The sequence below is a fragment of the Salmo trutta genome, chromosome 38, assembly GCF_901001165.1.
Source record: "Salmo trutta chromosome 38, fSalTru1.1, whole genome shotgun sequence".
In the NCBI taxonomy this organism is placed as follows: domain Eukaryota; kingdom Metazoa; phylum Chordata; class Actinopteri; order Salmoniformes; family Salmonidae; genus Salmo; species Salmo trutta.
The window spans coordinates 19,555,675-19,627,763 of NC_042994.1; the positions used below are offsets into that span (position 1 = coordinate 19,555,675).

Consider the following 72,089-nt stretch of genomic DNA (forward strand, 5'->3'; position numbering starts at 1 on the left):
CATCGTTGTCAGTGATCAGGCCTACCACCGTTGTGTCGTCGGTAAACTTAATGATGGTGTTGGAGTCGTGCTTGGGTTTTAGTAACACTTAAAATAAGTGCTGTGTTTCGTGTAGGCTTACCCTGGCATGACGTTTTGATAACCATGGAAATCTCTCTCAGACAAGGTGACTTTTATGGATATTATGACTCACACTGTGCTACTTTATAGGGTCATATCTCGCCTCCCGCTTAATGTCATGCGGCTTTCACGTGCTAGTCGAAACAAGGAAACTCTGACATTTTTGACTTGCTAACTGGATGAACACAGCACTTATGTACAAATTTAGCAAGTTGAACATTTCTGAGTTTCCTAGTTTCCGACTAGCACGTGAACGCGGCATCATTCACCTACACTAAACCATTTCTGTATGGACCTCGCTTTGTGCACAGGGACATTGTCATGCGGAAACAGGAAAGGTCCTTCGCCAAACTGTTGCCACAAAGTTGGAAGCACAGAATTGTCAAGAACGTAATTGTATGCTGTAGTGTTAAGATTTCCCTGCACTGGGGCCTAGCCCAAACCATGAAAAACAGCCCCAGACCATTATTCCTCCTCCACTAATCCTTACAGTTGGCACTATGCATTGGGGCAGGTAGTGTTCTCCTGGCATCTGCTAAAGCCAGATTAGTCTGTCAGACTGCCAGATGGTGAAGCGTGATTCATCATTCCAGAGAACACGTTTCCACTTCTCCAGAGTCCAATGGCGGCGAGCTTTACACCACTCCAATAAACGCTTGGCATTGCACATGGTTATCTTAGGCTTGTGTGCGGATGCTCGACCATGGAAACCCATTTTATGAAGCTCCCAATGAACAGTTATTGTGCTGATGTTGCTTCCAGAGGCAGTTTGGAACGTGGTAGTGAGTGTTGCAACTGAGGACAGACGATTTTTCCGCGCTACGCTCTTCAACGGTCCCGTTCTGTGAGCTTGTGTGGCCTACTACCACTTCATGACTGAGCCGTTGTTGCTCCTAGACGTATCCACTTCACAATAACATCACTTACAGTTGACCGGGGCAGTTAGAGCAGGGCAGAAATTGGATGAACTGACTTGTTGGAAAGGTGGCCTCCTATGACGATGCCACATTAAAAGTCACTGACTTCTTCAGTAAGGCCATTCTACTTCCAATCTTTGTCTATGGAGATTGAGTGCTGAATTTTATACACCTGTCAACCATGGGTGTGGATGAAATAGCCAAATCCACTAATTTGAAGGGGTGTCCACATACTTTTGTATATATAGTGAACTTACCTTATAACCTATGAGCACGGCACAATAACGCACATTCCTCACGCTTGCTGTTTAACCTATGGACTCACCCAAGCAATTCTAACCTTTCTCTCTCTCAAACAATGGGCGTAAACCTTGCGGTGTAGCCTATTTATGTCAAACTTACTCTTGTTCTCTTACTTGCTGTATTACAGCAAAAGTTACTGACAACTCATCCACATCATCTCGTTCATTTACACTGAACAAAAATATAAACGCAACATGCAACAACTGGAAAATATTTTACTGTTCATATAAGTAAATCAGCCAATTGAAATAAATGCATTAGGCCCTAATCTATGGATTTCACATGACTGGGAATACAGATAGATATGCATCTGATGGTCACAGATAATGTACCTTAAAAAAAATAAGGGTGTGGATCAGAAAACCAGTCAGTATCAGGTGTGACCACCATTTGCCTCACATCTCCTTCGCATAGTTGATCAGGCTGTTGATTGTGGCCTGCGGAATGTTATCCCACTCCTCTTCCATGGCTGTGCGAAGTTGCTGGAAATTGGCAGGAACTGGAACACGCTGTCGTACACGTCGATCCACAGCATCCCGAAAATGCTTAATAGGTGGCATGTCTGGTGAGTGTGCCGGCCATGGAAGAACTGGGACATTTTCAGCTTCCAGGAATTGTGTACAGATCCTTGCGACATGAGGCCGTGCATGATCATGCTAAAACACGAGGTAATGGCAGCGGATGAATGGCACGACAATGGGCCTCAGGATCTCCTCACAGTATCTCTGTGTATTCCAACTGCCATCAATAAAATGCAATTGTATCTGTTGTCCGTAGCTTATGCCTGCCCATACCATAACCCTACCGCCACCATGGGACACTCTGTTCACAACATTGGCATCAGCAAAACGCTCACCCACACAACGCCAAACTATCTGCCATCTGCCCGGTACAGTTGAAACTGAGATTCATCCCTGAAGAGCACACTTCTCCAGTGTGCCAGTGTCCATCGAAGATGAGCATTTACCCTCTGAAGTCAGTTATGACACTGAACTGCAGTCAGGTCAAGACTCTGGTGAGGACGATGAGCACACAGATGAGCTTGCCTGAGACAGTTTCTGACAGTTTGTGCAGAAATTCTTCTGTTGTGCAAACCCACAGTTTCATCAGCTGTCCGGGTGGCTGTTCTCAGACGATCCCGCAGGGGAATATTATGTTATTTACATTTATTTATCCTTTATTTAACGAGGCAAGTCAGTTAAGAACAAATTCTTATTTACAATGACGGCCTAGGAACAGTGGGTTAACTGCCTTGTTCAGGGGCAGAACGGCAGATTTTTACCTTTCAGTTACTGGCCCAACACTCTAACCACTAGGCTACCTGTGTGGTGGCTAATTTCTGCATTACCAACTGAGAAGAGTTACAAACACACCAGTCCAAGTTAAACTACATCTTTAATACTTAAGATACTTTTGCAAAAGTTCTTGACCTTCAATAATGCACTCTCGAATGAACCATTGAACAAGGTGATTACACAATGGCTACTGAGATATTTTATAGCAACGATACACCCCCTTCAACGTACATTGACAAACCACAGATACTTAGTAACAGTTCACAAAGGTTAAGTTTTGTATGACAGATATCCATAAAACACAGCAGACAGTAACTGCTATGTCAACAGGATTAATGGTATAGCCCAGTATCTGGTCTCCTTAGAACCGTCCCTCCCTGGTACGGTATTGAACAGAACTATTTCATCCAATGGCATATATCAATTGTCAACTCTAGATACTCCCATCTCAAGCAAACCCCCTCTTGACCCCACTCCTGGACAGGCTCACTGGGGGGAGTGAGCCTCTAGGCCATATATTATCACAGGATAAGTGTGAGATCTAAGAGAGGACATACAAGGGTCCATTTACTGCCATAATCCTCTCCACAATAAAGAAAAGGAGGGAGTGACTTGCTCACAGACATTGTGGAGACAAGTCATTGGTTCCCCATTAATCACGCATCCCTTCACATGGTTTAAGAAATAGGTGAAGACACATTCCCATGATGACAAGTCTGACCTCTCCCCTCTCTGGGCCCCAAGTGTCTGAGCCCCAGCTAAGGTAGACGTGCAACTGAAAAGACACCAGAGTCCAATGGACACTTTCTAATGACAAGTACCTCAAATAAGCATATTATACTAATAAAACATCTTAATTATCTATGTTACCCAACTAATTCTGATTTGTCCACGACACCTGCCGCCCCCAAAAAAGAAGAAGAAGAAGCCAGATGTGGAGGTCCTGGGCTGGCATGGTTACATGTGGTCTGTGGTTGTGAGGCCAGTTGGACTTACTGCCAAATTCTCTAAAACAATGTTGGAGGTGGCTTATGCTAGATAAATTAACATTAAATTCTCTAGCAACAGCTCCGGTAAACATTTGTCGTGGAAGTTCTAAAGAATTAGGAGATTCTTGTTAACAAGGGAGCAGGTCAATACAACACACACATATATGGTGAATCGATTGAGTGCTCAAATAATACAGAAACGCAAGGGGTTTATATAGAAACCCCAACATTTCTTGGTCATGGTTGGTTCCACCCCTCCCCGGCAGATCAGGGCATCATAAACTACCTTGTTTTCTTCTTGTGGCCAGGTGTATCGGGTGTGTGAGGTCATAGCGGACAAACAAGTGATAACGGCAGTTCCGTTTACTCCTTTCTCTACCAAGCTAGACTTCTATCTCTTCTATCTCCCGGCAGCTGTGCCCTTGGAAGATAGTAAATGAACAGGATGGACTGAAGAACTGTGGTCACTCTCAGAGGCTCTATGTCTTATGCCGTGTGACCAGGTTACTCAGAAGCAAAGATGATTGAAAACAGTACAGGTCTATCTGTTCCTCAAGTTTATTTCTATCCCATGTACTTGACTACACGCCTAGACCAGCTGCGGGGAGTGAATGTGGAAGAGATTAACCATCCTTTCTCAGAAGCACAGCATTGGCACTAAAGAAATGTCTTTACTGTTGTTAAGCATATTAATAGTTAAATATTAATATTAAACAAAAAAGGTAAATACGTAATTTTTCTCTCACACATTCCTGCAGTCAGCATACCAATTGCATGCTCCCTCAAATCTTGAGACATCTGTGGCAATGAGTTGTGTCACAAAACTGCACAGCTTAGAGCGGCCTTTTATTGTCCCCAGCACAAGGTGCACCTGTGTAATGATTATGCTGTTTAATCAGCTTCTTCATATTCCACACCTGTCAGGTGGATGGATTTTCTTGGCAAATGAGAAATGCTCACCAACAGGGATGTAAACAAATTTGTGCACAAAATTGAAGAGATAAGCTTTTTGTGCGTTTGGCAAATTCCAGAATTTTCTTTTCAGATCATGAAACATGGGACCAACACTTTACATGATGTGTTTATTTCTTTTTTCAGTATACATTATAATGCCTTTGCCTATCGTGGAAATTGTGTAGATTACCTCACAATGCCATTCACGCTGCCAGAGAAAAGTTTTTTTTAATTTCGATCAGCCTCATTTCACTCATTTCACTCCAGCTGATAACTGTAGGCTATTTGCGCAAAATGAATGCAAGTGGTGGACCTCGGACACTGGGACAGATCCTCGTTGTCCGCCATATTGCAATTTGCCAGGAATAGCTCACAATTCCCAGGTCCATCAAGCACAAGGCTACAGGCTACTTGCCCAGCTGACATTTGACATTTAAGTATTACTTTAGCACAGTGGGATAGGCAGAAATCTGTTGATTTTAGGGCAAGCAAAAATGTAGGTCAGCCATCATTTGGGCACTTACAGTGCTTTCGGAAAGTATTTAGAACCTTTCACTTTTTCCTGATTTTTTTAACGTTGCAGCCTTATTCTAAAATGTATTAAATATATTTTTTTCCCTCAATCAACACACAATACCCCATAATGGCTCCTGAGTGACACAGCGGGCTAGGGCACTGCATCTCAGTGCTAGAGGCGTCACTACAGACCTTCGTTCGATCCTGGGCTGTATGACAACCGGCTGTGATCGGGAGTCCCATAGGGCGGCGCACAATTGGCCCAGCATCGTCCGGGTTAGGGGAGGGTTTGGCCGGGATAGGCCGTCATTGTAAAATAAGAATTTGTTCTAAACTGACTTGCCTCGTTAAATAAAAGGTAAAAAAATGTTTTGCAAATGTATTAAAAATAAGAAACTGTATATACCTTATTTACAGAGGTATTCAGATCCTTTGCTATGAGACTCGAAATGAGCTCAAGTGCATCCTGTTTCCATTGATCATCATTGGAATGTTTCTACAACTTGATTGGAGTAAATCTGTGGTAAATTCAATTGATTGGACATGATTTGGAAAGGCACACACCTGTCTATATAAGATCCCACAGTTGACAGTGCATGTCAGAGCAAAAACCAAGCCATGTGGTCGAAGGAATTGTCCGTAGAGCTCCAAGACAGGATTATGTCGAGGTATAGATCTGGGTAAGGGTTCCAAAAAAATTCTGCATCATTCTTAAATGGAAAAACTTTGGAACCACCAAGACTCTTCCTAGAGCTGGCTGCCCAGCCAAACTGAGCAATCGGGGAGAAGGACCTTGGTCAGAGAGGTTACCAAGAACCTGATGGTCACTTTGAGATGTGGAGATAGGAGAACCTTTCAGAAGGACAACCATCTCTGCAGCACTCCACCAATCAGGCCTTTATGGTAGAGTGGCCAGACGGAAGCCACTCTTCAGTAAAAGGCACATGACAGCCAAAAGTCAGATGCAGGACTCTCAGACCATGAGAAACAAGATTCTCTGGTCTGATGAAACCGAGATTGAACTATTTGGCCTGAGTGCCAAGCATCACGTCTGGAGGAAACCTGGCACCATCCCTACGGTGAAGCATGTTGGTGGCAGCATTATGCTGTGGGGATGTTTTCCAGTGGCAGGGACTGGGAGACTAGTCAGAATCAAGGGAAAGATGACCGGAACAAAGTACAGTGAGATACTTAATGAACACCTGCTCCAGAGCGCTCAGACTAGGGCGACGGTTCAACTTCCAACATGACAACGAGCCTAAGCACACAGCCAAGACAACGCAGGAATGGCTTCAGGACAAGTCTCTGAATCAATGGCCCAGCCAGAGCACAGACTTGAACCCGATCGAACATCTCTGGAGAGACCTGAAAATATCTGTGCAGCGATGCACCCATCCAACCTGACAGAGCTTGAGAGGATCTGCAAAGAAGAATGGGAGAAACTCCCCAAATACAGGTGTGCCAAGCTTGTAGCATCATACCCAAGAAGACTCGAGGCTGTAATCTATGCCAAAGGTGTTTCAACAAAGTACTGAGTAAAGGATCTGAATACTTACTATGTAAATATGATATCAGTTTTTTATTTGTAATAAATGTGCAACATTTCTAAACCTGTTTTTGCTTTGTCATTATGGGGTATTGTGTGTAGATTGAGGGGGGAAAACTATTTAATAAATGTTAGAATAAGGCTAATGTAATACAATTTGGAAAAAGTCAAGGGGTCTGTATACTTTCCAAATGCACTGTAAATTATAAAAGCCTACCCTACTGTAATCGATTGCACACAACCAACCATCTAACATGTGATTTCACATTACAGATCAAATAGTCTTTTAGGTGAACGTAAATCCATGACTCTTGCATTTAAAGATGCACTATGCAGAAATCGCTCCCTCATTTCCTGGTTGCTGAAAGTATAATAGGTCGCCTAATTTCAGTTTGTCACAAAACAAGCAGTCATTGTGTAGAGAATCTTGTACCATCTCAACCGCTTTGAAATATATTTTCCATAACCAAATATAGTATTTTCAGCTGTTTGAAGCTGGTGTGCAATACCGAAAGTAAAAGACGCAGAAACGAAACTTAAGAACGGGAAGCATAGAAATTACACACAGAACAGATCTACTGCTCCTTTGACTTGCTTTCAATGATAATAAAAGATCTATAACTAACATTTCTATGTGAATTTGGTCGGGTCGCCCAAAAAGTTACATTTTCTAGCTTTAACATACGGCTCACATAAACCTACATATAATAAACCATAGGCCTATAATTAATAGACTGGGACTAGAAGGGGGGGGTGGGTCCAGTGCAAGATGTAGGGTTTCAGGTGATTTCGGAAGATGGCTTCAGGGGGAAGGTGTTCCACCATTGGACAGGGGTGTAAAGTACTTGAAAGTACTACTTAAGTAATTATTTGGGGTATCTAAACTTTACTTAACTATTTAAACTTTTGACTAATTTTCCTTCACTACATTCCTAAAGAAAATTATATTATTTTTACTCCATTTTCCCTGACACCCAAAAGTACTCGTTACATTTTGAATGCTTAGCAGGACAGGAAAATGGTCCAATTCACACACTTATTAAGAGAACATCCCTGGTCATCCCTACTGCCTCTGATCTGACAGACTCACTAAACATATGCTTCATTTGCAAAAGCGTTGGAGCATGCCCCTGGCTATCCATATTTTTTTTAAATGGTGCTGTCTGATTTGCTTAATATAAGGAATTTGAAATGATTTATACTTTTACTTTTGATACTTAAGTATATTTTTGGCAGATACACTTACTTGTGATACTTAAGTATATTTAATACCAAATAATTTTAGAAGTAGTATTTTACTGGGTGACTTTCACTTTTACTTTAGTCATTTTCTTTTAAGGTATCTTAACTTTTACTCAAGTATGACAATTGGGTACTTTTTCCACCATTGCCATTGGGGTGCCAGGACAGAGAAGAGCTTGGACTGGGCTGAGCGGGAGCTGCCCTCCTGTAGAAGTGGGAGGGCGAAGAGACCAGATGTGGTAGAACAGAGTGCTCGGGTTGGGGTGTAATGCTTGCTATGAAATCTGATGGTGTATGCATATTTAGGCCAGTGCTTGACTTGGACTGAAATAGGTGCCAGTACTCATTTTGGGTGCCGGTACCAGTTATATTTAGGTGCAGGAACTCCTAATTACTTTGGAGCTAATATTCTACAGGAGGAGCAAGAACTCAGTTATGGTGAGCTCCTGCCCAAGTCAAGTATTGTGCTTAGGTAAAAAGACAAATAATGTCCTGGTGGGAACAACAAGTAGAGTTCAATTTGATTGGGTGGGCCTGTACCCGCCCGTGCCTACGCCCCTGCTGTAGCAGACTTTTGTTTCTCATTACTGCTTAGCATGTCCCTGCCATTTTGATTCACTCAATCATGCTGCCACTTCTTGTAAATGCACGTTTACGTAGTCTCCGAGGCATTTCTCGGGGCACACTTAATAGGCTAATGGGTTTCTTTACATTAGGGATTCTTAATCACTATCATAAATATTTAGACTCACTTGGCCTGTTTGCACAACAACAAGCAATGGGAAGATATCAGAACAGGGCCGTTGGGGAATAATAGCATATTGTACGGGATACATTTGTACTGTAGTGAAGCCGTCTCTATAGTAATACAAGGTCTCTTAATCATCAATTGCTATGGAAATGCTGGGATGTGTTGTTCTATGAAAATGATGTTTAATGTAAAGATGCAACTATGATGGTGATATGATATGGATTACAAGGCTATACTCATTTCATGTTACACACAGACACTCAACCATGCAAATTGGCTGGGTTATTATTTATTTAGACATCACACATTATAGTCTTACTCTTATCCAGACATCATATACATTCTCACTAAATCACATCCAATATCACACATCAACCTACTCAGATCTACTACACACATAATATCTTGACTTCATTTTCTAACATCTGTGGCATTGGCTCAAAGGCAAACAGGCAAGGGAATAAAACAAATATACAGCTAGAACCGGTTTCGTCAATTCTAAACATCAGACATTTGAAATCTCATAATATCTCAAATAGCAGTAACTTTACAAGCACTAATTATGGAAAATGTTGACTGAGAATAGTATCTAGTTACGGTGAGGGGTGAAATAAGTTTAGCCAGTTTTAAATTGTAACTGCTTAGCAGATTATAAAGAAAGAAGATCAGTCTTTACGTGGCTAAAATAAAAATAATATAACATATATTGTTTATAGGAAACTCACTTTACATCCTTAGATAAAGTTGCATGGAAAAAGGAATGGGGTGGTGAAATAATCTGTCAAGGACAAAGGAACTCAAAATGTGTGATGATATTAATTAACAAAAATGTCGATCTGAATTTGTAAATAGTCAGGAATTACTTGCAAGGAAGGTGGATCCTTTTGAATATGAAAGTGGATGAAAAACAGATTTGGCTCATTAATCTATATGGTCCAAATCAGGATGATCCATACTTCGTTGAAAATATTTATACCAATTTATTGAACTTACAGACAACAAACGATCAAATCATTATGATGGGAGACTTTATAGTACTTATTTAAATACTGATTTCCCTCATTAAAATGCAAATCATTTTATAAAATTTTTGACATGCGTTTTTCAGGATTTTTTTGTTGTTATTCTGTCTCTCACTGTTCAAATAAACCTACTATAAAAATTATAGACTGATCATTTCTTGGTCAGTGGGCAAACGTACAAAATCAGCAGGGGATCAAATACTTTTTTCCCTCACTGTGTGTGTGTATATGTATGTATGTATGTATGTATGTATGTATGTATGTATGTATGTATGTATGTATGTATGTATATATATATATATATATATATATATATATATATATATATATATATACACTGCTCAAAAAAATAAAGGGAACACTTAAACAACACAATGTAACTCCAAGTCAATCACACTTCTGTGAAATCAAACTGTCCACTTAGGAAGCAACACTGATTGACAATAAATTTCACATGCTGTTGTGCAAATGGAATAGACAACAGGTGGAAATTATAGGCAATTAGCAAGACACCCCCAATAAAGGAGTGGTTCTGCAGGTGGGGACCACAGACCACTTCTCAGTTCCTATGCTTCCTGGCTGATGTTTTGATCACTTTTGAATGCTGGCGGTGCTTTCACTCTAGTGGTAGCATGAGACGGAGTCTACAACCCACACAAGTGGCTCAGGTAGTGCAGTTCATCCAGGATGGCACATCAATGCGAGCTGTGGCAAGAAGGTTTGCTGTGTCTGTCAGCGTAGTGTCCAGAGCATGGAGGCGCTACCAGGAGACAGGCCAGTACATCAGGAGACGTGGAGGAGGCTGTATGAGGGCAACAACCCAGCAGCAGGACCGCTACCTCCGCCTTTGTGCAAGGAGGAGCAGGAGAAGCACTGCCAGAGCCCTGCAAAATGACCTCCAGCAGGCCACAAATGTGCATGTGTCTGCTCAAACGGTCAGAAACAGACTCCATGAGGGTGGTATGAGGGCCCGACATCCACAGGTGGGGGTTGTGCTTACAGCCCAACACCGTGCAGGACGTTTGGCATTTGCCAGAGAACACCAAGATTGGCAAATTCGCCACTGGCGCCCTGTGCTCTTCACAGATGAAAGCAGGTTCACACTGAGCACATGTGACAGACGTGACAGAGTCTGGAGACGCCGTGGAGAACATTCTGCTGCCTGCAACATCCTCCAGCATGACCGGTTTGGCGGTGGGTGGGTCATGGTGTGGGGTGGCATTTCTTTGGGGGGCCGCACAGCCCTCCATGTGCTCGCCAGAGGTAGCCTGACTGCCATTAGGTACCGAGATGAGATCCTCAGACCCCTTGTGAGACCATATGCTGGTGCGGTTGGCCCTGGGTTCCTCCTAATGCAAGACAATGCTAGACCTCATGTGGCTGGTGTGTCAGCAGTTCCTGCAAGAGGAAGGCATTGATGCTATGGACTGGCCCGCCGTTCCCCAGACCTGAATCCAATTGAGCACATCTAGGACATCATGTCTCGCTCCATCCACCAACGCCACGTTGCACCACAGACTGTCCAGGAGTCGGCGGATGCTTTAGTCCAGGTCTGGGAGGAGATCCCTCAGGAGACCATCCGCCACCTCATCAGGAGCATGCCCAGGCGTTGTAGGGAGGTCATACAGGCACGTGGAGGCCACACACACTACTGAGCCTCATTTTGACTTGTTTTATATATATATATATATATTTTTTTTTACATATATATATATATATATACACACACACATACATACATACATACACACACAAAGCTCCATTATTAGCTTGTTTGAACTATTCCTATAGAAATGGTAGTCTGTCAGGTACTCTGCAAGAAGGTTTGATTTCACTATTATTAAAACAAGACCCAGATGGCAAATACAAAGATCCAGTCCATCTAAACAACTGGAGGCCTCTCACACTTTAATGTTGTGATGCAAAAATACTAGCGAAATGCATAGCACTCAGAATTAAAAAGGTTTTACCAGGTATTGTTCATCCTGATCAGACAGGTTTTTTTTACCTGGATGATACATTGGAGATAATATACGACAACTACTAGAAATAATAGAGCATCATGAAACATATAAGAAGCCAGGAATGGTATTTATATTGGATTTTGAAAAGGCCTTTGATAAAGTAAGACTGGATTTTATTTATAAATGCCTGGATTTTTTCAATTTAGGCGAGTCTCTTATAAAATGGGTAAAAGTAGTGTATAGCAACCCTAGGTGTAAAATATTTAGAGGATTAGCAATCCAAGGCTTAAAAACAAAGGTGTTCATGTATGCAGATGACTCAAGTTTTATATTAAGTCCGCAAGCTAGATCCAGGCAATGTCTCATTGAAGATCTAGATAACTTTTCTGGGCTAAAACCTAATTATGATAAGTGTACAATACTACGTATCGGATCTTAAAAAAATACAACTTTTACATTACCCTGCAGTTTACCTACAGTTGAAGTCAGAAGTGTACATACACCTTAGCCCAAATACATTTAAACTCAGTTATTCACAATTCCTGACATTTAATCCTAGTAAGAATTCCCTGTTTTAGGTCAGTTAGGATCACTACTTTTTTTACCCAAATTATGTCAATTAGCCTATCAGAAGCTTCTAAAGCCATGACATCATTTTCTTGAATTTTCCAAGCTGTTTAAAGGCATAGTCAACTTAGTGTATGTAAACTTCTGACCCACTGGAATTGTGATACAGTGAATTATAAGTGAAATAATTTGTCTGTAAGCAATTGTTGGAAAAATTACTTGTGTCATGCACAAAGTAGATGTCCTAACCGACTTGCCAAAACTATAGTTTGTTAACAAGAAAATTTGTGGAGTGGTTGAAAAACTAGTTTTATGACTCCAACCTAACTGTATAAAATGGGCAGACGGTGAAGTAGATTTACTTGGTATTCATATCACAAAAGATATAAATGAGCTCTCCACAATGAATTTCAATAGAAAACTTAGTAAAAATAGACAAGGTCCTGCAACCATGGACAAGTAAATACCTGTCTATTTATGGGAAAAAATTACACCGATTAACTCATTAGTCATATCTCAGTTTACTCACTTGTGGCACTGTAAACTCCTGATGATTCGTTTTCAAATCATGAGCAAAAAATATTTCACTTTATCTGAGATGCTAAACCAGACAAAATAAAGCGTGCCTATCTATGTAATGAATATGAACTGGGTGGGTTGAGATTATTAAATATATTGCTCCAAAAAATAAAGGGAACACTTAAACAACACATCCTAGATCTGAATGAAAGAAATAATCTTATTAAATACTTTTTTCTTTACATACAGTGGGGCAAAAAAGTATTTAGTCAGCCACCAATTGTGCAAGTTCTCCCACTTAAAAAGATGAGAGAGGCCTATAATTTTCATCATAGCTCCACGTCAACTATGACAGACAAAATTAGAATTTTTTTTCTCCAGAAAATCACATTGTAGGATTTTTAATGAATTTATTTGCAAATTATGGTGGAAAATAAGTATTTGGTCACCTACAAACAAGCAAGATTTCTGGCTCTCACAGACCTGTAACTTCTTCTTTAAGAGGCTCCTCTGTCCTCCACTCGTTACCTGTATTAATGGCACCTGTTTGAACTTGTTATCAGTATAAAAGACATCTGTCCACAACCTCAAACAGTCACACTCCAAACTCCACTATGGCCAAGACCAAAGAGCTGTCAAAGGACACCAGAAAAAAATTGTAGACCTGCACCAGGCTGGGAAGACTGAATCTGCAATAGGTAAGCAGCTTGGTTTGAAGAAATCAACTGTGGGAGCAATTATTAGGAAATGGAAGACATACAAGACCAATGATAATCTCCCTCGATCTGGGGCTCCACGCAAGATCTCACCCCGTGGGGTCAAAATGATCACAAGAACGGTGAGCAAAAATCCCAGAACCACACGGGGGGACCTAGTGAATGACCTGCAGAGAGCTGGGACCAAAGTAACAAAGCCTACCATCAGTAACACACTACGCCGCCAGGGACTCAAATCCTGCAGTGCCAGACGTGTCCCCCTGCTTAAGCCAGTACATGTCCAGGCCCGTCTGAAGTTTGCTAGAGAGCATTTGGATGATCCAGAAGAGGATTGGGAGAATGTCATATGGTCAGATGAAACCAAAATATAACTTTTTGGTAAAAACTCAACTCGTCGTGTTTGGAGGACAAAGAATGCTGAGTTGCATCCAAAGAACACCATACCTACTGTGAAGCATGGGGGTGGAAACATCATGCTTTGGGGCTGTTTTTCTGCAAAGGGACCAGGACGACTGATCCGTGTAAAGGAAAGAATGAATGGGGCCATGTATCGTGAGATTTTGAGTGAAAACCTCCTTCCATCAGCAAGGGCATTGAAGATGAAACGTGGCTGGGTCTTTCAGCATGACAATGATCCCAAACACACCGCCCGGGCAACAAAGGAGTGGCTTCGTAAGAAGAATTTCAAGGTCCTGGAGTGGCCTAGCCAGTCTCCAGATCTCAACCCCATTGAAAATCTTTGGAGGGAGTTGAAAGTCCGTGTTGCCCAGCGACAGCCCCAAAACATCACTGCTCTAGAGGAGATCTGCATGGAGGAATGGGCCAAAATACCAGCAACAGTGTGTGAAAACCTTGTGAAGACTTACAGAAAACATTTGACCTGTGTCATTGCTAACAAAGGGTATATAACAAAGTATTGAGATAAACTTTTGTTATTGACCAAATACTTATTTTCCACCATAATTTGCAAATAAATTCATTAAAAATCCTACAATGTAATTTTCTGGATTTTTTTCTCATTTTGTCTGTCATAGTTGAAGTGTACCTATGATGAAAATTACAGGCCTCTCTCATCTTTTTAAGTGGGAGAACTTGCACAATTGGTGGCTGACTAAATACTTTTTTGCCCCACTGTAGTTGAATGTGCTGACAAAAAAATCACACAAAAATTATCAATGGAAATCCAATTTATCAACCCATGGAGGTCTGGATTTGGAGTCACACTCAAAATTAAAGTGAAAACCACACTACAGGCTGATCCAACTTTGATGTAATGTCCTTAAAACAAGTCAAAATGAGGCTCAGTAGTGTGTGTGGCCTCCACGTGCCTGTATGACCTCCCTACAACGCCTGGGCATGCTCCTGATGAGGTGGCGGATGGTCTCCTGAGGGATCTCCTCCCAGACCTGGACTAAAGCATCCGCCGACTCCTGGACAGTCTGTGGTGCAACGTGGCGTTGGTGGATGGAGCGAGACATGATGTCCTAGATGTGCTCAATTGGATTCAGGTCTGGGGAACGGCGGGCCAGTCCATAGCATCAATGCCTTCCTCTTGCAGGAACTGCTGACACACCAGCCACATGAGGTCTAGCATTGTCTTGCATTAGGAGGAACCCAGGGCCAACCGCACCAGCATATGGTCTCACAAGGGGTCTGAGGATCTCATCTCGGTACCTAATGGCAGTCAGGCTACCTCTGGCGAGCACATGGAGGGCTGTGCGGCCCCCCAAAGAAATGCCACCCCACACCATGACCCACCCACCGCCAAACCGGTCATGCTGGAGGATGTTGCAGGCAGCAGAATGTTCTCCACGGCGTCTCCAGACTCTGTCACGTCTGTCACATGTGCTCAGTGTGAACCTGCTTTCATCTGTGAAGAGCACAGGGCGCCAGTGGCGAATTTGCCAATCTTGGTGTTCTCTGGCAAATGCCAAACGTCCTGCACGGTGTTGGGCTGTAAGCACAACCCCCACCTGTGGATGTCGGGCCCTCATACCACCCTCATGGAGTCTGTTTCTGACCGTTTGAGCAGACACATGCACATTTGTGGCCTGCTGGAGGTCATTTTGCAGGGCTCTGGCAGTGCTTCTCCTGCTCCTCCTTGCACAAAGGCGGAGGTAGCGGTCCTGCTGCTGGGTTGTTGCCCTCATACAGCCTCCTCCACGTCTCCTGATGTACTGGCCTGTCTCCTGGTAGCGCCTCCATGCTCTGGACACTACGCTGACAGACACAGCAAACCTTCTTGCCACAGCTCGCATTGATGTGCCATCCTGGATGAGCTGCACTACCTGAGCCACTTGTGTGGGTTGTAGACTCCGTCTCATTCTACCACTAGAGTGAAAGCACCGCCAGCATTCAAAAGTGACCAAAACATCAGCCAGGAAGCATAGGAACTGAGAAGTGGTCTGTGGTCACCACCTGCTGAACCACTCCTTTATTGGGGGTGTCTTGCTTATTGCCTATAATTTCCACCTGTTGTCTATTCCATTTGCACAACAGCATGTGAAATGTATTGTCAATCAGTGTTGCTTCCTAAGTGGACAGTTTGATTTCACAGAAGTGTGATTGACTTGGAGTTACATTGTGTTGTTTAAGTGTTCCCTTTATTTTTTTGAGCAATGTAGGAAAGCACTAAACCGCTCTCGAAAAGCTTCACTTACACAAAAGTTTTACTTACCGGTAGATTACTATGAAAAGGTCATCCATTGTTTAAAAAAGGCCATTTTGCAGATTGCCATGTGTCATTTTCGATGAATTGATAATTAAACCTTTTTCAAAGTATCTATATTTTTCAAACAAGCACTGCAGCTGGTTACAATTTCATCCCCCTGAAAAGACAGAACAAATATCACAACAAATATTATGGTTGAACTCAATTGTGCTGGTTGATAAAATACCTATATTTATGGAAAATATGTCTGAAAGTCGTATTTTGTTTTTAAATTATATTGTAAATTGGAATGGTCGAGTAATGTCTTTCATGGAGTTATCATAATTGTATGAGAAGGTCTGCTCAATCCAAGATTACAACCAATTGATTACACCCCAAAAATTGAGGAGGCAGTGAACTGATCTGTCTGCCCAATATAAATCATCAAAACTGGCAGAGGAATAAAAATAGCATAAATAGGAAAGTATACCAGTTTCATTTGAGGACCAGTATACAGCTGTGCCACACAGATAGCAAAATAGCTGGGAAAAGATTTTTGATGTACCGATTCCATGGTACAGGGTATATGAGCTGATACATAAAACGACGCAATATTCAAGACTTCGTGCTTTTCAGCTACAATGTTGGTACAGAATTCTTGCCACCAACAAAATGTTGAATATTTGGGGCATACAATCATCACAGCTCTGCAGATTTCGTTGTGAAGATACAGAATCAATAGACCACTTGTTTTGGTATTGCCCTCAAGTAGCCAGTTTCTGGTCTCAGGTTCAGGAATGGCTGAAAAAGCATAACATTAATCTAAAATTGACTATAGAAATAGATGTTGTTGGGAGATCTGGAGGCCTGGTCAGTCAATTACTAATACTCTTAGTAAAAGTATTTATCTTCAACGCGCAATCTGTGGATTCTATTCAATTAGATAGATTCGAATGGTATGTTAAACATCACAGCATATTTGAAAGATATATGGCACGTAGAAATCAGAAGAGGGTAGCCAGCAGAGATGGGTGGGATAGGCTGAGGGTTGTAATGTGGAATTGGAGACAAGTGGGAGTAGAGTTGCTGGGCGGGGGACAGAATGATCGTCAAAGATAAACGTTTTTTTTTTAAGTTTAGAAAAAAATAAAGTTTGAATAACACTGGAGGGGCAACGTTGTTACATCTAATGCCCGTTAGCCTGAGGCTGATGCCGCGCAGGTTTTGTACGTGTGTACACATGCATATACACACACTTGCATTCAAACCCACACATGTGCACATACACACACATTTAAATATGGGGGGGGGCGGGGTCTTGGATGGTTGAGGGGCAGCTCTCAGGGAACTGTGGATCTTGGAGGGCTGGTGGCCTGGCAGTTGGGAGCTTGGGCCGGTGGCTGATAGGTCGCTGGTTCGGGTCCCCGTTTTTGACCTTGTGGTAGAGCTGCTCTTGAGCAGGGTGTTGAAGCTGGTTGCTTCTGTGGGTTGCTATGGATGGGAGTCTGTTACATGACTGAATGTAATGTAAATGTTGAGCTGCTTCACTGCAAGTAGATATGTTTTAATATTCAAATGTTTATTTTTGTAAATGATATAATAAAAAATGTTGTCTTGTGTCATAAACTTTCTTTTGCCAGAAGTGAACAGAGACATATCCAAATCTTTAGGTAATTCATTAATTAATTAATGCTTATACCGATTTGACGATATCGGTATAAGACATTCATAGTAACTCATCACATTCTTTAACATTCTGCATGCAATGCATAGGCTTAGTGATTATATTATAGCTCATTGTAATATAACACTGTCGGTGTGTTACATGAATAATCATGCGTAGTCTCTTGATAAGCCTTGTATTCTTCAATACAACAATTATATTTCCATGTTGAGTGCAAAAGCTAAAAGCTGGAGATGGATAACTACAACACTTGAATTTGGAATTTCAGTTTTTACATTTCCTGACACTCCCTTGCCGGCAAGCATGGATCAGTATTGTATAGTTATCAGTAAAACAAGTATCCTAAAGTCTATAAGCATAGCCATTCAGATTTTACATTATGTTGGCCTACACGCATAATCGTAGTCTACTTTGCAATGTACTGCCATTTTATTAAATGATTCTTCAGTGATGAAAGTTTTCATCCATGCTTTATGAGCTCAGTATACCTATGACTGCCTAACTCATCACTCTAGGTATTTCATTCATTCTCATAAACAAATGATTTTCTACAAACAATTTTGACATGTTAGGTCAATCCTTGCAGTCACAGTTCCATCTTGTATAATGGTTATATTCTCCTCCCAGTAGTAAGTGGCAGGGTGGTCATCGACTGCAATATATACGTTCTGATTTGTGGTTTTCAGCTTCAAGTTATGGTTAACCGCAGCCCATGAATAACAATTTCACAGTTTGTGTGGTCATTCCAATAATTTTGTAAATGGTTAGAGGTGGTTTCGAATGTCTAATTATTCATTTTGTTAGACAGTTTATTCTCTGAGTCTGGGTTTTACTACAGATTCTTCTCACCAGTGTACTTTTGGGCGATTATCAGGTTTAGTCATTTGCAGGCCTTTGCCCTACCTTACTGAGAAACGGTCGATCTTTAGTGGGGAAAGTTATTTCAATTTATGCTCCGATGTGCTTCGTAAGTAAAAGGCCACAACAGTGGTTACCAACAGGTCTATCGTGATCTCCAAGCATTTCTGTAAAAAAACAACGATAAGCCCAAAGACATGTTTATAAACTGATAAAGCCTAGCTTTCCTATTTGTTTCGCGCTGTTAAGCGTAGGTGCACTTGATTCAGCAGCCCTAGTGCCGTGAAGGAAAGGTAGGCTACAATTATGCATGTAGACCAAAATTATAATGTAAACAAGTGCACTACTTGTTATTACTCATATTCTACATCAAATGCCCACAGATGAGGTTGTTTCACTCCATATGTTCTCTCGATGCGTTCTTATTCCTGGTTCCCTATGGTTTACAACTTCTCTTGGGCCTTTTGTTCCTTCCCGCGACGTATGTTTGGCTCATCTGGTTTTCCATGCTTCTTGTTACTGCCTTAACTCTCAAGCACTCTTACAGCTTGCACAATTGTTTTGTTAGTTCCATTTCTTTCTGAGAAAGAGATATATAGTTCAAAATCTTGAATTTAAGGGGGTACAGGTAATTTTAGATAGTTGGTACATAACCTTTAAACAATTGATCTTGTAAATTAGGGAAATATCATTTCTATGTGAAGGGTACAATTAATTTGTTAAACAGCTGTAAGTATGACCATTTGCCACAAGAGATGGTATACAAAGTGGTGTGGACATGTTTTTTTTACCAGTATAAAAACAGATCTAGGAAGTATAACCTCAAATTGCTTCCAGTCACAAACAAAATGATATTTTAGAAATCCTCATACAAAAATGAATTCCGCTTGTTCTCTATCAGAAGCAACCTCTTATGCATCCATTCTTCGTAGTGCTGAGATTCTTTTCCTAAACTTTACATTTTCTAAATGGATGATTATGGTTAAACAGTTTCCAGTAGAGTACAACTTGTTGGTGAAAATGCTGGAATATAGAGCAAAAAAATTTTAATCTTAGCTTCAGTGTCCAAATACATATGGTGAGGACTGTATGCATCTTGTCAAGCTCTCTATTTGTGTATAAGACCAAGACAATGTTGCTGGTAGGAAGTAAAACAGAAGCGTGTCACTGCCTTGACTCACATTGTGCCTGTTTGACATCTCTTTCTGTTGTCCATTGATGGTTTTCAATAACTTTTCAAGGAACTATCAGTCTGCTGACAGACATGATCTCGCGCAAAGATCGAAAGCAGTTGTTTGTGTACTTTTCCAATGTACCAGCCTCCTAGAGAGAGAAAAAGAGAATGAGTGAGAAAAGCGAGCCAAGAAGCAACAACAGGTTGAGTTATGAGTACAACTTAGCTATTTAGCGAATATTAAAATGTTACGAAATTTGCTAGAAAAAAAAAGCAAACCTGGCACAGTCGGGGCAGCATTGATGAAAGGTAGTTGAACCCCATTGGCTCCTGGCTATACCATATGCTGTCACTGGTGATGACCATCTTCTTAGGATGGAGGTAGAAGGCAGTGGCATCTGAAGGGATCTTGCTCAGATACTTCTCCAAGGAGGCGACTGGACAGAGGTGACTACCAGGGTTCTGGAACATGATTCCCACAGCGATTCTGCCAGTTCTGCTCTTCTGCATCTTTGTGGTTCGGTCTTTCTTCTTTGGAAGCCAGCGTTGCATATTTTGCTCCATTTTCATCGTACCTTATTACAAACGACTGTGGCGTTAGCTGTCTATTGCCCTCTTTTCCTCTGGGGCCAAAGTGTAACTGGATATCAAACCACACTTTGTTCACTAGTCCTCTGGGTATGTAGGGGCTTAGCACAGTAGAGTTTTGAAGAATCTCAAGGTCTTGTGCTTTAATCACCTTAGGATGGGTAGTTTTGTCCCTGCCCTCTCATCTGAGTTTCTTTAGTACCCCAATAAATACATTATTAGAGGAGGTAAACTGTCCTTCATCAAGCACCAGGTTCTGCTAAGGGGAGGGAGGTTAATGAATCTGTTCACACCAGCCCGGATTCCAATATAGCTTGGTATGCAATACTCCCCACCTTTACCTCTTCGAACAGAACAGTAAAAATCTCGCAAGAGGACATTCATTTCAGATTTCTCAATGGTTGAAAAATCCACTATCATCTGTTTCTCTGCCAGCCAGTCCTTTAAGCAGTTTATAGCTCACAAAGTTTGCTTGTTGGTTGCTTGTACAATGCTGCTCTTTTCTAATTGATCTAATACTTCAGTGTCTACCTCTGCATGTCTTGACACCATGGGCCTATCCGTATCCATGTTCAGACACTCTTCTATGAACAGATCAAATTAATCAAATGTTATGTTTGCAAATTCATCCTTGGGATAACTGTGACAATGTTTTGTTAAGGCGTCAGCATGCTTCAGTTCGGCTGGCGGCTAGGCGAACCCGAACGAGTGTGCTCGCCTACTCCCTTCAAAAGACCTTTGCTTGAAAAACGAGAACACGGCAATAGTACTGTTGGTCCATTTTGATACACTGTAGCCAGTATACGCTTCCTCAAAACAGTCAGAATGGATCTAAAATAACTCAAGAAATCTGTTATTCATTTCAACGTTTTTGTAGAGATCTTAGTTAGATGTAAAATTGGGAGACTAAGATGTTTGGTGCAGTATTTCTTCATGAAAAGATTTGCATCAAAACGAGTCATCTCTCGTTGAATGACAAAAAAATACTTTATTGAAGAATCCCTATTGTTGACCAATCACCGAAGGGGCGTAGACTTCAGTTCCGAACTTCAGCTTGCCTTAAGGAAAAAAATAAAATAAATGGTGTACCTGAACAGCTGAAAAAACCCTCACCGAAGTCCAAAACGGACAAAAACGTCACTAAATGTCACCATGCACGAACTCTTCCGAACTGTGTTGGCTGGGAAACATGCGGACGCCTTTACAAAGTTGCATAACGTAAATAATTCACAATGATACCTTTTTATAGTGAAACTGATGAGGTAGCCATGAGGCTATTCCATATTAAATCAATTACCTTTGTGTTTGTCTAGTTGATCTAATATTTCGGTGTCTACCTCTGCATGTCTTGACACCGTGGGCCGATCCGTATCCATGTTCAGCCACTCTTCTATGAACAGATCAAACAGTCTGTGCGGGCAAGAACTCAATTCACCCTTGGACTCCTAAACAACATTTTTTGAAACTTTGGCAAAGCGTCAAGTCTACAACATTTGATGCTGGGGAGAGTGGGGTAAGTTGAGCCAAATGGATTATATGAGCCACCCTTGCTTCTAGGAAACCATACCAAAATGTTTTATATTTTACCAAATATTTAGGAAGAGGTCATCATTTCATGGAGTCTGTCATACAGCACCCCCTGATAAATCTGAATAAAAAATACAAAAAATAAAAGGTTTAAAAAAAATAAGTGTGCACTGGCCCTTTACTAGTCATGTATTAGCAGGTCGATATAGCAGTCTGTAGTGTGAGCAAAAAATGTTCTGCGCTCAAAATACTGCATGTTCTTCTCACTATATTTGCTGGTGAGTGGAAGTTCTAAACGGATGCTTCAGATTTCCATCACCAATGATGTATCTGGTATATTTTGTCTGTGGTGATGAGAGTGAAAGTGATCAAGTACCCGTGAGGTTATTCCATATTAAATGAATCACCTTTTTTTATTGAAATCAAACGTTCTATACATGCCGATGGTAGAAATGATGAGGACGTGAATCTTGGACCTGAATGACCAACCATTCAGGGGATAGAGGTGCTCAGTTGGCTCATTTTGGACCCCCCACTCTATCATGAAATACCCATAGCCCTGTCACTAATAAAGATAATAAGTTTGTTTTTAATATCATTTGAAAGCTTAAAACACAGGATTGTAAAACTATTTAATATTTTTGTCTCAATGCTATATGATAGCAAATTATTGATACAATCCTCATTTTACGTTTCAGCTCCATTTGTAGTATTAATGGAATAATCCACTCAAAAATGTTTGTTTTTTTCTCTTCATTAGTGCACTGCTGATCCAGCTCCAAAATGTTTTACATGCCAGCAATCAAGATATTGCACTTCAAGATGCAAAGTGTATTGAGCCACATCATCATGTGTTTTGCAACATATGAAGCATTTTGCATTATCGTGACAATGTGGCACAATACAAAAATGTAGATTGATTGTACAGAACCTTAAGCCTAAATAAGTGGATTGAAATATATCAGTTATACCTGTTGTTTTGATCCTCTTTTGTGCTTGAATGGTTGCACCGTCTTCAGCATTGATTAGATCTCCATCTGTGTGATAAATGGTAAACACGTGAGAACTGCAAATATACAATATGTTGTGACATAGGTTATTTTATTTTTCAACATTAGATTTTTTTTTTTAAAGGCCCGGACTACTCTGTGTCAGGGAAACCGGCTCCTAATGCTTACCTGTCCACATTTTTGTTTTTGGCCTTTGCATTTCTTGGTCCTGGTGCTCAGAGGAGTCAGATGTTTCATCAATTGGTATAGGGGTTCCCACTGGATTATTTTGTGTGGAGGGTTTGCCTGGCTGTATTGGTGTGGGGAATTTTGGCTGTATAGGTCTGGGGATTTTGGCCTGTATTGGTCTGGGGATTTTGGGCTGTATTGGTGTGGGGGTTCCGTTCATGCAGATGGATGTGGGATTCCATTCAGGCAGATGTATGTGGGGATTCTGTCTAGCTTGGTTGATGTTGATGGTTTTCCTGGGTCTGTTGGTGTGGGGAGTCCATCTAGCTCGGCTGGTGCAGGGGTCCCCACTGAATTAATTGGTGAAGGGGTTCCCACAGGACTGGTTGATGTGGAGTGTTTGCCTGGCTCTGTTGGTGTGGGGATTAGGTTCAGTTGTAAAGATATGGGGATTCTGTCTAGCATAGTTGGTGCAGGGGTTCCTGATGGATCAATTGCTGTAGGAGTTCCCACTAGATTGGTTGGTGTAGGGATTCCTGCTGGATTGGTTGGTGTGGAGGGTTTGCCTGGCTCTGTTGGTGTGGGGATTAGGTTCAGTTGTAAAGGTATGGGGATTCCGTCTCGCTTGGTTGGTGCCGGGGTTTCCACTGGATTGATAGTTGTAGGGGTTTCCATTAGTGATTAGTGTGTTGGGTTTGCACGTCTCTGTTGGTGTGGGTATTATGTTCAGTCGGATGGATATGGGTATTCTGTATAGCTCTGCTGGTGCAGGGGTTCCCACTGGATCGATTGTTGTAGGGGTTCCCTCTACCTCAGCTGGTGCGGGGGTCCCGTCCGGCTCTGAAGACATTGGGGAGCACTGGCATTGGGACTCGGTGCCGAGTGTGACTGCATTATAAAGAATGATAGTTATTCAAATATCACTACAATGAGCATCAGAAGCTTTAATGTGGATGTCAAATAAAGAAACATGAGGTACACTACCTAGAAACACAAAGCTCATCTTCAAGCTTAACTACAGTGAGCTGGTTACAAATCTTAAACAAAACATAGAGAGCTGGAGAATACTGACTCTAACCATGATGGGGTGCATTAATGACATAAAAATGGTTTCTCTTCCCAGGTTCCTTAATCTTTTCTTACCTCTTCATATATATATATAATTTTTTTAAAACATTGGATTCAACAATCATGCCATTTGTTTGGGGTAACAAAGCCCATCGTATCTGTAAAGCTCACTTGCAAAAGCTCAAGGAAAGTGGCGGCCTAGGCCTACCAATCTGTAAACATTAATAATGGGCTGCAAATGCCAGGGCATTAGGTTTCCCTGATAAATTGGACACTGATGCCCCCCTGTGGCTAAATATTGAAGTCAAGACCGCAACAAATTCCTCTCTTCCAGCCGTGCATTTTTTAATTATTATTTTTTTTTTACTGAACTAGGCAAGTCAGTTAAGAACATATTCTTATTTACAATGACGGCCTACACCGGCCAAACCCTCCTCTAACCCAGTCGATGCTGGGCCAATTGTGCGCCGCCCTATGGGACTCCTGATCACGGCCAGTTGTGATACAGCCCGGGATCGAACCAAGAATCGAACCAGGGTCTGTAGTGACGCCTCTAGCACTGAGATGCAGTGCCTTAGACCGCTGAGCCACTCGGGAGCAAAGCAGAGTGCCTAAACAAACTGCCTGATACCTCTATACACCTCAATGTTTTTATTATTATTTTGTTCCATCCAGGTCTGATCAGGTATTTGTTGAGTGGGGGGGAAAAGGGACTGGCCACAATAGAACAACTAGATAAGCAATTTGCATCATTCAACCAGTTAAAAGAACACATTTAAATGCTTTGATTCCCATTTTTGTTAGTCTGTCTCCTTTTTCTCCAACTATACGGAGGCCTCTACTAGTCACCCCAAGGAGACCTAGGGTAGCTAAAGAGTTAAATATTTAGATCTCAGATGAGAAACCCTGTCTAGAATTCACTCATGTTCCACCAACGACAGATATCAATTGATACAAAGAAATGCATAGGCTTCATTACTCCAAAACCAAACTACATAGAATTTACCCCCATGTCTCCCCACTGTGTGACAGATGTAAAGCCTTAGAGGTTTCATGACTTTTGTGTGAACATTGTTTAATGCTATTCAAAAGGTATATGAGAGGGCCATTGAATCTGACCCAGAACTGTGGCTCAGAGACTGTTTTAAAAATCATCCTGAGGAACAACAGGCTCTGATGTTTGGTATGGTGGCTGTCCCCAAAAAATGATTCACAGAATGGAAGTCACCCACCCACCCCCCTTTACTTCTGCAGATAGCTATCAAAAATGATTAACACCGTAAACATGGAAAATGTTAGTTTTTACAGGCTAATTCCTCCAACAGATGTCTCAATAAAAGTTAATTGTTAAGTCTTTTGTCTGTAATGTCTTTTTCGTTTTGTGTCAGGATCTCAGTAAGGCTAGCTGTCGCCATCGGCTAATGGAGATCCTAATAAATCAAATTAAGATTTAGGGCCCATTTCTGGATAAACTGATTGTGACCGCCGATTGTTTTTGTAGCTGTCATATTGTTGTCACTTAAAGGAAAGATTCACCGATTTCTAATGTTATATCGTCATATTGCATGATATAATGCAAAATGTGTCATACTGGCTGTATGCTTGAATGGCGAATAGCTCAGATACACATGAAATGACCCCGGGATTGATAAAATATCACTCAAAGAAGCACAAATACGATATAACTTTCAAAATGGGTGAATCTTTCCTTAATGCAATATTCCACTTTATGTCTAGCGGTACTAAATTGTACTAAATTGTAAAAGAAAATCCTTCTAAAATAAAATATATTAAAAAAAAACAAAAAAACACTTGGTGCACTTACCATTCAGAAGACCTAAATAAATGTTTCTCAATGTTTCAATAGAGCCCGTTTCTTTTATGACTTGGGGGTGAGGGCAAAAGGAATCCATATCGATGTGTTTTGTTCCATTTCTCCTTTTTCCAAGCAGGTGAAGGGGAACAAATCCCAGAGTATGTAATTTGTAGAGCTGAAATACAGAATCAGACATTCAGATTTAAAGTAGTAGCTAGCCTATAATTTGAAAAATAGTATTATTATGTTTAACATTGTTATATGAGGAGGGGGAACACTTACCAATACTTTAGTGGAAGTCAATATCTGAGAGCTATTATTATAATGGGTGCAATCATTGTGTTCCCATTCGTAATCATACTTCTTCATTGCTTGTAAAACCTTCTCTTTTGGATGGTCAAAGAAACAACTGTTGCAGGTCTTACTAAACACAGTGGTTTGTGTCTGACACTGTATACACAGTGAGCCTGACATTTCATCCCTTTTAAAATCTGATGAGAGAAATGACAAGCAGTTTAGTCATGCCAACTACCACAATTAGCTAGATAGCTAGCCATCTAGCTAACACGACAGGTAAATAGAGTAAAAGGCAACAAACTTACTGGGCAAGGGGTTCTAACTTCAGTCCAGGAGAAGGTTAGCAAGCAATGATAAAACTACAAACTAGCTAGAGTTTGCAAGTTATTTTGTAGCTGGGCAGAGCACTGACGTCCAACTGAACCAAGCGAAGTTACACATCACATAGGTGCAACTTGCAGACTTGTTTACGTGCTGCTGTGCGAGTCTTTTTTTGTACACTTTGTATAAAATAATAAAACACAGAACTACAGGATATTTCTTAACATAACTCTTTATTAACTAGCTACAACAGCATGTTCGCCTATCTCCAACCACGATCAACTGGCCATGACCTAACCGTCTGGGTGGTCTTAACCAATCACCGCACAGTATGATACGGCGGTAAAATGCATCCAATTATAATTCAGTATGTATTCACATATGAATATTACATCCCCCTTGTTTTAAAACAAAATACAAATGTTTTACATATTCTAAGCTTTTCTTTTGAATACATGCTCTGTAGTTTGAACTCAAGGTAAGTAACCATTTATATTGCATAATACACCAACTGAATCAACATAGACTCTGACACAATGATCCAACATACTGTTACTTTTCAAACAAGGGATTCTCAGCAACTCAGCTTTTACTGTAGAAATGACATCTTAACATTTCAAACAAATACAATACCAAAGCATGTCAAGTGAACTTTCAATAACAAGTTTACAGTCTGGCAGCGATCCGCCTACACCCTTTGACATTTCACAGGTCGAGGACAGCTCTGGGCTTGACCTCTCTTCCTGACCTTGTGCGATATGATGTTGAGCATGCTTCTGTGTCAGTCAACAGCTCTTGTGGTGTTGCAGGTAAGTGTGGTGTATGTTGTGCTGTGTGTGTGTTTAGTCCATCACGTTCTCTTTCAGGGGAACAGTTCATCTCATCAGTGTGTTGTTCTTTTGTGTTCAGTAAGTGACGATGATTGCGGCGGTACACCGCTCCTTCTGCTGTGCGGACGTGATATGAACGTTCAGTGTCAGCTGGCTGGATGACGACTGCTTGCTTCCAGAGGCCATGCTCCTGGATTTTAACTGACTCTCCGTCGATCAGTGGTGGCAGTGGTCTAGCTGACCTGCCGTAGTCTCGCTTTTGTTGTTGTTGTCTCTGTGCATGTTTTTCATGCATTTCCTTGTAGCTGACAACCTCAGGTTGCAGCTGCTGGTTGGTGCTGGGAAGGGTTGAGCGAAGTCTGCGGCTCATCAACAGCTGGGCTGGTGATTTGAAGTTGTCAACTGGAGTGTTGCGGTATTCAAGGAGACTGAGGTAGGGGTCTCTCTTGTCTGCTTTTGCTTTGTCCATGAGTGATTTAGCAATCTGCACAGAATTTTCAGCAAGGCCATTACTTTGAGGGTAATGTGGGCTTGTGGTGACATGTGTGAACTCCAATGCTTTTGTGAAGGATTCAAACTCATTTGATTTGTAACAGGGCCCATTGTCAGATATTAAAGTCTCTACAATGCCATGCCTGGCAAAGGCTGCTTTCAGCTTGTGTATCACAGCTGCAGATGTGGTGCTGTGAAGCTTGTCGAGTTCGAAGTATCTGCTGTAGTAGTCCACTGTTACGATGTAGTCCTCGTTGTTCCAGGTGAACAGATCGGTTGCCACGACCTGCCAGGGTCGGTCTGGGATACAGTGAGGTAACATTGGCTCTTTGGTGTTTGAGGGGCGTCTTTCAAGACAGATGGTGCATCTACCAACAATGTCCTCTATTTGTTTGCACATTCCAGGCCAAAACAAAATGTCCCATGCTCTCTGTTTGCACTTTTCCATGCCCATGTGTCCAGCATGGATCTTTTTCAAAATCTCTTCTCTGAGACTGGTAGGAATAATGATTTTCTCTCCTTTGAAAATGATTCCGTTGATCTGTGATAGTTCATCACGATGGTTCCAGAATTCTGAGACGCTCTGAGGGCATTTTCTACTCTCCTCAGGCCATCTATCCTGTATGACTTTCCTCAGCTGTGTGAGTTGTGAGTCCTTGTCTGTTTCTGCTTGGATCTCCTTCAGTTTCGTGTCACTAACTGGTAAGTTGCTGTACACAGTGTGCACTTGCATGTCCATGCCCTCACTGAGGCTGCTGTCCTTGTAGGTAAGAAACTTCCTGGAGAGTGTGTCTGCGACAGGGATGTCTTTGCCTGGACGGTGAGTGATTGTGAAGTCGTATTTTTGTAGTTTGAGGATCATTCTCTGTAGCCTTGGCGGGGCTGCAGCTAGTGGTTTGCTCATGATTGACTCAAGGGGCTTGTGGTCGGATTCCACAATGACTTGTCGTCCATATACGTACTGATGGAAACGTTTACATCCGAACAGAATGGCATAGAGCTCCTTTTCGATTTGAGCGTAGTTGATTTCACAGTCTGTGAGAGATTTGGAAGCGTAGCCGATGGGCTTTCCTTCTTGCAGTAGCACTGCACCTAGTCCATACTTCGACGCGTCCACTTGGAGTCTGAGCTCTTTGTTGGGGTCGTAGTAGGCAAGGATTGGTCCTGGTTCTCTCGTGATCAAGTCTTTCACATTCTGGAAAGCAATGTCGTGTTGCTTGTCCCAGAGAAACTCACTGGACTGCTTTAGCAGTTGACGCAGGGGTGCATTAGCATTGGAGAGGCTGGGTGCGAACTTGGCTAAGTAGTTGACCATGCCAAGCACTGTTTCCAGCTCTGCACGGTTCTTTGGTGGCTCCATTTCTTTTATGGCTGAGATCTTCTCTGGATCTGGCTTGATTCCATTCGCTGTGAGAAGATGTCCGAAGTAGCTGACCACTGTAGCGCTGACTGTGCTCTTCTCGGGGTTAAGCCGGACTCCTCTCTCGCGGGATCTTTGCAGCATCGCGCGGAGGTTTCGGTCGTGCTCCTCTTTGGTTCGACCATAAACAAGGATGTTGTCCACAATTGCCACAACTCCGTCGAGGCCTTCATACACTTCGTCGATCTTTCGCTGAAACTCGTCTTGGGCTGAGATAATCCCAAAAGGCAGGCAACGGAACCTGTAGCGTCCAAACGGTGTGTTGAATGTTGTGAGCTTAGATGACTCTTCTGTGAGCTTGATAGCCCAGTAGCCTGATCTAGCGTCCATGACACTGAAGTAGTGTGCTCCCGCTAGCTTGTGTGTGATACCATCTAGCGTCGGTAAAAGGTAATGGGGCCGTTTGATAGCCTTGTTCAAGTCTCTTGGGTCGAGGCATACTCGGAGCTTGCCTGTACATGGTTTCTTCACCACCACTAACGCGTTTACCCAGTCAGTCGGTTCTGTAACCTTGGTGACTATGTCAGATTGCTCCATGCTCTCCAACTCTTTCTTCAGACGGGCACAGAGAGCAAGGGGAATCTTTCTCGGGGGGTAGACCACAGGGGTTGCGTCTGGGTCAAGGTGAATGGTACATTCTCCTGGGAATAATCCTATTCCTGTAAAGACATCAGCAAACTCCTCCAGTACATTTTCTGTCTCTACTGGCTCTGTTACTGATAAAACTAGCTTGATGAGGTCCATGTCTAAACATGCTTTAAGACCTAGCACTGCAGGTGCTCTAGTGTCAACAACGTAAAAGTCCAACATCATGTCACTTTCCTTGTATTTGCATTTGAAAGTGCATGTGCCTTTTACTGGGAGCTGTTCACCACCATAACCAGTCAGTCTGCGCATGGTGGGCTGTAGCTCGCACTCAGATGTCAAGCTGCGGTACTTATTCAGAGGAATAATGCTCAGACCCAACATTCAAAAGTTTCTCTCTCACTCGCGGTGAGTGTATTCCAAATACAATACAGTCCCTGACCATCTCATCCTTGTTTGCATAATCACAGTCTTTCACAAGCAGACGCAGCTCAGTCCCAAACTGTTCAAAAGACTCGCTAGCTCCCTGTACTTTCTCATGGAATTTGTACCTAGCGAAAATTGTATTAGTCTTCGGCACAACATATGCTTCAAAACGATCGTAGTATGTTTTCAGTACCTTCGATTCAGCCTCGGTAAGTGTCCATGTGTTGTAAATATCTCTCCCTTTTTCACCGATCCAGAGGAGCAGGTAGCTACACTTTTCCTCTTCTCCTCTTGCCTTCAGAGGACCCGTGAACATTAGCTCCACATGCTGTTTGTACTTACGCCATGCATCGGGTAAGTTTGTAGACTCCCAGTCCATTCGAGGTGAAGGAACTCCAGAAAAATCCATCTTTTAAGACCCTTTACTCTGACACCATGTCTTACTTTGTACAAAATAATAAAACGCAGAACTACAGGATATTTCTTAACATAACTCTTTATTAACTAGCTACAACAGCATGTTCGCCTATCTCCAACCATGATCAACTGGCCATGACCTAACCGTCTGGGTGGTCTTAACCAATCACCGCACAGTATGATACGGCGGTAAAATGCATCCAATTATAATTCAATATGTTTTCACATATGAATATTACAGTGCGTTTTGTTGCCAATCTTACTTTGCTACCTGACTACACGGTTTTTACTTTTTCACTACCGTATATTTTTAGTTTTTCCCTCACTCAACTTTTTTCATTCAACTTTTTCACCCCGGAGGTTTTATCTGGACATGGTTCGTCAGGACTTCAAACAGCCGAAGCTAAGTAACATTAACATGATGCCTTCTAATTGCAGTTGTTGTACTTATAATATACAAGAGAACGATCGCCTTACGGCGAGGATAGCTGTGCTGCAAGCCCAGCTTCAGACGCAATCGTTAGGCAAGGGCAATTTCAGTGTAGGAAAGGATGAAACAGCGTCTGTGGCACCAGTAAGTACAGATAGTAACGTTAGTATAAACCCCCTCGCACGGTCCCCGCAGCCGGACAACTTTCTCATGGCTTCTGGAGGGAAACGCTGTAGGAATGCTCAACCGGTGTCGCTTATTCAGCCGACAGAAACTTTCAATCGGTTCTCCCCGTTAAGCGAGTCAGATGCCGAGACTTCTCTGGTCTCTGCTCCTCCCGTTATGGGGTCTGAGACGCCGAAGATTCCCACCGTTAGCTCTGACAAATTGAAAACCCTAGTCATTGGCGACTCCATTACCCGCAGTATTAGACTTAAAACTAATCATCCAGCGATCATACACTGTTTACCAGGGGGCAGGGCTACCGACGTTAAGGCTAATCTAAAGACGGTGCTGGCTAAAGCTAAAACTGGCGAGTGTAGAGAGTATAGAGATATTGTTATCCACGTCGGCACCAACGATGTTAGGGTGAAACAGTCAGAGGTCACCAAGCGCAACATAGCTTCAGCGTGTAAATCAGCTAGAAAGATGTGTCGGCATCGATTAATTGTCTCTGGCCCCCTCCCAGTTAGGGGGAGTGATGACCTCTACAGCAGAGTCTCACAACTCAATCGCTGGTTGAAAACTGTTTTCTGCCCCTCCCAAAAGATAGAATTTGTAGATAATTGGCCCTCTTTAGGACCAAGCCTGGCCTTTGAGGAGTGACGGACTCCATCCTAGCTGGAGGGGTGCTCTCATCTTATCTACCAACATGGACATGGCTCTAACTCCTCTAGCTCCACAATGAGATAGGGTGCAGGCCAGGCAGCAGGCTGTTAGCCAGCCTGCCAGCTTAGTGGAGTCTGCCACTCGCACAGTCAGTGTAGTCAGCTCAGCTATCCCCATTGAGACCGTGTCTGTGCCTCGACCTAGGTTGGGCAAAATTAAAGATGGCGGTGTTCGCCTTAGCAATCTCACTAGTATAAAGACCTCCTCCATCCCTGCCATTATTGAAAGAGATCGTGATACCTCACATCTCAAAATAGGACTACTTAATGTTAGATCCCTCACTTCAAAGGCAGTTATAGTCAATTAACTAATCACTGATCATAATTTTGATGTGATTGGCCTGACTGAAACATGGCTTAAGCCTGATGAATTTACTGTGTTAAATGAGGCCTCACCCCCTGGTTACACTAGTGACCATATCCCCCGCGCATCCCGCAAAGGCGGAGGTGTTGCTAACATTTACGATAGCAAATTTCAATTTACCAAAAAAAACAACAACAACGTTTTCGTCTTTTGAGCTTTTAGTCATGAAATCTATGCAGCCTACTCAATCACTTTTTATAGCTACTGTTTACAGGCCTCCTGGGCCATATGCAGCGTTCCTCACTGAGTTCCCTGAATTCCTATCGGACCTTGTAGTCATCGCAGATAATATTCTAATTTTTGGTGACTTTAATATTCACATGGAAAAGTCCACAGACCCAATCCAAAAGGCTTTTGGAGCCATCATCGACTCAGTGGGTTTTGTCCAACATGGACCTACTCAATGCCACAGTCATACTCTGGACCTAGTTTTGTCCCATGGAATAAATGTTGTGGATCTTAATGTTTTTCCTCATAATCCTGGACTATCGGACCACCATTTTATTACGTTTGCAATCGCAACAAATAATCTGCTCAGACCCCAACCAAGGAGCATTAAAAGTCGTGCTATAAATTCTCAGACAACCCAAAGATTCCTTGATGCCCTTCCAGACTCCCTCTGCCTGCCCAAGGACGTCAGAGGACAAAAATCAGTTAACCACCTAACTGAGGAACTCAATTTAACCTTGCGCAATACCCTAGATGCAGTTGCACCCCTAAAAACTAAAAACATTTGTCATAAGAAACTAGCTCCCTGGTATACAGAAAATACACAAGCTCTGAAGCAAGCTTCCAGAAAATGGGAACGGAAATGGCGCACACCAAACTGGAAGTCTTCCGACTAGCTTGGAAAGACAGTACCGTGCAGTATCGAAGAGCCCTCACTGCTGCTCGATCATCCTATTTTTCCAACTTAATTGAGGAAAATAAGAACAATCCGAAATGTCTTTTTGATACTGTCGCAAAGCTAACTAAAAAGCAGCATTCCCCAAGAGAGGATGGCTCTCACTTCAGCAGTAATGAATTCATGAACTTCTTTGAGGAAAAGATCATGATCATTAGAAAGCAAATTACGGACTCCTCTTTAAATCTGCGTATTCCTCCAAAGCTCCGTTGTCCTGAGTCTGCACAACTCTGCCAGGACCTAGGATCAAGGGAGACACTAAAGTGTTTTAGTACTATATCTCTTGACACAATGATGAAAATAATCATGGCCTCTAAACCTTCAAGCTGTATACTGGACCCTATTCCAACTAAACTACTGAAAGAGCTGCTTTCTGTGCTTGGCCCTCCTATGTTGAACATAATAAACGGCTCTCTATCTACCGGATGTGTACCAAACTCACTAAAAGTGGCAGAAATAAAGCCTCTCTTGAAAAAGCCAAATCTGGACCCAGAAATTATAAAAAACTATCGGCCTATATCGAATCTTCCATTCCTCTCAAAATATTTTGAAAAAGCTGTTGCGCAGCAAATCACTGCCTTCCTGAAGACAAACAATGTATACGAAACGCGTCAGTCTCGTTTTAGACCCCATCATAGCACTGAGACTGCACTTGTGAAGGTGGTAAATTACCTTTTAATGACGTCAGACCGAGGCTCTGCATCTGTCCTCGTGCTCCTAGATCTTAGTGCTGCTTTTGATACCATCGATCACCACATTCTTTTGGAGAGATTGGAAACCCAAATTGGTCTACATGGACAAGTTCTGGCCTGGTTTAGATCTTATCTGTCGGAAAGATATCAGTTTGCCTCTGTGAATGGTTTGTCCTCTGACAAATCAACTGTATATTTCGGTGTTCCTCAAGGTTCTGTTTTAGGACCACTATTGTTTTCACTATATATTTTACCTCTTGGAGATGTCATTCGAAAACATAATGTTAAATTTCGCTGCTATGCGGATGACACACAGCTGTACATTTCAATGAAACATGGTGAAGCCCCAAAATTGCCCTCGCTAGAAGCCTGTGTCTCAGACATAAGGAAGTGGATGGCTGCAAACTTTCTACTTTTAAACTTGGACAAAACAGAGATGCTTGTTCTAGGTCCCAAGAAACAAAGAGATCTTCTGTTCAATCTGACAATTAATCTGGATGGTTGTACAGTCGTCTCAAATAAAACTGTGAAGGACCTCGGCGTTATTCTGGACCCTGATCTCTCTTTTGAAGAACATATCAAGACTGTTTTAAGGACAGCTTTTTTCCATCTACATAACATTGCAAAAATCAGAAACTTTCTGTCCAAAAATGATGCAGAAAAATTAATCCATGCCTTTGTTACTTCTAGGTTGGACTACTGCAATGCTCTACTTTCTGGCTACCCGGATAAAGCACTAAATAAACTTCAGTTAGTGCTAAATACGGCTGCTAGAATCCTGACTAGAACCAAAAGGTTTGATCATATTACTCCAGTGCTGGCCTCCCTACACTGGCTTCCTGTTAAGGCAAAGGCTGATTTCAAGGTTTTACTGCTAACCTACAAAGCATTACATGGGCTTGCTCCTACCTATCTTTCCGATTTGGTCCTGCCGTACATACCTACACGTACGCTACGGTCACAAGACGCGGGCCTCCTAATTGTTCCTAGAATTTCCAAGCAAACAGCTGGAGGCAGGGCTTTCTCCTATAGAGCTCAATTTTTATGGAATAGTCTGCCTACCCATGTGAGAGACGCAGACTCAGTCTCAACCTTTAAGTCTTTACTGAAGACACATCTCTTCAGTAGGTCCTATGATTAAGTGTAGTCTGGCCCAGGGGTGTGAAGGTGAACGGAAAGGCTGGAGCAACGAACCGCCCTTGCTGTCTCTGCCTGGCCGGTTCCCCTCTCTCCACTGGGATTCTCTGCCTCTACCCCTATTACAGGGGCTGAGTCACTGGCTTACTGGTATTCTTCCATGCCGTCCCTGGGAGGGGTGCGTCACTTGAGTGGGTTGAGTCACTGACGTGGTCTTCCTGTCTGGGTTGGCGCCCCCCCTTGGGTTGTGCCGTGCCGGAGATCTTTGGGGGCTATATTCGGCCTTGTCTCGGGATGGTAGGTTGGTGGTTGGGGATATCCCTCCAGTGGTGTGGGGGCTGTGCTTTGGCAAAGTGGGTAGGGTTATATCCTACCTGTTTGGCCCTGTCCAGGGGTTTCATCGGATGGGGCCACAGTGTCTCCTGACCCCTCCTGTCTCAGCCTCCAGTATTTATGCTGCAGTAGTTTATGTGTCGGGGGGCTAGGGTCAGTCTGTCACATCTGGAGTATTTCTCTTGTCTTTTCCGGTGTCCTGTGTGAATTTAAATATGCTCTCTCTAATTCTCTCTTTCTCTCTTTCTTTCTTTCTCTCTCTCTCTCGGAGGACCTGAGCCCTAGGACCATGCCTCAGGACTACCTGGCCTGATGACTCCTTGCTGTCCCCAGTTCACCTGGCCGTGCTGCTGCTCCAGTTCCAACTGTTCTGCCTGCGGCTATGGAACCCTGACCTGTTCACCGGACGTTCTACCTGTCCCAGACCTGCTGTCCCAGACCTGCTGGAACCCTGACCTGTTCACCGGACGTGCTACCTGTCCCAGACCTGCTGTTTTCAACTCTCTAGAGACAGCAGGAGCGGTAGAGATACTCTCAAAGATCGGCTATGAAAAATCCAACTGACACTTACTCTTGTGTTACTGACTTGTTACACCCTCGACAACTACTATGATTATTATTATTTGACCATGCTGGTCATTTATGAACATTTGAACATCTTGGCCATGTGCTGTTATAATCTCCACCCGGCACAGCCAGAAGAGGACTGGCCACCCCTCATAGCCTGGTTCCTCTCTAGGTTTCTTCCTAGGTTTTGGCCTTTCTAGGGAGTTTTTCCTAGCCACCGTGCTTCTACACCTGCATTACAGCACTTTGAGATCAGCTGATGTAAGAAGGGCTATATAAATACATTTGATTTGATTTGAAATTTGATTTGATACCCTAATAAATGTCAATAGAAAAAAGTTCAAACAAACGAAAATTAAGCAAAGACTGCTAGCAGACTGCTATTCAGCAGTCATAACTGAAGCAAAACATTTTGCAACGGGAAACGTTTTGCAACAAAAACTAGAGTTTCTATTGGACGAATTCAGGTAGGCCCCTTCTGTTTGGTTCCTAGTGAAAACACCCCATGCTTCTGTAGCATAGCAACAAAGTCTTGTTTTTAACAGGTCTAGGTCTAGCAAACGCGCTCTCCGGTGGGCAGATTAATAAAAATACAAAAAATAATATTCGTTCATTTAAATTGTAATTTTTAAGGTAGTTTGTAAACATTACATAGTAGTACACATACGACCGTGTAATATGATGAATATAGTCACAGGTAAATGGATGGCCCAACACCATTTTCCTGTGACTTTATTCTTGATATAGCACGGCATGTTTTAACGTTACTGCTCTTCTAAAACTGTTAGAACATGTATTAAACGTAATAAATATGTCTTGCCGTCTCGAAATGAACATAGAGCTAATTACTAGCTCAGAGAACTCGGAGTTGACTTTGCCCCTCTACTGTTCTTGATTAAATAATTCATTTTTTCTAAACATTTACTGCCTGCTGCTGATAGTAATAAAACAATTACTTCCGGTTTTGTGCCTTCAAAATAAAAGCTCTAAATTTGAATACAAGTTAAAATTATATATTTTAAATAACGCTCGCTGTTTGAAATTGTTCAAATTCAATTCGTTTTTTTCTTTGGCCATTTTAACAGGCTACTGCTACAGTGCTACACAATCATTATATTTTTAGATTTTTTTTGTAATTAACTCTTAAAGCTAAAGTATAGGTATCTTATTTTAATTAAATAAATCAAATAATGAAACAAAATGGAATTGCACATCTCACTATTACAATGGTGATTTTAGCATGTAAATGTTGATTGGGCAAACTCCCCATTTTTTTGTTGGTTATGCATGCCAGTCGAGCCACTGCACAACACAACACAATACATGAATTGCACTATAACAGTGACAAACGGTGCCCACAAACTGTTAGGGCCTACATAAAGCTGTCCCAACAGCAGAACTTTCTATTCAGCACCATGGAGTGAATCCTTACCACTGCTACACCTGGTTACTTATCTGCTCTTAACCAACCATGCTATTTTGTTTGTTTTTTTGCATTGTTTGTAACTTATTTTGTACATAATGTTGCTGCTACCATCTCTTATGACTGAAAAGAGCTTCTAGACATCAGAACTGAGATTACTCACCTCAGATTAGAGGAAGAGTTTTTCTTCAATGAGTCGGACGGGAGCGATATACTACAGACACTTGACCAGGCCCAGATCTCCGTCATTCGCTGGAGTAGGAAACAGAGATTTCGCTTAAAAAGATCAGGGTGTCTTTTGAGGATCAGGCGACGAGTGTCTAATCTGCCTTTGCCTTCAGTCCTGCTAGCTAACGTTCAATCTCTGGAAAATAAATGGGACGAACTGAAAGCACGTACATTTCAAGTCGAAAGTTTACATACACTTAGGTTGGAGTCATTAAAACTCATTTTTCAAACACTCCACAAATTTCTTGTTAACAAACTATAGTTTGGGCAAGTTGTTTAGGACATCTACTTTGTCCATGACACAAGTCATTTTTCCAACAATTGTTTACAGACAGATTATTTCACTTATAATTCACTGAATCACAATTCCAGTGGGTCAGAAGTTTACATACACTAAGTTGACTGTGACTTTAAACAGCTTGGAAAATTCCAGAAAATGATGTCATGGCTTTAGAAGCTTCTGATTGGCTAATTGACATAATTTGATTCAATTGGAGGAGTACCTGTGGATGTATTTCAAGCCCTACCTTCAAACTCAGTGGTCTTTTGAAACATCATGGGAATATCAAAAGAAATCAGCCAAGACCTCAGAAAAAATTGTAGAGCCCCACAAGTCTGTTTCATCCTTGGGAGCAATTTCCAAATGCCTGAAGGTACCACATTCATCTGTACAAACAATAGTATGCAAGTATAAACACCATGGGACTATGCAGCAGTCATACCGCTCAGGAAGGACATACGCAAATCAATCCCAGAACAACAGCAAAAGACCTTGTGAAGATGCTGGAGGAAACAGGTACAAAAGTATCTATATCCACAGTAAAACAAGTCCTATATTGACATAACCTGAAAGGCCGCTCAGCAAGGAAGAAGTCACTGCTCCAAAACCGCCATAAAAAAGGCAGACTACAGTTTGCAACTGCACATGGGGACAAAGATCGTACTTTTTGGAGAAATGTCCTCTGGCCTGATGAAACAAAAATATAACTGTTTGGCCATAATGACCATAGTTATATTTGGTGGAAAAAGGGGGAGGCTTGCAAGCCAAAGAACACCATCCCAACCGTGAAGCACGGGGGTGGCAGCATCATGTTGTGGTGTGCTTTGCTGCGAGAGGGACTGGTGCACTTCACAAAATAGATGGCATCATCAGAAAAGAAAATGACGTTGATATGTTAAAGAAATCTCAAGACATCATTCAGGAAGTTAAAGCTTGGTTGCCAATGGGTCTTCCAAATGTACAATGACCAAAAGGATACTTGCAAGCAAAGTTGTGGCAAAATGGCTTAAGGACATCAAAGTCAAGGTATTGGAGTGGCCATCACAAAGCCCTGACCTCAATCCTATAGAAAATTTGTGGGCAGAACTGAAAAAGCGTGTGCAAGCAATGAGGCCTACAAACCTGACTCAGTTACACCAGCTCTGTCAGGAGGAATGGGCCAAAATTCACCCAACTTAAAATAAAGTGGTGATCCTAACTGACCTAAGACAGGGAATTTTTACTAGGATTAAATGTCAGGAATTGTGAAAAACTGAGTTTAAATGTATTTAGCTTAGGTGTATGTAAACTTCCGACTTCAACTGTATATCCAGCCTCTGGTAAGACATGGGGCGGGGGCCTATGCATATATGTAAACAGCTGGCGCACGATATCTAAGGAAGTCTCGCGGTTTTGTTCGCCTGAGGTAGAGTATCTCAAGATAAGCTGTAGACCACACTATCTACCTAAAGAGTTTCGATCTGTATTTTTCGTAGCTGTGTTACATACCACCACAGACCGATGCTGGCACTAAAATCGCACTCAATGAGCTGTATACCGCCATAAGCAAACAGGAAAACGCTCATCCAAAGGAGGCGCTCCTAGTGGCTAGGGACTTTAATGCAACGAAACTTAAATCAGTTTTACCTCATTTCTATCACCATGTTAAATGTGCAACCAGAGGGAAAACAATTCTAGACAACCTTTACTTCACACACAGAGATGCATACAAAGCAAAAATTAAAGCAGGAAGCACCAGTGACACAGTCTATAAAAAAGTGGTCAGATGAAGCAGATGCTAAACTACAGTACTGTTTCGTTAGCACAGACTGGAATATGTTCTGGGATTCTTCCGATGGCATTGCGGAGTACATCACGTTAGTCACTGGCTTTATCAATAAGTGCATCGAGGACGTCGTCCCCACAGTGACTGTACATACATACCCCAACCAGAAGCCATGGATTACAGGCAACATTCGCACTGAGCTAAAGGGTAGAGCTGCCACTTTCAAGGAGCGAGACTCTATGCCCTCCGACGAACCATCAAACAGGCAAAACGTCAGTACAGGACTAAGATTGAATCGTACTAGACCAGCTCCAACGCTCATCGGATATGGCAGGGCTTGCAAACTATTAGACTACAAAGGGAAGCAAAGCCGAGAGCTGCCCAGTGGCACGAGCCTACCAGACGAGCTAAATAACTTTTACGCTCGCTTCGAGGTAAGTAACACTGAAACATGCAAGCTGTTCCGGACGACTGTGTGATCACGCTCTCCTCAGCCGATGTGAGTAAGACCTTTTAAACAGGTCAACATTCACAAGGCCGCAGGGCCAGACGGATTACCAAGACGTGTACTCCGAGCATGCGCTGACCAACTGGCAAGTGTCTTCACTGACATTTTCAACCTCTCCCTGTCCAAGTCTGTAATACCAACATGTTTCAAGCAGACCACCACTGTCCCTGTGCACAAGAACACTAAGGTAACCTGCCTAAATGACTACCGACCCGTAGCACTCACATCTGTATTCATGAAATGCTTTGAAAGGCTCACGGCTCACATCAACACCATTATCCCAGAAACCCTAGACCCACTCCAATTTGCATACCGCCCCAACAGATCCACAGATGATGCAATCTCTATTGCACTCCACACTGCCCTTTCACACCTGGACAAAAGGAACACCTATGTGAGAATGCTATTAATTGACTACATCTCAGCATTCAACACCATAGTGTCCTCAAAGCTCATCACTAAGCTTAGGACCCTGGGACTAAACACCTCCCTTTGCAACTGGATCATGGACTTCCTGACGGGCCGCCCCCATGTGGTAAGGGTTGGTAACAACACATCTGCCACACCGATTGTCAACAAGGGGCCCCTCAGGGGTGCGTGCTCACTCCCCTCCTGTACTCCCTGTTCACTCATGACTGCGCGGCCAGGCACGACTCCAACACCATCATTAAGTTTGCTGACGACACAACAGTAGGCCTGATCACCGACAACAATGAGACAGCCTATAGGGAGGAGGTCAGAGACCTGACCGTGTGGTGCAAGGACAAAACCTCTCCCTCAATGTGATCAAGACAAAGGAGATGATTGTGGACTACAGGAAAAGGAGAACCGAGCACGCCCCCATTCTCATCGACGGGGCTGTAGTGGAGCAGGTTGAGAGCTTCAAGTTCCATGGCGCCCACATCCCCAATAAACCAACATGGTCCAAGCACACCAAGACAGTCGTGAAGAGGACACGACCAGACCTATTCCCCCTCCAATGGCCGATGACCACCAATACTTTTTAGCTATAATTTCTATTCATTATTTATCTTCATATGACAAGGATTGAAAATGATTTAGCAGTAGATTGTCGACTTGATTCATGATAATGACTGCTAGCTAAGATTTTGAAGGTATGACATTGACATGATCAGCACCCTGAATGACGGGTCGCCACTGTGGCCAATATACCACGGCTAAGGGCTGTTCTTAGGACATAGCCCTTAGCTGTGGTATATTGGCCATATACCGCAAAGAACAGACCTCAGCCGTGGTATATTGGCCATATACCACAAACCCCTGAGGTGCCTTATTGCTATTATAAACTGATAACCAACGTAATTAGAACAGTAAAAATATGTTTTAGTCACTCCCATGGCACAGGTCTGATAAACCATGGCTTTCAACCAATCAGCTTTCAGGGCTCAAACCACCCATTTTATAATTGTAAATAAATCCCGTTTGCGCATGTGCATAACTATAGATACATCTGACAGGAGAGTTTGAGTGATGAAAGTTGGACAGAGGATGTCGAAATCTCTGTGCAAAAAACACTTGGACGAATTTCAAAAAATGAATGTTATGCTATTTTCTGGCAATTGTGCCGTTATTATGTGCCAGATGTTAAGACTACAAACCGTTATAAATGGCCTATTTTTGAGATTGACTTGTTATTTCAATAGGCATAGGCTACTTGACTAAAATCTGGGTTTATAATTGCAATTTAACTTTGCCATGGTTTTCTGAGCTAGATGCAGGGAGCCTATAGCCCCTGATAGGCCAACAGTCCAACAACTCATTTCAGGGAAAAGTCCACAATGAAACTGACATTAAATGTGGAGAATTTGCGATAGAGCTGTGAACATATTGGGCTACGCGATGTCGCGTTTGAAAATGTATTGGTCACGTTGCTCTTAAAACATTTTTTAATATATATATATATATATATATATATATATATATATTAAACATTTTTTTTAAAGAGAAACGGGACCAATATATTTTCAAACGCGACATCGTTTTCAAAGTAGCCCAATTTGGCGGCAAAACTACGAACATGGCAACACTGATTGACACTCATATTGCACACAATCCATAGTTAAGGCTGTACAGCAGAGGAGGCTGGTGGGTCGGAGCTATAGGAGGAAGGACTCATTGTAATGGCTGGAATGGAATTAATGGAAGAGTCAAACAGGGTTTCCATAGCTCTTTTCCTATAGCTCCTCCCACCAGCCTCCTCTGCTGTACAGCCTTAACTATGGATTGTGGATCCATGAAATGGGATATCACCCTACTCTGTGACACCCACAACTGTGGCGAGTTTACACGAACATTAGCATCATGGCTCTTATTGCGGGACTTTGACTGTGGGGAATCACCTACCCAATCAGCCTATTGTGCGTATTGACATTTATATTGCACTACCATGAGGTCTGCAAACCAGTGTGAAATATACGTTTGTTACTTGTATTTGTAGTAACAGAATACATACAATAACTCAAAAAAGAAAAAGTACATGCATGAAATGAACTCTAAAACTGCATTTTTTTGCTTCAGAAAAAAACCCTGAAATACTTAGGGCCCCCAAAAGCCTAGGGCTGGCTCTGACTGCATGTGTGGTTATAGAGCTCGCCAGCTTGTAGTCCTAAAAACCGGACATAAGTTACCTCTGGTTCGTTCAGCTGTTTCTATGGGGAAAATTAATGAGGAAAGAATAGGGTTTTGGGATAAACGCCAAAAATAAGGTCTTGGAGATCTGTGAGATGATATCAGTCAGTTAACATCACCTTTATGAATTATAATTATAAAGCCTGTAGGTACTTTTTTTAAATTACAGAAATGCTTCAAAATTCACAAAAAGTGATGTTAGCTAATGAAGATTATCTCATAAGACAAAACGTATAAGATCTCCTAAGCCTGTATTTACCACAGACCTTATTTTTGGCGTTTATCCAAAACCCCTACAATAAAGCCATTAATTTCCCCATAGCCTTAGTTAGTTTTACAATGGCGGAGTTAGTGCCTACAAAAAAGACACTATTACTATTTCTCTCTATAGTTGTGGGCATGCAGACCTGCGAGCCCCTCATGAGTTCAGATTTTTTTGTGGCCCCCACCCCCATCAGTTGCTCATCCCTAAACTGTCCAGCAGAGGGCAGTGTCTTACTGCTTGCCTGGTTAACTGCCTTAGACACAGAAGGCCAGAGTCAAAAGTCACTAAAGTATTAGGCACAGTTTTTTTTACCCCAAATAATAACACTAATCGTTTATTCAACTTCTATTGCATTTTTCATTAGAAAGACAATCTCAAAAGCACTTGATAAAGCAAAACAAACAAGAATCAAATAAAACTCCATGATAACAGTGACACTGAGACTCTTTAAAATGTATGTAAAAAATAAAAACAATGACTGCAAAATTGAACAAACCATACAACTCTACGTACAAGGACTACTTTGAACAAATTTCCACTGAAAATTGAAACAGAAAGACGTCTTGAAGACGACTTGTTCTTCAAGTAAATATGTTTTGCAATATTTTCAGTGGAAATTGTGAAAAGTAGTGCATAGAGTTGTATGGATTGTTTAACTTGGTAATCATTTTTTTTTTTTTTTTTTTTACATATATAGTGAAAAATCGGAGTCTCAGTGTCACTCTGTAACCATGAAAATGCCCATAAGAGTAGGTCTGGATTAAGATTTTCTTCCAGAGTTGAAGGTTCTAAGTGTTTCAAACCTTCAGCAGACGGAGCGACAGTCAAGAAGGAACCACATAGCTTAATCAGAGGGAGGAGGTCAACTGTATCGAATGTAATTTTACAATGATAGGAAAATGTGTTTGAGCTACACTATATATACAAAAGTATGTGGACACCCCTTCAAATGAGTGGATTTGGCTATTTCAGCCACACCCGTTGTTGAAAAGCACAAAGCCATGCAATCTCCATAGACAAACATTGGCAGTAGAATGGCCTTACTGTAGAGCTCAGTGACTTTCAACGTGGCACCGTCATAGGAGGCCACCTTTACAACAAGTCAGTTTGTAAAATGTCTGCCCTGCTAGAGCTGCCCCGGTTAACTGTAAGTGCTGTTATTGTGAAGTGGAAATGTCTAGGAGTAACAATTGCTGAGCCAAGTTCACAGAACGGGACCGCCGAGTGCTGAAGCGCATAGCGTGTAAAAATCATCTGTCCTCGTTTGCAACACTCACTACTGAATTCCAAACTGCCTCTGGAAGCAACGTCAGCACAAGAACTGTTCGTCGGGAGCTTCATGAAATTGGTTTCCATGGCCAAGCAGCCGCACACGAGCCTAAGATCACCATGTGCAATGCCAAGTGGTGTAAAGCTCGCCGCCATTGGACTCTGGAGCAGTGGAAACGCGTTTTCTGGAGTGATGAATCACACTTCACCATCTGGCAGTCCGACGGACGAATCTGAGAACGCTATCTGCCTCAATGCATAGTGCCAACTGTACAGTTTGGTGGAGGAGGAATAATGGCCTGGGACTGTTTTTTATGGTTCGGGCTAGGCCCCTTAGTTCCAGTGAAGAGAAATCTTAAAGCTACAGCATGCAATGACATTCTAGACGATTCTGTGTGAATTACATTCAATGACATTCTAGATGATTCTCCATAAAAAAATGGTTTGACGAGATCGGTGTGGAAGAACTTGACTGGCCTGCACAGAGCCCAGACCTCAACCCCATCGAACACCTTTGGGATAAATTGGAACGCCGACTGCGACCCAGGCCTAATCGCCCAACATCAGTCCCTGCAGCAATGTTCCAACATCTAGTGGAAAGCCTTCCCAGAAGAGTCGAGGCTGTTATAGCAACAAAAGGGGGACCAACTCCATATTAATGGCCATGATTTTGGAATGAGATGTTTGACGAGCAGGTGACCACATACTTTTGGTCAAGTAGTGTATTTTCAAACACATTTTGATGTAGACATTTTTTTGCATTCTTAAATATTAGATGAATGTTGATTTTTACATAATAAAATAGTAATTTCATTTTAATTATAAAAACATTTTTGTTTCTGTGGGGTGTATTGGAACAAATACCACAACCGTCTGGCACCAAGTCAGTGATGGTAAAAAGGTAGTTTGTTTTAGACTGTCTTGCCTCAATTGTTACTCCTAAATCAGAAGAGCAGAATCCCACCCTTGCGTGATGGGGCCGCTGGGGGCTCAAAAACATACACTCCCAAGAGACTACGCTCTTCCCCATGGCTGAGGTATCATGCTGTGACTCTCAGAGCCCCTGACCCTAAGTCCATTGTGTGTGTGTGTGTGTGTGTGTGTGTGTGTGTGTGTGTGTGTGTGTGTGTGTGTGTGTGTGTGTGTGTGAGAGCGTAACTATAATAGTGAGGTTACCGCTGCTGTGGAGAGACTCTGTCCATTACAGTAGAGAACTTCATGGCCATGTGAGAAAGCCCACATAAAAATTACTACAGTTTACTTTAAAATATTATAGTACTTACTATAGAATTCTGTAGTGAACTGTAGAATACTTTAAAATCCTATACTCTACACTGTAGTATCCCTCAAATGTGTAGTACTTGCTTTATGATTTTACAGAATACTGTAGAATACTATACTACACACTGTAGTATCCCTTGATCACGTAGTGCTTACTTTATAATTTTTAGATCGATTTACTGCTAGCTTTGTTAATGCTGTTTTGATTTTAATGTGCTGTCCTTGGAGAGCTCATGTTGGGGATTTCCTCAGAGGTTCCCCCTCGATCATCTAGTGCTTACTATAGAATTTTGTAGTATACTATACTTAAATTCACACTGTAGTATCCCTTGATTGATTGATTTTATTTGACCATTTAAAAATAATACATCCACATGTGGATAATGCATTTAGAATATTTGTTGAGAATAACTATTTATTTCCATTGTGGTCCTAGTTTAAACATGTCACTCATTTACAACTAACCCACACAAAGAAAAAAAATACTATAGTATACTATGGTTTAAATACTGTAGTATTACTATATTTTGAGTTTCTGATCTCAATTTCTCAAATTGCTCTCTCAAGTCTTAGAACCTTTGGGTTTGGATTTCAGTCAGAGGGCGGGTTTACAGGCGGTTGCGTGTCTAGAAATCTGAGATTGGTCACTTTTATTGTAGTGATGGACGAACTAACAAATTCCTGCCATTGGCCTGTAAACAGTGTTGTGATTGGCTATTATGAGCCTTCTGTTTGCAATGCACCGCGGAGTCGTTTGTTTAGTTAGCCAGCCGGCCGGGTTGAAGAGTAAGGGCCGAACGACTTGGGAAACCCAGCAGCTTGATATATACCTTGCGTTAAGTGAAAGTTACTTGCTAAACTTTGCTAGCTTATTACTTGTTAGCCAGCATAATGAAAAGCAGACAGTCAGCTCTAGCAAACACCATAAAACCTAAGCCCCCCCCACACACACACACTCCCTATGGGCCGTCTCATCATTGTCGGTGATCAGGCCTACCACTGTTGTGTCGTCAGCAAACTTAATGATGGTATTGGAGTTGTCCTGTACATAACATAATTTACAGATAAAAAAATATATATAGATGCAGAATTTCCACAGATCCACATGTAACAGTGTAGGTTCCGTCCCTCTCTTCGCCCCAACCCGGGCTCGAACCAGGGACCCTTACATACATCAACAACGGACACCCCACGAAGCAACGTTACCCATCGCGCCACAAAAGCCGCGGCCCTTGCAACGCAAGGCGAACAACCACTTCTAGTCTCAGAGCGAGTGAAGTCACCGACTGAAACGCTATTAGCTCGCACCACCGCTAACTAACTAGCCATTTCACATCGGTTACACTCACCCCCCCTTTGACCTCCTCCGCAGCAACCAATGATCCGGGTCACGGCACCAATGTAACAGTGTAGGTTCCGTCCCTCTCTTCACCCCAACCCGGGCTCGAACCAGGGACCCTTGCACACAACCCTACTTCAAGTCTCAGAGCGAGTGACGTCACTGATTGAAAAGCTATTCGCGCGCACCACCGCTAACTAACTAGCCATTTCACATCGGTTACACACATATAGTATGTGTATACACTATGAACACCATAAGCGACAGGTAGCCTAGTGGTTAAGAGCATTGGGCCAGTAACTAGGGTTGCCAACTGTCCCGCATTAGCCGGGCTGTCCCTTATATTGGGCTAAATTGGTGTGTCCCATACGGGACCTCCCTTGTCCCGTATATTCATCCAAATCACAGTATAGTGTAAACGCGCCAATTCCTGCAAAGTCATTTCTGTTATTGTTCGGTCGGTTTGGCATATCAAGGAAATATGAATAAACATGCAAAAAAGACTGCAGCTACAACAAACAATGTGAAGCCCGTCAGTGGTGACTCGACGAAAGCTTTCTGTACTTTATGCGTCGGGAATTCTCAATTGGCCATGAAGGGGAGAATGACCTAACTCAGCATGCATGCACAGATATGCACAAGGCCACGCTAGCTAAAGGTGCTAGCAATATCGGTGCATTCTTCGTGACGTCTACTGCAAAAACTGACATAATTGGAAAACACCGCTCCGTTTACCAGTTATTGAGCAGTGCCAACAATCGCATTCTGAAAGCTAATTGCCCAGCTCACATAGCTCATAATGCCTGCGATCAACTGTCAGTGGATATTGAGACAATTGTTTTACAGATCCACAGCCACTTATCAGTATCTGCTTCCCGAAGAGAGGAACTGCGTGCTTTTTTTGTTGCCTTTGTTGACATTGAGTGGCGGGAAATTCTGCGACACGTTTGCACACGATGGCTCTCTCTTCATCCAGCTGTCGATCGTCTCCAGCAAAGCTGGCCAGCTCTTACATCATACTTCAGGTCCCTTATGGAGGCCTGTCCTGTGGCACTGAATAGTATTTTTGAATATGAAGAAAAAAACAAGCTGCTGAGATTTACGTGCTTTTTCCACAAAGTGGGTGTGTTTTTGACCAACTCGTAAAAAAGCTGGAGGAAACAACGCTCTGCATCACAGATATTTACGAGGAAGTCCAAAAGTTCAACATTAAAGATGCTTCAGCTGAAACAGGACAAACAATTGTCAGCACAAAGGTCCAAGCAGCAACAGGACTTTGAAGTTCTATGACACTGTCATTACATACATTGACAAGTGGTTTGATTTCTCACCAGAAAATGTAATGGTGAAACTGAGCTCTCCTTCACTGACCTGGAGCAGGTGGTGGTTGCCCTCAAAATTACAGAGACAGTCAGTATAGACCAACTCTATGAAGAGTTTTGTGCTAGCCGGGAGGAAATACAGAAAGCCAGACAGGATACCACAAAATCCACCAATGAGAAGTAGGTGGCAGTTTTCCAAAACCTAGGGAAAGCCAACTTGATCAACATGTTCAGGATTGTCTCATTTGTCCTCAAGTGTGCCAGACTCAAATACCTTTGTAGAGAGGATTTTCTGTCTGATGACCATTAAATGGTCAGACTCAAGAAACCGATGTAGCACAGAGCTGATCAAAAATAAACTTCAAATATCTGGGAACTGTGACTTGTCATGTAATGACTTCTCCCTGGCTATGCAAGAGGAGAAAATACTGCTTGAATCAGTCAAGAGCAGCAAAAAATATGTAGACTTGGTGAGTGACTCATGCCTCTCTTTACCTCTTTTGTATTTGAATTATTTTTTTTTTTGCTGTAAAGGTCCAAATTGTGATTTCTTTGATCATTTATTTTGAGGTTTATTCACATAAGTTTACATAACGATACAGTTTTAGTAAAGCTATAGGCTAAATGGAATATACAAATGTTTTGACTTTCCAATTGAATAAGAATATAACACAGTCAATAACACAATATAAAAATCTATATACAGTGTGTGCGAATGTACTAAGACTAGGGAGTTAAGGCAATAAATAGGCCATAGTGGCAGACTAATTACAATTTAGCAATTAAACACTGGAGTGATAGATGGGCAGAATATGAATGTGCAAGTAGAGATACTGGGGTGCAAAGGAGCCAAAAAATAAATAACAATATGGGGATGAGGTAGTTGGGTGGGCTATTTACAGGTGCAATGCTCTGACAGATGATGCTTAAAGTTAGTGAGGGAGATATAAGCCTCCAGCTTCAGTGATTTTTGCAATTCGTTCCAGTCATTGGCAGCAGAGAACTGGAAGGAAAGGCAGCCAAAAGAAGTGTTTGCTTTGGGGATGACCAGTGAAATATACCTGCTGGAGCGCGTGCTGCGGGTGGGTGCTGCTATGGTGACCAGTGAGCTGAGATAAGGCGGAGCTTTACCTAGCAAAGATGTATAGATGACCTGGAGCCAGTGGGTTTGGTGACGAATATGAAGCGAGGGCCAGCCAACGAGAGCATACAGGTTGCAGTTGTGGGTGGTATATGGGGCTTTGGTGACAAAATAGATGGCACTGTGATAGACTGCATCCAATTTGCTGAGTAGAGTGTTGGAGCCTATTTTGTAAATTACATCGCTGAAGTCAAGGATCGGTAGGATAGTCAGTTTTACGAGGGTATGTTTGGCAGCATGAGTGAAGGATGCTTTGTTGCGAAATAGGAAGCCGATTCTAGATGTAATTTTGGATTGGAGATGCTTAATGTGAGTCTGGAAAGAGAGCTTACAGTCTAACCAGACACCTAGATATTTGTAGTTGTCCACATATTCTAAGTCAGAACCGTCCAGAGTAGTGATGCTAGACGGGCAGGTGGGTGCGGTCAGCGATCGGTTGAAGAGCATGCATTTAGTTTTACTTTCATTTAAGAGCAGTTGGAGGCCACGGAAGGAGTGTTGTATGGCATTGAAGCTCGTCTGGAGGTTTGTTAAGACAGTGTCCAAAGAAGGGCCAGAAGTATAAAGAATGGTGTCTGCGTAGAGGTGGATCATAGAATCACCAGCAGCAAGAGCGTCATCATTGATATATACAGAGAAAAGAGTCGGTCCGAGAATTGAACCCTGTGGCAGCCCCATAGAGACTGCCAGAGGTCCGGACAACAGGCCCTCCAATTTGACACACTGAACTCTATCTGAGAAGTAGTTGGTGAACCAGGTGAGCCAGTCATTTGAGAAACCAAGGCTGTTGAGTCTGCCGATAAGAATGGGGTGATTGACAGAGTTGAAAGCCTTGGCCAGGTCAATGAAGACGGCTGCACAGTACTGTCTTTTATCGATGGCGGTTATGATATCGTTTAGGACCTTGAGCGTGGCTGAGGTGCACCCATGACCAGCTTGGAAAACAGATTGCATAGAGGAGATGGTACGGTGGGATTCAAAATGGTCGGTGATCTGTTTAACTTGGCTTTCAAAGACTTTAGAAAGGCAGGGTAGGATAGATATAGGTCTGAAACAGTTTGGGTCTAGAGTGTCTCCTCTTTTGAAGAGGGGGATGAGGGGCAGCTTTCCAGTCTTTAGGGATCTCGGACGATACGAAGGAGAGGTTGAACAGGCTAGTAATAAGGGTTGCAACAATTGCAGTGGATAATTTTAGAAAGAGAGGGTCCAGATTGTCTAGCCCAGCTGATTTGTAGGGGTCCAGATTTTGGAAATTTCAGAATTTTTGGTGGCCTTCCTAAGCCAGGATTCAGTAACGGCTAGGACATCAGGGTTGGCAGAGTGTGCTAAAGCGGTGAATATAGCAAACTTAGGGATAGGCTTCTGATGTTAACATGCATGAAACCAAGGCTTTTACGGTTACTGAAGTCAACAAATGATAGCGCCTGGGGAATAGGAGTGGAACTGGGGGCTACAGGGACTGGGTTAACCTCTACATCACCAGAGGAACAGAGGAGGAGTAGGATAAGGGTACGGCTAAAGGCTATAAGAACTGGTCGTCTAGTGTGTTGGGGACAGAGAATAAAAGGAGCAGATTTCTGGGTGTGGTAGAATAGATTCAAGGCATAATGTATAGACAAGGGTATGGTAGGATGTGAGTACAGTGGAGAGAACCTAGGCGTTGAGAGACGATGAGAGAGGTTTCGTCACTGGAGGGACAAGTTAAGCCAGGTGATGTCTCCGCATGTGTGTGGGGTGGGACGAAAGAGCTATCTAAGGCATTTTGAGCGGGACTGAAGGCTCTACAGTGAAATAAAACAGTAAAGACTAGCCAAGACAGCAGTAGACAAGGCATATTGACATTAGAGAGAGGCATAAAGCAATCACAGGTGTTGATCAGGAGAGCTAAGACAACAACGGGTAAATGTGATGAAAGGGCAGATCGGGTCAGTTAGATACATACAGGACCTGAGTTCGAGGCTGGGGCCGACAGGTAAACAAAATGAGGTACCGTGTTATTGGAACAGTCCAGGGGGCATCAGCTGTGTAGCCGAGTGATCATAGGGTCAAAAGAGCAGCAATAGGTGAGTCAGGGTGCCAGGCGAGCAGGGGACACAGCGTTCAGAAAAGCTACCGGGCCAGGGATAGTAGATGGTTCTTCGGCAACATCGTAACAGAATAACCTGTTGAGACCACATCGGGCGATCACGTCGGCAGTCCTGTCGTGATGGATCGGCGGGGCTCCGTCTCGACAATAAAGGGTCCAGGCCAATTGGCAATGGAGGTATTGTAGCCCTAGAATTAGCTGATATATGGGCCTAGTTCGAGGCTAGCTGGTACTTGCTTCGGGACAGAGGTTTTAGCTAACAGTAGTGACTCGTTTGCAGCTAGCTAGCTGCGATGAGCAGGTGTAATGATCCAGAGCGGCAGGAATCCGGTGATGTGGTAGGCAGAAGCAGTCCGATATGCTCAGGGTTGAGATCGCGCTGCGCAGACTGGCAGGTGTTGCCCGAGCTAAGGCTGGTTGATGAACGAGAAAAAGGTGAAGACCGCTAGCCGTGGCTAATAAAGACTAGTAGCCAGTTAGCTGTCTAGCTCCTGATGGAAGTTCCAGTTATAAGGAATAAAAATAGCAGATCCGTACCACATTGGGTGAGGCAGATTGCAGGAAAGTATATTTTGTTCATAGATGGAAAGTGAGATTAAGATATATACGAAAAAGACCGGCTATTTACACAGGATAAGACAAAGACACACATGCGTCCTACTGCTACACCATCTTGGTTGCAAGATATAAGTACAAACCAAATAAATGTATCATTCAACATAAGATTCCACCTAAAACAATGACATGAGCCCTGTACAAATTAATCAAATAAAATGTTATGTCACATGCTCCGAATACAACAGGTGTAGACCTTACCTTGAAATGCTTACTTACAAGAGCTTAACCAACAATGCAGTTAAAGAAAGAGTAAAAATAGGAAAAGAAAAAGAAAAAGCAACACAATAAAAATAACAATAACAAGGCTGTATACAGGGGGTACCGGTACCGATTCAATGTGCGGGCATACAGGTTAGTCTAGTTATTTTGTACTTGTAGGTAGGGGTAAAGTGACTATGCATAGATAATAAACTGAGTAGAAGCAATGTAAAAACAAAGGGACGATGCATGTCGATGTAAATAGTCTGGGTGGCCATTTGATTATTTGTTCAGCAGTCTAATGGCTTGGGGATGGAAGCTGTTAAGGAGCCATGCGGTAGCAGAGAGAACAGTCTATGACTTGGGTGACTGGAGTCTTTGACAATTTTTTGGGCCTTCCTCTGACACTGCCTAGTATATAGGTCCTGGATGGTAGGAAGATTGGCCCCAGTGATGTACTGGTCCATACGCATTACCCTCTGTAGCACCTTACGTTCAGATGCCGAGCAGTTGCCATACCAGGCGGTGATGCAACCGGTCAGGATGCTCTCGATGGTGCAGCAGTATATACTTTTTTGAGGCTCTGGGGACCCATGCCAAATCTTTTTAACTTCCCGAGGGGGAAAAGGTGTTGTTGTGCTCTTTTTACGACTGTCTTGGTGTGTTTGAATCATGATAGTTCGTTGGTAATGTGGATGTTCTCACATAGGTGTTCCTTTTGTCCAGGTCTGAAAGGGCAGTGTGGAGTGTGATTGAGATTGCGTCATCTGTGGATCTGTTGGGGCGGTATGCGAATTGGAGTGGGTCTAGGGTTTCCGGGATGATGGTGTTGATGTGGGCCATGACCAGCCTTTCAAAATACTTCATGGCTACCGCCGTGAGTGCTACGGGGCTGTAACAATTTAGGCTGGTCACTTTTGCTTCCTTAGGCACAGGGACTATGCTGGTCTGCTTGAAACATGTAGGTATTCCAGACTTGGTCAGGGAGAGGTTGAAAATATAAATGAAGACACTTGCCAGTTGGTCCACGCATGCTCTGAGTACACGTCCTGGTAATCCGTCTGGCCCTCCGGATTTGTGAATGTTGACCTGTTTATAGTTCTTGCTTACATCGGCTATCGAGAGCGTGATCACACAGTCGTCCGAAACGGCTGGTGCTCTCATGCATGCTTCAGCCTCGAAGCAGGCATAAAAATAATTTAGCTCGTCTGGTAGGCTCGCGTCACTGGGCAGCTCGCGGCTGGGTTTCCCTTTGTAGTCTGTAAAAATGTTCAAACCCTGGCACATCTGATGAGTGTCAGAACCGGTGTAGTAGGATTCAATCTTTGTACTGTATTGATGCTTTGCCTGTTTGATGGTTCGTCTGAGGGCGTGGCAAGATTTCTTATAAACATCCGGATTAGTGTCGTGCTCCTTGAAAGAGGCAGCTCTAGCCTTTAGCTCGGTGCGGATGTTGCCTGTAATCCATGGCTTCTGGTTGGGATACGTACGTATGATCACTGTGGGGACGACGTCGTCGATGCACTTATTGATGAAGTTACACATGTGACATGCTGGTAGAAATTTGGTAAAACGGATTTAAGTTTGCCTGCATTAAAGTCCCCGGGCACTGGGAGCGCCACTTCTGGATGAGCATTTTCTTGTTTGCTTATGGCCTTATGCAACTCGTTGAGTGCCGTCTTAGTGCCAGCTTCGGTTTGTGGTGGTAAATAGACAGCTATGAATAATATAGATGAGAACTCTCTTGGTAGAGTGTGGTCTACAGCTTATCATGAGATACCTCAGGTGAGCAACACCTCAAGACTTCTTTAATATTAGAAATCGCTCACCAGCTGTTGTTTACAAATAGACACACACCCGCGCCCCTCGTCTTATGAGAGGTAGCTTCTCTGTCCTGCCGATGCATGGAATACCCAGCCAGCTCTATAGTAGCTGTGTCGTCGTTCAGCCATGACTCCATGAAACACAAGATATTACAGTTTTTAATGTCCCGTTGGTAGGCTAGTCTTAACCGTAGCTCATCCATTTTTCAGTAATTGCATGTTGGACAATAGTACGGATGGTAGTGGAACTTTACTCACTCTCATAATGACAGAAATACTCATCATAAACATTGATGAAAGATACAAGTGTTATTCATAGGATTAAAGATAAACTTCTTGTTAATCCAGCCGCTGTGTCCGATTTCAAAAAGGCTTTACGGCGAAAGCACACCATGCGATTATTAGGAAGTGCAATCTGACCCCACAGACACTGGATATTCAATAGGCATTTACTTGAAAACTACAAACCTTAGAATTCCCACTTCCTGGTTGGATTCTTCTCAGGTTTTCGCCTGGCATATGAGTTCTGTTATACTCACAGACATTATTTGAACAGTTTTGGAAACTTTAGAGTGTTTTCTATCCAATGCCACCAAGTATATGCATATCTTAGCTTCTGGGCCTGAGTAAAAGGCAGTTTACTTTGGGCACGTTGGTCATCTGAAATTCTGAACAAAAAACAGTCTCCAAAACAGGTTTTAAAGAAAAAATCTCTGTCCAGTTCGAGGTGAGTAATCGCTGTTCTGATGTCCAGAAGCTATTTTCGGTCATATGAGACAGTAGCAGCAACATTATGTTTTGCTTTATCTTGGCCAGGTCACAGTTGTGAATGAGAACTTGTTCTCAACTGGCCTACCTGGTTAAATAAAGGTGAAATAAAATAAAAAATAAACACATACAAAATAAGTTACAAACAACGCAAAAAAACTAACAAATAGCACAATATTAAAGAAGTCTGTGTGATCACGCTCTCCGCAGCCGATGTGAGTAAGACCTTTAAACAGGTTAACATTCACAAGTCCGCAGGGCCAGACGGATTACCAAGACTTGTACTCCGAACATGCGCTGACCAACTGGCAAGTGTCTTCACTGACATTTTCAACCTCTCCCTGTCCAAGTCTGTAATACCAACATATTTCAAGCAGACCACCATAGTCCCTGTGCACAAGAACACTCAGGTAACCTGCCTAAATGACTACCGACCCGTAGCACTCACATCTGTATTCATGAAATGCTTTGAAAGGCTCATGGCTAACATCAACACCATTATCCCAGAAACCCTAGACCCACTCCAATTTGCATACTGCCCCAACAGATCCACAGATGATGCAATCTCTATTGCACTCCGACAAGCAGTATCGGAGCGCCAAGTCTAGGTCCAAGAAGCTTCTGGACAGCTTCTACCCCTAAGCCATAAGACTCCTGAACGTCTAATCAAATGGCTACCCAGACTATTTGCATTTTACACTGCTGCTACTCTCTGTTATTATCTATGCATAGTCACTTTAATAACTCTACATACATGTACATATTACCTCAAATACGTTGACTAACCGGTGCCCCGCACATTGACTCTGCAACGGTACCGCCTGTAGATAGCCGGCTATTGTTATTTTACTGCTGCTCTTCAATTATTTGTTACTTTTATTTCTTATTCTTATTTTTTGTAGGTATTTGTTTAAACTGCATTGTTGGTTAACCTGTTTGGGATAGGGGGCAGTATTTTCACGGCCGGATAAAAAACGTACCCGATTTAATCTGGTTACTACTCCTGCCCAGAAACTAGAATATGCATATAATTAGTAGATTTGGATAGAAAACACTCTAAAGTTTCTAAAACTGTTTGAATGGTGTCTGTGAGTATAACAGAACTCATATGGCAGGCCAAAACCTGAGAAGATTCCATACAGGAAGTGCCCTGTCTGACAATTTGTCGTCCTTCTGTAGCATCTCTATCAAAAATACAGCATCTGTGCTGTAACGTGACATTTTCTAAGGCTTCCATTGGCTCTCAGAAGGCGCCAGAAAGTGTAATGGGGTGTCTGCAGTCTCTGGGCTAAGTACAGCAGCTCTGTTTGTTAGTGGTCAGGCTGGGAACAGTGACACTGGAGATGCGCGTCCACGAGACTACTCCATTTTTTTCTTTCAGCCTTTGAATGAACACAACGTCGCCCGGTTGGAATAATATCGCTATTTTACGAGAAAAATAGCATAAAAATTGATTTTAAACAGCGTTTGACATGCTTCTAAGTACGGTAATGGAATATTTTGAATGTTTTTTTGTCACGAAATGCGCTCGCGCGTCACCCTTCGGATTGTGACCTGAACGCACGAACAAAACGGAGCTATTTGAATATAACTATGGATTATTTGGAACCAAAACAACATTTGTTGTTGAAGTAGAAGTCCTGGGAGTGCATTCTGACGAAGAACAGCAAAGGTAATCCAATTTTTCTTATAGTAAATCTGAGTTTGGTGAGGGCCAAACTTGGTGGGTGTCAAATTAGCTAGCAGTGATGGCCGGGCTATGTACTCAGAATATTGCAAAATGTGCTTTCGCCGAAAAGCTATTTTATAATCTGACACCGTGATTGCATAAAGGAGTTCTGTGTCTATAATTCTTAAAATAATTGTTATGTTTTTGTGAACGTTTATCATGAGTAATTTAGTAAATTCACCGGAAGTTTGCGGTGGGTATGCTAGTTCTGAACATCACATGCTAATGTAAAAAGCTGGTTTTTGATATAAATATGAACTTGATTGAACAAAATATGCATGTATTGTATAACATAATGTCCCAGGAGTGTCATCTGATGAAGATCATCGAAGGTTAGTGCTGCCTTTAGCTGTGGTTTTGGTTTTTGTGACATATATGCTTGCTTTGAAAATGGCTGTGTGATTATTTTTGGCAGGGTACTCTCCTGACATAATCTAAGGTTTTGCTTTCGCTGTAAAGCCTTTTTGAAATTGGACAATGTGGTTAGATTAATGAGAGTCTTGTCTTTAAAATGGTGTAAAATAGTTGATTGTTTGAGAAAATTGAATTGTGGTATTTTAGTTGGTTTTGTATTTCGCGCCGTGCGATGCCATTGGCTGTTGGCCAAGGGCTTGTAAGGTTAAGGGCTTGTAAGTAAGCATTTCACTGTAAGGTCTACACCTGTTGTATTCGGCGCATGTGACAAATACAATTTGATTTGAGTTGGTTAGGAGCCCGAAAAATGTCAGCCATCTCCTCCGGCGCCATTATCATTATCTCTGCTCAACTCCTCACTTCCTCTCGCAGCCTTATCAAAATCTATTGGAGGGGGTCTTAGGCGAGAAACCTTGGGTCATCTCCTCCAATGGGGATTTAGGAAGAGGCATGATAGTCAGTCCTTGTATCCATAGCTCTGTCTATGAATTTGAGAATGGTTACATTTCTCCAGCCCTTCAGCATTTTACGAAACAAGGGTGAGGTGAACACTTTGTTATTGTTTCAACTGCTGATTGCTGCTTTAAGAAACACATGAATGAGCATACAAGTATGTTTAAGCATACATGACTGTTGGGAGTGCGGTGCCATACCTTTAGCTCCCAGGGGCAGCAGAGCTGACACACTAAAGATGAAGATGCCGTCAGTTCATGCCCAACCCACCTCGTAGAGAACTATCCTCCTATAGGTTCACTTCATCCCTTACCTGCACTATTCTGATTCAGAGGGGTTGGGTTAAATGCGGAAGACACATATCAGTTGAATGTATTCAGTTGTACAACTGACTAGGTATCCCCCCTTTCATATTGTTTAGCAATGACTATCACATACATTCAGTATAAAACAGCAGCTTTGGTTGAACCACATAGCTAAATGTTAGCTAGTTAGCTTCCTAGCTAGATGAGCATCAATAGTCTGTTTTAATAACAGAAGACCAAATAACTGCCTCCGTCAATTTCAATATTGAAATCATAGTTGATTAGCTAGCTAGTTTGTTAGCTAGTTTCTCCACTGAAAATCTACCGAATTTACCTCTTTATTTTTGTCAGCCATGGTTCACCTTTCACCGTTCCCTTTCATTTCCATAGTCAAAAATCCAGTTAGAGAGCAGTCAAGCTGTGATTGGTCCAAAACTTGAACAATTGCGTTTCAGTAGACTGCTACAGGCTATGTTCATTGGCTAGAATTTTCCCGTTATAAAATATAGTAAGCAGTTGCAAGAGCAAAATGGATTTGAAAGCAAACTGGAAAATTGGTCTGGGCGGGGAAAAAAGACACCTGTGTGGGGAAGCGGCGTGTATGTGATTGTGTTAACATATAGTAAGTATTTCTTCAGGCGAACAAAAATCTCAGCTCTCAAATTTATTTACTGCGTGCAGAATGCAGTTCTGTTCGCACAAAGTCACACTCATAAACTCTCAAGTTTAATTTGCACGCACCACGCTGGCCTGTGCTCGCGGAACCCGTCTGTTCGCTTGACCATATTTCACTTTATCTGGACATCAGATTAACAACATGAATTGGTGCATAAGGCATAAATAATGCAGTGCGACTTGAATTTCGGCCATCAGCTGGAAGACAGTGTCCCCTTTTCTATGCGGAGGGAGGGAGAGCGGAGAGACTGAGTCGGGTGAGAGGCAGCCTCACCCCTGCTCTCTCCCTTCTCTCAAACTGACCATCAGATCAGTCCAAGTATTATGCTCACTCAGCTGTGCCTGAAAAGTAATACAACAAATAATGTATTATAAGTGTGATCATATAGGCAACCTAAATTTTTAAAATATAATTTCAAAATGGTCTGAGAAGAATAACATTGGCAGGGAAATTGAAGCATAGCAGATATGCAGTCATAATGTATTGGGCATATAGCCTACTACAAACTTCATTGCTACGGAACTGTTTTTAATAGGTTAATGTTTCATATGTTTACGGGAAGAAAAAAAAAATCTAAGCAGTAGATTTGCATTTTGACCCAGAAAGTGATCTTGACTCAAAAAAGGTTGGTGACCACTGTTGTAGAGCATGAACCTACAGTCACTGCTTTGATGTTTGCAGAGAACGACAGGATGTTGTCCAGGGTCACGCCAAGTTTCCTTGCACTCTGGGAGGGGGACAGTGTGGAGTTGTCAACCATGATGGAGAGGTCTTGGTGCGGGCAGGCCTTCCCCAGGAGGAAGAGCAGCTCTGTATTGTCGAGGTTGAGTTTGAGGTGGTGGACCCACATCTAAGCAGAGATATCTACCAGGCACGCGTGTCGCCACCTGGGTGTCAGAAGGGGGGGAAGTAGAAAAGTAGAGTGTCATCCGCATAGCAATGATAGGAGAGACAATGTGAGGATATGACGGAGCCAAGTGACTTGATGTATAGAGAGAAGAGGAGAAGGTCTAGAACCTAGCCCTGGGGGACACCAGTAGTGAGAGTACCTGGTGCAGACATATCCTCTTCATCACTTATATCAGTACGTTTGTAACATGCTAAACCTTACTCTATTTGATCAAATTAGCCTTACGTAATTTGACACTCTCATAAACCTCCATGCAAAAAGGTCGCAGGGACAGATTTTGGCCACATGTAATGATCTTGCTTCGCCTCTTTGTCTCTGATGATAGCTAGTGATAGTGATGCACAAACTAGGTCTATTTGCCATCAAATGGCAGCATTTACTCGCCAGAATCGGAAGCTTGAAAAAGTTTGAATGCCATATTAGATTTATAACTGAACATAATTTATGATGGTTTTTATTTTATTTTTGTTTGCTTTGCAGTCAAAAATAATAGTTTCAGTATAGTTTTAATTGTTTCAATGCTTTTCATAATTATTCTAAGGTATTTTAGGTTACTAAATAGTTTTTCCAATTGTAGTTTTTATTTTAGTTTTAGTTTACTATAATAACCTTGTATTCTACAGTAATGTCCACAAAAGCACTACAGTAAATACTACAGTAAAGTCCACAAAAACACTACAGTGAATACACTACAGTCAGGGTTGGGTAGATTACTTTCTAAATGTAATCCGTTACAGTTACTCGTTACCTGTCCAAAATTGTAATCAGTAACACAACCTTTGGATTACCCAAACTCAGTAATGTAATCTGATTACATTCAGTTACTTTTATATTACTTTCCCCTTAAGCGGCATTGGAAGAAGACAACAATGTATGTTACCAATTGAACGACATCTATTGCAGGATAAAGTTAAAGTTAAAGTTTACATAGCTGGGCATACCACTGCTGTCATCCTTACCTCGAAGCATTTATTCAAGTTGGATAATCTTTGGATGCCGACAGCAGTCGCAGCATTGGAAGACAGATTGGACTGTAGCCTACAAAAGGCCATTCCTGCTAATTTCCAGAGATCCATCAAACACATTTGGTGTGTCATAATAGTGGTCACTGATTTGTGGTCAGACTCGCTCAGGTGGAACAAATTTAAATTTGCGCCTTTTTTCAATGCTGATTTGAATGTCATTGAGAAAACAGAGAAGTGTCAAAGATTTTGTTTTGCAGAAATCCTTTCTGAATTTAAAAGTAATCCTCAAAGTAATCATCTACTTTTTTTTTAAGTATCTGTAATCTGATTACTATATTTTTGCATGTAACATAACGGATTACAGTTACCGTTTTTTTTTTAAATAATCCCTTACATGTAACGGATTACATGTAATCCGTTACTCCCCAACCCTGACTACAGTCATGTCCGCAAAAACACTACAGTGAATACTATAGTATACTAGTCATGTCCAAAAGAACACTATAGTAAATACTACAGTATACTACAGTCGTGTCTACAAAAACAGTGGATAATATATTATATAAATATAGTAATTCTACATTATTTAGATCATAGTAAACTATAGTATATTTTCATGTGGGTTGACTACCCACATGAAAATATACTATAGTTTTCTACCTGCTGCTTGTCTTTACACACTCAACACAGTGGCCAAAAGTGGCAGGAATTCTCTCTTTCAATACGTTTTGACGGTGTGTGTCGCCTTCCAATGGCGTTGCAGCAATGCAAACGCTAACTTATGTTCAATATTGATGTAAAAAAACACAGAAGTCCAATTGATGATTTAACCATTCGAAGTCTATTGTTTTAAAGGAAAACCTGCAAGTCTGGTGGTAGTGACCCTAATTTACAGATTACAGTGGGGATTTTTTTGCAAAACAGTTGTTAACCCTTGGTGAAGCATCTTAATCAGACTAACTGGATGATGAGCCTCGGGGAGAGACTCGAGAAACAGAGTGTTAGTCCCAAATTGCACTCTATACGCTGGCCCTGGTGAAAAGTAGTACACTATTTAGGGAATAGGATTCCATTTAGGTCATAGTCAGAGAAGAAGAAGCGTGCTACATGTGCCGCCTAATCTGGCCCAGACAAAGTAATTTCACTAATTACCAAAAGCGCACTAAGCAAACACAAGGAAATAAGAACGAATTGGCTGTCTCCCGCAGATCACCCCGCGGGGGGTCCTGTCTAATTTTTAGGAGACTAGGGTATTGTCGCTGGCCCGGGCTAACACGTACAGGGCAGAGCGACCCCAATAAACACACACACACGCAACCCAGCCTTCCACACCACAATCCCCAACCAGCTTGGCGGCAGATGGTGGAGTCTGCGCAGCATGTAACCCCCCTCCTCCTTTCCTCCCTCCCCCCTTCTCTTTTGTGCTCCTCACCGTGGCGCGCTCAGGGGTCCACCAACAACAGCTAACACTCCCTTCCCTACCCTGCCTCTATCTCTGTAGCCATTGTTGCGTGGGCTACTAAGAAGGGGTGCAGTCAGGTGTCCTAATGCGCCTGTCAAGGGGGGAATCGAGAAAGCCGTTTATATGTTCTGGGCGGTGGTGTTGTGTCATGTCCACCAGCAGTCCCCTGTTCTGTTCTTCAACCTCTCTGTCCCTGTTTCACTTTAAAGCAATAGTTCACAGAATTTACAAAATGACTTATTTGTTTCCTCACCCTGAATGCAGTCTATAGACATGGACACAGCGCAATCACGTTGAGTTTGTTTACCTAGCGACTGTCACCAACTGCTAACTTTAGCATTTTTTAACCAAAAAGGAATGGAAGTCAATGTACCGGATATTGGCATGTTTTACATTTCATGCCAAGATCATCCCAAAATCTCTGAAAGGGATTGTGCAGCTGGCACTTTTCAGCTGCTCTGTGGTGCGCCAGAAGTAGTTGTTGTTGAGGGGCTGTGGGTTTGGGGCTGGAAAGACCTATTTACCTGATGTGTGTCCCCCAAAATATTTAGCCAATTTACCTGAACATCCCCAACATAGCCTAAGCAATGATATATAGCTTGCTTCCCTAAATGCAGCAAATCAAATGTTGGTGATTGTACAAGAAAAACACTAGGCTATACAAACTGAGCACAGACACTTAAAATGCCAATTCAAAATATAAGACAAGGGTTACTTTTCAAATTACTTTTTTCAAATTTAACCTTTATTTAAGTAGGCAAGTCAGTTAAGAACAAAATGTTATTTACAATGACGGCCTACCCTGGGCCAATTGTGCACCACCCTATTGGACTACCAAACACAGCCGGATGTGATGCAGCCTAGATTTGAACCAGCTACTGCAGTGACGCTTCTTACACTGAGATTCAGTGTCTTAGACCCCTGCGCCGCTCGAGAGCAGTGACCTCCACCTTATAGGATGAGCCGGACAAATGCAGTCATGTACCACCATGTCACATCTACAGTATAGACTATGGACCTTTTAAAAGGGGAATCATTATCAATGTTGCTCTCACACTATAACTTTTCCTTCATCAAAATGGCAATAATGTTTGCAGTAACTCCAAATATTATTAGCATCATGTCCTGAAATGACAACATTACATCTGTACTTCAGAGGCACTATTTATAGATTCCTCCATACATCAAAATACGACACAGAGAAAACATGGTGACCAAAATAAAATGGCTGAATGCAGCATTTTTTTTTGCACTGTCACGACTGTTATGTAACAGCCAGGGGACTTGAAGGTTCCTGCGGTGATTTCCATATGACCCAGGGTGGGGTCCCTGGGGACCCCGGCACACGTGTCCTCTCAGTGGACGACCCCTGGGTCCTGGGGGCAGGGCCAAGAGCGCTAGGGGTCACCGGACAACTGGGACTCTCAGCTGGGGGAGAGGGAGTTAGGACAGGTTGAAGGGCCAAAATGTGAAGGGGTCAGTTCTCAAAGTGGATTACATTTACATCCTATTACCATGCAAGGGGACTGGTTACTTGATGCTATTGCCAGATTCGCCGGACCACACAGTGCTGTGGTCAGTGACGTAGTGGTAAAAAAATAGGTGGTGCATAAACAGAGTTTTTGTGTTTACCCTCCACTACACCACTGGTGATGGTGCCAGATTTGACGAAATGGGCTCTGGAACACATTTGATAAATCTACCCACTGGGCACACCATTTAATTTCAACGTGGATACTTGTGTAATATTTGGTTGAGATGTTGATCAATGAGATTACAACCAAATTCACCCACTCAAAAAGATAGTTGCATTTCCATTGTGCTGTCATAATGCTTTCAACCGTCTAAAAGCATAACCAAATTCCAATGGAAAAATAATGTCTGATTTTTGGTTTTAGTTGTCACCCAAATGACCATCACCGCACTTCCAACCATTTAAAAGCACAGCGAAGTTCAAATGGGAATGCAATGTCAGATATTTTCATTATTTATACAACAGTGTGTTATCACTGTGCTTCATCTAATAGTAGAGCCAACAAAGTTTAGCTTTCATTAACAATTGTTTGAATTTTCAACTAACGTGAAATCAAATCAAATCAAATGTATTTATATAGCTCTTCTTACATCAATTTAACGTGAAATCAACAAAAAATTTCACCCTGTTATTGAATTTAGGTTAAAAGTTAGATGAAAAAAAAGACAAAATCCCCTTATGTTGATGACTTTTAGCAAATCTAATCAGTTTTCCACGTTGATTCAACGTCATCCCATAGATTTTTGGGGGTTAAATGCCTAGTGGGAAATTACCTCGATTGCAGTTGAGATTACCTTAAAAGTACATGGTGCAAGTGATTAATGCCGTTCGAGATTCTGTGCAGATTATTACAGCAATTGTGATGATCATCACAGACCTGCGATGACCTATGCATGCTATATTGACCATGCACACTTTATATGATTACTTAAGATATTTATTGTTAGAGTAACCTCAATGTGGCCATGGATGTGTTACTCATTTTAAGGTTAAACATTACATTAAGATAGCCTTAACTTTAGGCTATTTTGCTTTATTACAAAAGTAATATTGAATTGGATTTGGTTGACAATTGGGTTTGGGTGACAACATTTAAAGGATATGTATCTACTGCTTGGATAGTTCCATCTGGGCCGCTGGCTTAATCCCATTCTTTAACTTTTTATTTTTGTTTAAATTGGAGACATGAATCCAACATATAATTTGTTAACAAGTTAAGAGGCTGTTTATTGTATTTCAAAAGTGATATTGAATTGTGTTTGGTTGTCAACGTGACCAAATATCAACATTTGAAGGATGTTTTTCTTCTGCTTGGATAGTTCCATCTGTGCCACTGACTTAGTCTGACTTTAATTCCAGTTTGTTTACAAATTAATAATTGTTATGTTGGATTCACGTCTCCATCTCAACCAAAAGTCAAAGTTAAAGTTTTGATCTCAATACCAAATAATTTCTGGGTAAAAATTAGTACCTTACTGTGATTGTTTTCAATGAAAATGGTCAAAAAGAAACAAAAATAGCTTTTAAGCGAAGAGCAATTTCTCAAACAAGAATTTAGCTAGGACAGTCTGGGAGTTGTCTGATTGGGGAGGAGAAAACAACTAAAAACTAGCTAATATTGGCAAAGAGGTTTGGAACTGTCTTTCTTATTGGTCTATTAACTAATTTACCACCTGGTGACATTTACATTTACGTCATTTAGCAGACGCTCTTATCCAGAGCGACTTACAAATTGGTGCATTCACCTTATGATATCCAGTGGAACAACCACTTTACAATAGAACATCTATATCTTTTTTGGGGGGGAGGGTTAGAAGGATTACTTAATCCTATCCCAGGTATTCCTTAAAGAGGTGGGGTTTCAGGTGTCTACGGAAGGTGGTGATTGACTCCGCTGTCCTGGCGTCGTGAGGGAGCTTGTTCCACCATTGGGGTGCCAGAGTAGCGAACAGTTTTGACTGGGCTGAGCGGGAACTGTGCTTCCGCAGAGGTAGGGTGGCGAGCAGGCCAGGGGTGGATGAACGCAGTGCCCTTCTTTGGGTGAAGGGACATCACCAGGCAGTCCAACACTCCATCTCACCAAAACAGGCTGAAGTTTCAGACAGTCTTTTCAGACAGCTCTTACACTAAAAGGGCATTATCATAATTTTCACAATTTCACAGTATTATTCCAATCTCATAGTGTGGAAATATATACAAAACACAGAAAAAAATCACGGTTTTGACTGCACTGGGCCTTTAAATAAAGTTTGATGATTGATAAATTATGGTCAAATGTCATTTGCTCTGTTAAACCTACCCTTTGGAATGACTTGAATAGCAACAGTGAATCTATTCATTTTGTTACGTGGAGCACTCTCAACGAGCATATTCACAATAGCACATTGACAATAGTCAGTGACAAATATCATAGATGAGTAGGGCTTGTTTTAAACCGATTAAATTCTCAAGTAGGAGGTGCTGCCCAGACAGTTTTTTTTCTGATAGTGGATATAAAGTTGAAAATCTGATGTTTTAAAAGTACAAATTCTACATAGGTTTGTATATGTTGACATTTGGTTACCATGATGACATAATCCTGTGTTTGAAAATGTAACTCTCAAAACAACAGTTTACGATAATTACTTTTTCCAGTCAAATGTATTTTCTACGTAGATTCCATGTCACAATATTTTGACAAATGACATTGAAACAACGTTGATTCAATCAGTTTGTGCCCTGCGGGTGGGCCCTGTTTGAGTACTTTAAAGGGGGGCTGAACTGACCCATTTTGCCTGGGCTTTTCTGCTACTCATTATGAAAAACAAGATTTGCTTCTTGGGGGTGCGGTTTGATGTGGGTGTGTTATGTCAGTTAGGACTGATTTCTGGGAACACGTCTACAACCATTCCTTGAGGAAATCACTGATTTTATACAATAATATTAGTGAAAGATTTCTGGGGGAGACCATGTTTTTACCTATCGACTCACAGGTCAGTTTCAAATGACTATATTCTGCAACAACTCCAAATATTTTTTGGTCTTCTTTGGTTAAGTTCAATTACAGTATCTCTTAGGACTGTGGTGTACTCTGGTAGCTTTTATAATGATGCCAGTGGAGTTCTTAAGGTGCCTCATGGTTACAGTATTCATATACAGTACTTTGCAGACCAATTCATCTTTTCTCTCTTGTGTCCCATCCATTCTGTAATTTTGCAAACATGTTTTTTTTTCTAGTGTCCCTTCTCACACTATGGACTATTCAGAGAGAAGAGGACAGATGAAAAGAAAGGGGGGAAAAATCAATACTCATCCTGCAGCATGTATCCAATAAAGCAGGGGAAAGATTAATGTAAGGATATATCAGTTCAGCCTGGGTGCAAGAAGGGAGAGAGAATGAGAGGGAGAAAAAAGAGGGCGTGGAGGGGAGACCTTGCATGAAGTGACATTTCAAATGATCAAAATGATCTCTTCCTCTTTTTCACGTACACACGTGCATGCACACACACGCACACACACACACACACACACACACACACCGAAATTCATCCATACATACATAGTACTGTACTGACTAAATACACTATGTCCATTCAGAGGGTGGCCAAGGAAGAGATATTAATGAGAGAGCGCCAATAATATAAAGCGGGATAGGGCAGATATTAGCAGGCTTACTGCCCAGACAGTAGTCATTAGTCACTCCATTCCCTGCCCTCCTGCCATTTCACCCTCTCAGGAGTTGGAGGGAGATGGGAGGAGGAGGCTGCTCTCAGTCGCTGCTCCACTATAACACACAGACAGGCAGGGGGTTTCAGCCAATGGAGGCGATAGGTGGAGGAGGGGGGAGCTTACGGTACCGCCCACCACTCCCAAGCTGCCAGGAGAGAAGAAGCATCAAGGACCGAGGCTGGAAGACTTCTTGTTTTCTCCTTTCTTTTCTTTGTATATCTTGTCCTCTCTTCCTCTCGCTCCCTATCCCTATTCCCCCCTCTCTCTCTCTCTTTCTCGTTGTCCGAATCAGTGTTGCCATGGAGTACTGGAGCGATACACCTGTCCGGGCTGTTGCCACACCACTCCACTGCGATGCATGCAAGAGGTACCCCCTTTCTTTCTCTATTTATTTTTCCCTCCTCCATCTTTCCCTCTCTCCCTCTCTATTCTCCCCACTTTCTTTCATCTCGTAAATGTTTTCTAATTTAATGTGAAACTTTTCAATGATATATTGTATGAATGGTTACAGTCATAACACAGGAGTGTATTGCCTACCCCATGCCAAAAGGTTAACTGATGTAATTATGATTCTCTTTTTAATTGATAATCCCCCAACAATATAGTTCGTCAGTGTGTCAATTTGATATGTGTATTTTTTAGGTTTTCATGTTTTTTTCCCCAAATCAATATGATCAATACTAATTGCAGTTAGTTCAAATGGTAAAATGACACACATTTTAATCTTGACAGTCTTACGTTCATGCCTTGATATTCATGATATTGATGGTCAGGATATTACAATTATTTGACCTGTGAAGATAATTCCAGTTTTCTATGGCTGTAATATATTCTGTAATACTAGGTCAAATGAAAATGTAGTGAGTCTTACTGATGTAATACTATCAGTAAATCAAAGTAACAAACAACTTACAAGCTTACAAAAGATTAACCCGTTGATATAACATAAAGTGGTCAATCTCAAATGTGACACTGTAAAATGCTTAGGATTTTATTTGACAGCAGACTTTGTCATACAATAAGTTATTTACTGATAAATGTGGTGTCTACCTCATTCCTGCTAAATTAGCACAAGTATGCCAGATGTTACTGTAGCGACCTTAGCGCAACAATTTACAACATAGTCAAGATGTTCAGACTACCCCCTAAATTCGCTACAGTACTTTATTTCACAGAAATCAATGGGTTGGTTTAATATGCTTTGAAATTAGTGGATGATTATATGAAGAATGCATGATGAGAGACGTATTATGGATGTAGTCCGTCAAAAAGATGGAACAAGACAAATATTATCTTTTTACAACCAGCATAAACATACAATTACCAAATTAGCATTGATGAAAAAAAGTACTAATTGTGTCAGTGGGGTAAACATTTTTGGCTAAACTAGTGCTATCACAAAAGCCAGGAGTCACACCCCATTTTAAAGCTACAGTGTTCCTATTTCGGCAATACAGAGTTTAGCAACACACAAAGGTTCAGATAGAATGGAATACTTGAAATTCTTTTCACAAACCCACCATTCCGGTTTGAATTGAGCTAAGAGAAGCGGATGCTGTTCCGGTGATAGAGTGCTAAAGGAGGGGATACAAGCTCATTGAGATTGAGGGGACCAGAGCTAAACTTCAAATTCTAAATGCCAACTGAAAAATGTCATTGATAGTTTCAATTGAAAGTGATAGTGAATCTATTATGGTTAATGCCCAATGACTCAAATAGTGATATAGGCAGGCCTATTTCCTTTCTAATTACCCTGACTGGCACCACAGAAGCCATTTTGGAGGAAATACAGCAACAGAATAGACCAGATTTTCAATATCTGGCCCAGGGTTTGTAGCTCGGCTGTGTTGTTTAAGGGGCCATTTGCTCCACTAGGAGCTTAAAGGAATAAGCCAAATATGGCAGTTACAGGCTGATTTACAGTGAGTTACAGTGCATTGAAGCATGCAGCAGCACAAACAGAATAGGAGGATAGGATTGCAGTCAATCTCTTGGCACACAATGTTTTATTTTAACCCGACGGAAATGTGTTGATCAGTATGACTTGAGCCTTTGTTTTGTGGGAAAAGACAGTGCCTGCAATGACCTAGAGTGGACAGGAAAACCCCAGGCCCTACTCAGCGTGCTGAAGGTGGATGGCAGAATTCAGTGCTTAAAGTGAAATGAAAAAGGTGCTATTACTCATTTTAGGTTCATGTTTTAGAGCAATATTCTAAAAGAATGTTCTCGATCTCACATACATAAAAAAAAACAACACGGCACACTTCTTCACCAACCAATTAAAGGGAGCCCAGCTCAACAGCTCAAACATCCTGATACCTGGGTGTCGTCCCCCTATTTCCAGTTCCTTGTATTGACCAGTTAATAACATTATCTGTGGAGCGTGTGTGTGTGTGTGTGTGTGTGTGTGTGTGTGTGTGTGTGTGTGTGTGTGTGTGTGTGTGTGTGTGTGTGTGTGTGTATGTGGGAGGGGGGGGGGGGTTGGCAACAGAAGGGCACTGATACCAGGCCTTGTGGTCATCTTTCAATTCTACTGCCTTTCATGCCAAAGGTCACCAGGGGTCATGGAGAGGCAGAAGCTAATTAGTTTAACCCCCAAGAGGGCAAGGTCACCCAGAATAGGATTGGAGCGGGGGTCCCTCAATCAATCATTCTATCCAGCCCTTCCTTTCTCCATCAATCCTTATCACACAACCTGCGTGTGCTGCTGCCACCGATTCCTAATTGGTGATGAGATTGTGTTTCTGTATGATTATGATAACATTTCTTACTCAATGAAATTATACTCGTGAAAGTGCGATGTGCTTCTTATTGTGGTTTCTGTCATATGACCCCTTTTGCCATAGGATGACCTCAGGTATCTTGTATCCTTAAAAGGGAAATCAGCAGTTGCTACATCCATTTTTTGACTTAAATGAAAGATATGTACCCATTTGATTCTTGAAGAATATAACATATAAATGCCTCATGAGCTTAGTTCAACTGTTGTAACCCATCAGGACCAAAAATATAAGCTTGATTTACTCCAATGTTTGTAAACAAAGTAAATTTAAACAAACCCTATATAGCCTCAGCACGGTTAAAACTATCATTTTATATGATGGATGGTCAGCCCTTGCGTCCATAGCGCTGCCTATGAATTTGAGAGGTTACATTTCTCCAAACCCACGCCTCAGCTTATTGCTGGAACAGGGGCGGGAAAACGCCTTGTTATTGTTTCTACTGCTGATTGTCGCTTTATTTGAAATGGTCCTGAGACTAAATGGAAGCGCTATGATACAAATATTGAACATCCGCACAATCGTTTACCTCATAACCTCATTGGTTAAAAACGGTTTGTTTCTTTATTCTGAGCATTAATAATAGGCCATGGGAGGGGGGGCGTAGTGTTATTCAACATAATCATGAATGTGGCGGATTGCCTTCCTTCCTTACTGCAGTTTGCTGTAATGTGGCCTGTTTTTTATACTAGAAAGTAAACAAGATCAGCAATAGTCAGTGGCCTTTCAGATAATACTACACACCTATAATAATGCACTCATGGAGGGTAGACTAGGTGGCACATCAGATGCTGTAAGTGCAAACTTGCTTGTGCAGCACAGTTCACCAGTACCAATACAGATAGTCTTTTTCAACTTGTATCTCATACCTGGATGTACCGGTTTTGTACATCCATTCACATAAGTACCAAGCCATTGCAGGAGGGCCAGGTGATAACAATTTTCATTGGGAGATGGATATCTAAAGTTGCTCATTTTCAATGGATGATTTTAAAGCAATCGCTAATGGCATTATTGCTTGACAATATTGCCCCAAAAATTGCCACTGTACCATAGGCTTTACACATATTTGCCAAAATGCACATGGTAGATGGCGAATGGAAAGGGTTATAGTTGTATCTCAGCAGAGTTGTGCAACTGTGGGCCTTGTGAATAACGTCAGGTGTTTGAGGAGGGGACAGAACTCAGGGACAGAACTCAGTGTCTGATAGAGATGGGACAAACAGTTTGAGTTGAAAGGCAGAGGTGTGGGAAGGTCACCGGCTGTGTGGCCATCGCTGATAAGGGTTTGCTGATATGGGAGTTCTTACATTTGTCCTATTTCACACATGTACAAGTGTGTTTTATACGCATGTGAATTAGAAATGTTTTCTTTGCATATCCCACTCCCCCTGAGAGTGGGGTCACGGCCAGGGATAAGCCATTATTGACAGTGACCGTGAAGCAATTAGGATTAAGTGCCTTGCTCAAGGGGACATCGACAGATTTTTCACCTGGTCGGCGATTCATACCGGAGACCTTTCGGTTATTGGCCCAATGCTCTTAACCTCTAGCTACCTGCCTAACTCAGTTATTTTGCAGGCCTACATCTTTATATGTCTTTATATGCATAACAATTGAGATAGCGGCAGGGCGGCAGGTAGCCTAGTGGTTAGAGCGTTGGGCCAGTAACCGAAATGTTGCGAGATTGAATCCCGAGCTGACAAGGTAAAAATCTATCGTTCTGCTCCTGAACAAGGCAGTTAACCCACCGTTCCTAGGCCGTCATTGTAAATAAGAATCTGTTCTTAACTCACTTGCCTAGTTAAATAAAGGTTAAATAATACTAAAAAATATAGATAGATTTAGATCTATAAATGAGCACTGGTCTACAGGAATGAGGCAATAATGACATCACAGTCCACCATACATGGTCTATATGAAGCGGATGGCTAAGTATATTGCTACGGCCTTACTGAGACCTTGAGGTACTGTAGACCTGGATCCAGAAAAGCCTTTGCTTTCTTTGAATCAGTGGTATTGATGGTGCTTCTTGAGTATGTTTTGTTACGGTGCATAGGGCTGTGAGTTAGCGACCTGGATGGGGTGGTATTTCCACTCTGTCACATATACAGAAGAAAATTA

General features: G+C 42.1%; 1 long non-coding RNA gene across 3 annotated transcripts; it reads right to left on the minus strand.

Annotated features, from left to right (window-relative positions):
• Positions 1 to 17,631: 17,631 nt before the first annotated feature.
• On the minus strand, positions 17,632 to 26,759 carry LOC115177839 (uncharacterized). Of its 3 annotated transcripts, none has more exons than XR_003872513.1 (8): positions 26,567 to 26,759; positions 26,247 to 26,455; positions 25,974 to 26,139; positions 23,081 to 23,968; positions 22,874 to 22,939; positions 21,673 to 21,765; positions 20,067 to 21,433; positions 17,632 to 19,936 (listed from the first exon to the last, which is right to left on the minus strand). It is a non-coding gene; the product is annotated as an uncharacterized LOC115177839 (long non-coding RNA). The 3 variants fall into 3 exon arrangements; XR_003872511.1 differs by having other exon boundaries at positions 20,067 to 20,959; positions 26,567 to 26,757; XR_003872512.1 differs by having other exon boundaries at positions 20,067 to 20,959; positions 21,673 to 21,785; positions 26,567 to 26,757.
• Between the last annotated feature and the right edge of the window lie 45,330 nt (positions 26,760 to 72,089).